This window comes from Rutidosis leptorrhynchoides, chromosome 1 (assembly GCF_046630445.1).
Source record: "Rutidosis leptorrhynchoides isolate AG116_Rl617_1_P2 chromosome 1, CSIRO_AGI_Rlap_v1, whole genome shotgun sequence".
In the NCBI taxonomy this organism is placed as follows: Eukaryota; Viridiplantae; Streptophyta; class Magnoliopsida; order Asterales; family Asteraceae; genus Rutidosis; species Rutidosis leptorrhynchoides.
This window is the reverse complement of record NC_092333.1, coordinates 537,853,313-537,925,401: the sequence shown is the minus strand read 5'-3', so window position 1 is coordinate 537,925,401 and position 72,089 is coordinate 537,853,313.

Sequence of the window (72,089 nt, the reverse complement as noted above, 5' to 3'; positions counted from 1 at the left end):
CCACATGGTCTCTTTAGCAGCTTCATTTACCGCTATATACTCGGCTTCTGTCGTAGAATCAACAATAGTACTTTGCTTGCCACTTCTCCACGTGACGGCTCCACCGTTCAACATAAATACAAATCCTGATTGTGAAGAGCAATCATCTCTATCTGATTGGAAACTAGCGTCAGAGTATCCTTTGACGCTCAGCTCGTCATTCCCACCATAGACCAAGAACATCTCTTTAGTCCTCCTAAGATACTTTAGAATGTTCTTGACTTCTATCCAATGAGCTTCACCGGGATTGGCCTGATAACGACTAGTCATGCTTAGTGCATACGACACGTCAGGCCTAGTGCATATCATCGCATACATGATCGATCCTATAGCTGAAGCATATAGAGTCCGACTCATGGTAGCTGACTCCAAGTCAGAATTAGGACATTGAGACTTGCTCAATATCATTCCAGGGTTCATAGGAACGCACCCTTTCTTGGAGTTATGCATACCGAATTTCTTCAGTATCTTATCTATATATGCACTTTGGTTTAGCCCAATTAATTTCCTTGACCTATCTCGATAGATCTTTATTCCCAAAATATATGATGCATCTCCTACGTCTTTCATAGAGAAACATTTCCCTAGCCAAGCTTTGACATCTTTCAATGTCGGGATATCGTTTCCCATGAGTAATATGTCATCGACATATAGTACAAGGAAGACTACAACACTCCCACTAGACCTAACATAGACACATGGCTCATCTTCGCCTCTAATAAAACCAAATTCTTTGATCTTCTCATTAAAGCAAAGATTCCAGCTACGAGAAGCTTGTTTAAGTCCATAAATGGACTTTTGAAGTTTGCACACACTATTAGGATACTTAGGATGTACATAACCCTCAGGTTGTGTCATAAACACATCCTCTGTTAGCTTACCATTAAGGAAAGCTGTTTTTACATCCATTTGCCATATCTCATAGTCATAAAATACAGCTATGGTAAGAAGTATTCTAATAGATTTCAACATAGCTACTGGTGAAAAAGTTTCATCATAGTCTACACCATATTGTTGCGTGTAACCCTTAGCCACCAGTCTGGCTTTGAATGTGTATACATTTCCATCCATATCGGTCTTCTTCTTGAAGACCCACTTACACCCGATGATTTTAGTACCTGGTATATGATTAATCAAGGTCCAAACTTGATTATCATGCATGGATTAGATCTCGTTGTCCATAGCCTCCTTCCATTTGACAGACTCGGGGTCTGTCATTGCTTCCTGATAGGTAATAGGTTCATCAGAATCTATATTTTCGTCATCACCCTCAAATATGTGTAAATTATATTTCTTTGGTGTTCGACGCACTCTATCAGATCTACGTATGGGTGGTGGCTGTAGGCCAGTTTCTCTTTCTACTGCAGGCTCGTCGACCTCTTGAGGAGAATCGGTTCCAATATCGGTTTCTATGTCGGTTGATTCTTGAATTTCTTCAAGGTCAATTTTGCTCCCACTGGTTCCTTTTGATATGAAATCCTTTTCAAGAAAGACTCCCCTTCGAGACACAAAGACTTTGTTCTCAGTAGGGTTGTAAAACAAATATCCAAAAGAATCAGTCGGGTAACCAACAAATAAACACTTTTCAGATCTGGGTTCAAGTTTATCTTGAGCTTCACGACGAACGTAAGCCTCACAACCCCAGATTCTTAGATATGAGAGAGACACAGTTTTACCATGCCATATCTCATAAGGTGTTTTAGAAACGTTCTTGGTTGGGATGAGGTTAAGGATCCTTGCTGCAGTTTGTAGGGCATAACCCCAAAAACTGATTGGAAGCTTTGTACAGCTCATCATGGATCGAACCATATCAAGTAATGTTCGATTCCTCCTTTCAGCCACACCATTATGTTGTGGTGTTCTAGGAGGAGCTAATTGTGAGATTATCCCACAACCCCGTAGATGATCACGAAATTCATCATTAAGATATTCACCACCTCTATCAGATCGAAGAATCTTAATTCTTTTGTTCAGTTGATTTTCTACTTCATTTTGGTATGCCTCGAACACTCCTAAAGTTTCAGACTTTTGTTTAATTAAATAAACATAACCATATCTACTGAAGTCGTCAGTAAATGTAACGAAGTATCGTTCCTGGTGTCTAGTAGGCGATTTGAATGGACCACACACATCAGTGTGTACCAACTCCAACAGATCATTACCCCTTTCACAGTTTCCTGTGAAAGGTACTTTTGTCATTTTTCCTAACAAGCAAGATTCACATTCGTCATATGATGTAACATCAAATGATTCTAAAATTCCATCTGACTGAAGTTTTGCTATGTGTTTCTTGTTTATATGGCCTAAACGACAATGCCATAGATACGTTTTATCCAAAAAGTCTTTGGACGAATCAACATTGTAGATTGAACTATCATTTAGCTTTGCTGTGGTTTCTAAGATGCTTTTACAAGGACTAGCCTTGAAATAAAACATCCCATTTTTGTTAACAAGTATTGATCCATTATCAAAACTAAAATCAAAACCATCATTAAATAAAGCATTAAAAGATATAATGTTTCTTGCCATTTCGGCACTGTAGCAAACATTAGATAAAACAATACATAGACCAGAATCAAAAGAAAGCTTGTATTCTCCAATCATGTTAACAGAGGCAACGTTCTTATTTCCCATGATTAGATTGAGCTCTCTGGTCTTCAGCTTCCTACTTCTTATGAGTCCCTGCACATTTGTACAAATGTGAGTACCACATCCTGTGTCCAATACCCAGGAATTAAAAATAGTAGTATTGTTTAGTTCAATCATGAACAAACCTGAAGGTACGGCGACTCCCTTAGCCCGTAGTTCATTAAGTTCCTTCAAGTACTTGGTACAATTGCGCCTCCAATGTCCTTTCTCCCCACAATGGAAGCATATTGCTTCTTCAGGAGACTTGGTTTGCGGGATCTTTGAAGTAGAAGAGTTAGCAATGCCCTTAGGTTTAGGTTTGAAGTTGGACGTGCCAACCTTACCCTTGCCCTTGTTCTTGCCCTTTGTTTTTTTTTTCTTCTTCTTGATCTCACCTTCACGAATGGCTAGAACAGTAGTTGCGGGTTTAGCTTTGGCCATGTTAGCCTCAGCGGTTTTCAACATGCCATGGAGCTCCATGATTGTTTTCTCCATATTGTTCATATTATAGTTCATAATGAATACTTCATATGCACTAGTCAGCGAGTTAAGGATAAAATCCGTTGCAAGCTCCTGACTTATAGAAAAACCAAGGCGCTCCATTCGGTCTATGTACCCTTTCATTTGTAGTACATGGACACTAACGCTACTTCCCGTTGCCATTTTACAAGATACGAGAGCTTTCACGGTGTCAAATCTTTCTTGCTTTGCTTGTTGTTGGAACATGTCTTTGAGTTGGTTAAGCATGTCATACAACCCCAAGCTCTCCATGCCCTTTTGGAGCTCCGGAGACATGGTCACCAACATCAAGTATGCTACATCATTAGACTCGGAACGACGTTTTTCAAACTCGTCCCTAGCCGCTTGAGTAGCTCTCGATCCGGGTTCTGCCGGTAAGGGTTCCTCAATTGCCCTGATCTTTCCTTCCATCCTAAGAGCAATTCTTAGGTTGCGAAGCCAGTCCATGTAGTTCAAGCCCGTAAGCTTGTCCTTTTCGAGGAGCCCTTTAAGGCAGAAATTAGTGATTGATGACGGAGTAGGATTTGTGTTTGTTGCAGACATCTATCATATTTTTAAAGTAAGTTGTATTAGTTAGTTTGATATGTTTAATCCTTGTTAAGATAATTACCTAAGTGTGTTCAATATTCAAACAATTATAATTAACAAGGTTAAGATCCATATTTCACTTATGGTAACGACGGGTTTACCGCGGATCGCCAGTCATAAGCTATTTAGGTAGGTAACTATATTACCAATTTCATCCATTATGAAATTCTTAGGTTCTGCGGGATTTAGTGATAATCAATTATTTCACTTGGCATGTTTAATCCCTTCTACGCTAATCCTTCCTCGTGGCGGATTTACCGCGAACCACAATTTCAGATTGTAAACCGTCCGTGATAGATACACGTGAAATCCGGCCCAAGACTCTCGGGTATCGCGAAATTCACCTCACCCTTCCCAACACCCAACTAAAGTCCGGCCCAAGACTCTCGGGTATCGCGAACTCTAACAGGTAGAAGGTTCGAATGTGTGTGCTACTCATGGGTAGCGTAAAGTTTACATTTGAAACGGGGTTTTGTTTTCTTTTAGCAAAAGTAGTTTATTCCATTTTAAAACATTTGCTAATTATGTATTGCGTGTTGCGTTTGTTAAACTAATTTTAACCAAACCATTTTAAGTGATTATTGTATTTTGTTTCTATACTAATTTTCTAGCTAGCATGGCATAGACAAATAAGAACACAATAATAATCATGACACGCAATTATCGGTAGTATGCCTCGAGTCCTATGCGTTTTTCCGGTGAGCCAACACACGGAAAAATATGGTCAACTAGGGACATAACCTTGTGTGAGAATTGGCTCCCACTAAAACTGCCATCTCCATTATATGCTCGAATGGGCAGCCTTGTGAACATCGTCTTCTTGATTCCAATCTTGGTTGCATTATCTTACAAAATAACTATTCTATTTTCTATACTATTACGAATACAATATAAATAGAAAGACGACATGCAAGTCGTTTAATAAATTATTACCTTTATCCCGAATAAATAATAAACACGACATGCAAGCCGTTTAATAAATTATTACATTCATCCCGAATAAATAATAAATTAAATCATACAACCAAACATCCACACAAGGGTCTTATTGAGGCAAATACTACCGATTTCATACAACAATCACATACATAACAAATGGAGTGCCAAATATCCATTTTCATGAAACATGTTTCGATAAGGATTGATTTAAACACTTAATGGCACACAAAATAATCAATCCTTGTTTACATAACTTATGTATGTATGTAAACCCACTTCATATTTGTAAGTATGATCTTCATGCCAAAACCATCCAAACAAACATATTAAGTGAATCAAAATATGTTGGAGATTTATTCACTTTTTAACAAGTCATAAAGTCTAAAATTAACAATTTTAATTTTCTCATTTCATGTAAAATATGAATATAATTTATGTACTTTATTTTCCTAAACATTGAATCTTTAATAGTCAACAACAAAGCTACTATTAAAATTTTTGAATTTTGGACAGATTCATACATCAACTTTAAATGGTCAAATCTTACTCATTTCTAATCCGTTTTCGATGAATTTTTTTTTTAATTTAAGTTCTTTCAGTTAGCTTTCAAATGCAATTGGCTTCATACGAAAATATTGAGTTTAAAGCCTCGAAACAGTCCATCAAAGACAGACTGTTCAAGCTGAAAAAAAACTTTAAAAAATGAGATTAACCATTTAACATTTTGCCAAAACCCAAGATTCAAATGTTATTTAGGAAACATAAATACACAAATCATGATAATAGTTGTGCATGTTTGTTATGCATAATCATCTTCAAGAATCATGCACAACACACTCATCAAAACCGATTATCATAGAGTACATTAGTTTGCCAAAACTTGTACAAGATGGCTCGGATACCACTGTTGGAGTATGATACAAATCCAAAGCGAGCGGAAGCATTTTTAAAACTTTACAAAATCATACTCTTCCACGGATCATTGTACAAAACTTTAGCAAACAAAATAAATTAACGAAACCGAACAAGAGAAGATTAGAATATAACCTTTGTAGCCTTTTGAAGATCGAATTTGAAAACCCAAAGAAGAGTTCCTCTAAACGGTAGACACTCAAAGTTCCAACCTTGCTTCGATCTATACCTTCTACTTAACGGATATTTTCTTCTTCGTTATTTCCACCAAAACCGAACCCAATTATAGATTTCTAGTATTTTGGTTACTTGAAAATAAGAAAGAAAAATATCATATTTTTGTATGTATGTTTTTGTATCTTTTTACATAACATTTTCAATACCAAGACTTGGTATTATATATTACATAATTGATACAATTAATACATCGAGTACAAATGTAATAAATAAAGATTTGGAAAGATTTGCAAAATCAAATCTTTATATAAAATAAGATTTACAAAATCAAATCATATTTTATAAATCAAATCAAATCTTATATCTTATATAAAATATGATTTGCAAAATCTAATCAAATATCTACATATTTAGATTTGTAAGACCATTAACTAATGATTAATAAATTAATTTTCGATTAGAAGGTATATCAAACAATTTACGATTGGCCTTTGTGTGTAACCGAATAGGATAAATGGGCTTTTATTATTTAATGTCATGGGCATATCTTCGGAATATATGTATCACGGTCAAAACACGGTCGAACTGTAGCCAACCCAAGAACATATTTTCAACAACAACAAATTCTAAAAAGACACATTGTTGTAGATTAAAACAAACATTTTTCTGGCCTGCGTGGTTGCAAAAAAGTGAAGTGAGACAGGGCGTTGTTATATTCCTTTTTGGTTTCTGCTGGTTCTCCGTTAGTTATTATAGCTCCTGGAACTTGTGCTCGTACCCCATTAGATGTTGGAATTGTTTGAAGGGTACATGTGCAATGGATATAGATACCATCAAGATTATAGCTCCTGGAAGTGGTGTGTTTTGACCATATATATTCATAGAAGTTTGCATCTATTTGTATGTTCTGCAATCACAATTTTAGGTTAAAAAGATATGGGTAATAAAAAAAGTCCTAATATATCGTATACATAGATACATAACTAAACCCTAAACCAACAAATATGACCTATATAATATCATAACTAAAATGTGATGGGATATACACGTACAACAAATATGCTAATATCATAAGATTATAATTTCAAAAGCAAAATTCCCACCTGAGAGGTGTTTGCCATCTGAAGCAGAAAATCATAGTGATCAAAAAACACTCTCCTGTTAAAGAAAAGACTTTCATACTTAATGAGCATGACCTGTGTAAGATCCTTTGCATATACATACAAAATAAAAACATAACCTTTCAATTCATCCAAAACTTTAGCAACATCTTTACAATCTTCAATCCCACCCAAAGTCGTGAAAAAATGTCTTATTGTTAGCCATATTAGCATCCGCAATTTTCCAAAAGTTGCAAGTCTAGCTGTAGATTCATTTAAAAATACTAAAAAAAAATTGATCGATTCAACAAACTCATGTGAAAAACAGGTCTGGCTCAAAAGTATAACCCACCCATTGTTTCATCACCTAAAGAGGAATAAACAGAAATTAAAGGAACCTGAGAAAGATATGCTATTCCACCAACTTAAGCAATGGTTGAAGCCTGAATTGCCATGGCTGCGAGGTTGTTTTATCAAAAAACTCGAACCTAGTTTGACCAATGGTTGAGTTATGATGAAGACATAATCGCCATAACCCGAGGATGAAGTGTATGCCAGATATATCTAATTTAATGAGACTCACAAAACCATTCACCTTCATATTCTGAAAATATATTTGTAAAAACTTACGTGTGAACAAACATAGTAGGTTTTTTGACATGCTCCGTTTTTTCATTACAAAATGTAACTGACACGCACTAAAAAACGCTTCAGATATTAGATAAGACAACAAAAGAGGAAATGAGACTCGGAAATATAATTTTAAGCAAAAGAAATGATTCAACATGGCTGCAAGTCAAATGTTGCCTTGTCAAGATAAAACCCATTCATTCTCACTGCAAGACAAAACCGACAAACGTTCTGAAACCTAACTGCCACACCAAGTCAAGCTGCTAGACCTAAAAAAAAGTATGCAAGTTTTAGCTTTTAAATATAGTACATTTTCAAATGTCAAAAAATCATACTTTCACATTCACTCATTTTAATTTCAAAAGTGATGTAGAAAGATATTAGCAGTTACCTGAATTACCAAACTTCAAATTAAATTATACTCACCTTTAATCCAATTGTTGGAAAGCTTTAATCCATGAGATGTCATTACTTCTAGGCTCAATAAAATGCACTACAATGATACTAATATGATGTTGAACCAAACACAATACTAACAAATTCAGTTTTCATTTAACCATTTCATCAAACAACTTATATGCATGCAACAAAAACTCAAAAGGTCATGTTTAAAGGAGAGAAAAAAATATCACAATTACCCTTACTAAAGACAACGTTTTAAATCATGATGCTTACCTGAATTTTATCTTCAACCTCTTGTTTGTACCAGAGGATTTGATAAAAAGACACCTTTTGTCCAATTTTACCATGAGTTTCGATCTGCATAAATCACATAATGATGAAGTGTAAAACCCCCCAAAATTGAATGAAGATTTCGGTATTAGCTGGGACAGAGATAAAAATGAAAAGGAAAACGATAAGAATGGAACTTCAAGTATTTGGAAATACATTATAGTGCTCGGAATGAATTTTTTGAATAAGACATTGATGGAGATGAAAGGCGAAGGGAAAGCAGGTGAAGAATGTTAAAGAAGAAGAAGAAGAAGAAGAAGAAGAAGAAGAAGAAGAAGAAGAAGAAGAAGAAGAAGAAGAAGAAGAAGAGGAGGAGGAGGAGGAGGAGGAGGAGGAGGAGGAGGAGGAGGAGGAGGAGGAGGAGGGCGTATCTGGAGCTATGTTCTAAGGTTTATTTTGATTTAGAGAAAAAGGAGCGTATATGATAAAAGACGTTTTTTACTTATGTTATTGATTAATGTATTTTTTTAAATGAAAAGTAACTTTTTTTATGACATCATCAAGAGTGGCTGAAAAAATTTCTTTTTCTTTTTTATTTATTTTTATGTTTGAAAAATGTCTATTTATGACATCATCATTTTAGAGTTTTAATAGAAAAATATAGATTCCTTAAGAAATATTAATTCATTAGTTATTATGCAACTCTTAACGGCAAGCGCCGTTGATCCGTCTTCATGACCGCCTTTAATGATGCCACTACTACCATCAAGTCTTGGTTTCGCCATTAATCACCCGTGCTACCTTTCGCCTTCGCAAGGCATTTTAAAGGATTGAGGTAATGTAGTTTTTTGTTGTACATATTGTTTTAAAATTTGTACTTTGAATTAATTAATTTAGTGGGTGTGGGATATTAGTAAAATGTCGTGCGTAAATGATGAGAAGGAAGTGTTGATGTGACAGTCAATCTTTGAAAGAAACTGTGCCGTGGTTGAAAGTAGTCTTAGGACAATATACTGAAAATAGAAGAACATCTTAAATACTAAATTCTACGTTACATGAAAACCGAAAATATACAGATGGGCTATCACTATGTTTGTTATTGAGCCTTGAGGGTTCTGAGTTATAGGCCTGTATACATAATAGGCTCGTGTATTTCTTGAACACGACACTTAAGTCATTCCATATCTTTAACATTTTTAACAAAACTACTTTTCTCCACATCAGCGTTACATCAGCACAAAATACTTTAATATTCCTTTTACTAATCTCTCTATATCTTACGCTTCATCTCAAACTTTAACCCATTTTAAATTATTACTTAAATACATTAAATAAATTATTTTAACATTAAACTAAATTAAAAAAAACATTACAATAATATAAAATAAACATTACATTAATAATAAAATCATTACACAAAAAATGGTTACATTGATAATTTAGATTAAAGACAATAAATAAAACTAATTAGATTTTTGGCCCGCGCTTTTGCTGCAGGTTGGTTTCGGAAAAAAAAAATAATGTAGCTACAGTAGCGGGTATTCGGGTTGGGTTGGTAGAGCGGGTCAGGGGATTCGGATGGTATTGGGTTAGTAGTTTGGGGGTGTTGGGCAAATCATGTTTTGAGAAAAAAAAAAAAAAAAAAAAAAAGAGAGGTTACTATTAACAAATGGTGTCAACCAATCATAGGTTGACACCACTTACCATAATTTATATATATATAAATTGTTATAATCATCTGGGAGTGTCCAAATGTGTTCGATCAAATTGTTGAGAAGGATATGATGCGCCATTCGATCTCGTAACTCTCGTGACATTCGATCATGCAATTCAACTCTTTCTGTCCACGTACGTTGCAGCATGTTATCTGTGTTTCAGAGATACTCTTCTTCATGGTCGCATATGTTATGTGCGTTGTCTTTGGTTATTAATGTGTTGACGACGACGTCGACAACGACGACGACTGTAGTGACCCGAACTTTTCCATGTTTATATATATTAAATGAATTTGATATTTACATGATTAAGTGTTTCCAATATGTTAAGCAATCAAACTTGTTAAGACTTGATTAATTGAAATAGGTTTCATATAGACAATTGACCACCCAAGTTGACCGGTGATTCACGAACGTTAAAACTTGTAAAAACTATATGATGTCTTTTTACATATGTAGTTCGTTGTTAATATACTTAATGATATGTTTACTTATCATAATATCATGTTAACTATATATATATATATATATATATATATATATATATATATATATATATATATATATATATATATATATATATATATATATAGTTAACATGATATTATGATAAGTAAACATATCATTAAGTATATTAACAACGAACTACATATGTAAAAACAAGACTACTAACTTAAGGATTTCGAAACGAGGCATATATGTAACGATTATCGTTGTAACGACATTTAAATGTATATATATCATATTAAGATATATTAGTACATCATAATATCATGATAATATAATAATTTAACATCTCTTTAGATATAATAAACAATGGGTTAACAACATTTAACAAGATCGTTAACCTAAAGGTTTCAAAACAACACTTACATGTAACGACTAACGATGACTTAACGACTCAGTTAAAATGTATATACATGTAGTGTTTTAATATGTATTCATACACTTTTGAAAGACTTCAAGACACTTATCAAAGTACTTCTACTTAACAAAAATGCTTACGATTACATCCTCATTCATTTTCATCAACAATTCTACTCGTATGCACTCGTATTTGTACTCGTACAATACACAGCTTCTAAATGTATTTACTATTTGTATATACACTCCAATGATCAGCTCTTAGCAGCCCATGTGAGTCACCTAACCATGTGGGAACCATCATTTAACATCTAGCATGAAATATCTCACAAAATTACAAATTGTGGAGCCAATATGGAAGCACCATATTCACGTGAACTTGCATACTCACAAACACATTCACTTTGCAATTTTCTTGAATCAAATTACTCTCTCTCAAGTGTTCTTCCATTGTTCTAAGTATTCTTCATCATCTTCATCAAAATCTAGCTCAATCTAGTTCATAAATCCATACATAAACCAAGTTATAAAACAACTACTCAAGAACACACCAACAACACTTCCAAGTTTGCTAGCTTACTTCCAATCTTGCAAATCCACTTTGAGTGATCATCCAACCTCAAGAAATCTTTATTATTTACAGTAAGATATCTTTCTAATATAAGGTAATACTCATATTCAAACTTTGATTCAATTTCTATAACTTTAATAATCTTATTTCGAGTGGAAATCTTACATGAACTTGTTTCGTGTCATGATTTTGCTTCAAGAACTTTCAAGCCATCCAAGGATCCTTTGAAGCTAGATCTATTTTTCTCATTTCCAGTAGGTTTATCCACAAAACCTGAGGTAGTAATGATTTTCATAACATCATTCGATTCATATATATAAAACTACCTTATTCGAAGGTTTAAACTTGAAATCACTAGAACATAGTTTAGTTAATTCTAAACTTGTTCACAAACAAAAGTTAATCCTTCTAACTTGACTTTTAAAATCAACTAAACACATGTTCTATATCTATATGATATGCTAACTTAATGATTTAAAACCTGAAAACACGAAAAACACCGTAAAACCGGATATACGCCGTCGTAGTAACACCGCGGGCTGTTTTGGGTTAGTTAATTAAAAACTATGATAAACTTTGATTTAAAAGTTGTTCTTAAAGGAAAATGATTTTTCTTATGAACATGAAACTATATCCAAAAATCATGGTTAAACTCAAAGTGGAAGTATGTTTTCCAAAATGGTCATCTAGACGTCGTCCTTTCGACTGAAATGACTATCTTTACAAAAACAACTTGTAACCTGTATTTCCGACTATAAACTTATACTTTTTCTGTTTAGATTCATAAACTTAAGTTCAATATGAAACCATAGCAACTTGAATCACTCAAAACGGATTTAAAACGAAGAAGTTATGGGTAAAACAAGATTGGATATTTTTGCTTGTTGTAACTATTTGAAAATTGGTAACAAATCTATATTAATCATATCCTAGCTAACTTATATTGTATTATACATGTATTCTAATATATTATGTAATCTTTGGATACTATAGACACGCATGCAAATGTTTTGACATATCATATCGACCCATGTATATATATTATTTGGAACAACCATAGACACTCTATATGCAGTAATGTTTGAGTTATCTATACAGGGTTGAGGTTGATTCCAAAAATATATATAATTTGAGTTGTGATCTAGCCTGAGACGTGTATACACTGGGTCGTGGATTGATTCAAGATAATATATATATCGATTTATTTCTATACATCTAACTGTGGACAACTAGTTGTAGGTTACTAACGAGGACAGCTGACTTAATAAACTTAAAACATTAAAACATATTAAAAATGTTGTAAATATATTTTGAACATTCTTTGATATATATGTACATATTTGTAATAGGTTCGTGAATCAACCAGTGGCCAAGTCTTACTTCCCGACGAAGTAAAAATCTGTGAAAGTGAGTTATAGTCCCACTTTTAAAATCTAATATTTTGGGATGAGAATACATGCAATTTTATAAATGTTTTACGAAATAGACACAAGTAAATAAAACTACATTATATGGGTGAATGATTGAAGCCGAATATGCCCCTTTTAGCTTGGTAGCCTAAGAATTAGTAAACCGATCTACTAATTGACGCGAATCCTAAAGATAGATCTATCGGGCCCAACAAGCCCCATTCTGGAATTTGGAATGCTTTAGTACTTCGAAATTATCATGTCCGATGGGTGTCCCGGAATGATGGGGATATTCTATATGCATCTTGTTAATGTCAGTTACTAGGTGTTCACCATATGAATGATTTTTATCTCTATGTATGGGATGTATATTGAAATATGAAATCTTGTGGTCTATTATTACGATTTGATAAATATATAGGTTAAACCTATAACTCACCAAGATTTTTTGTTGACGTTTAAAGCATGTTTATTCTCAGGTGACTATTAAGAGCTTTCGCTGTTGCATGCTAAAATATGGACAAGATTTGGTGTCAGCATGTTTGTATAATATTGTTTAAAACTGCATTCGAAATTTACTTTGTTGTAACATATTAATATTATAAACCAATATGTATTGGTAGTGTGTAAGTGTGATATTTTTAGATTATCATTTCTGGATAATCTAGGTGGTGTCCTTTTAACCTTGTTGATAAAATAAAGGTTATGGCTTGTTTTTAAAAACGAATGCAGTCTTTGAAAAACGTCTCATATAGAGGTCAAAACCTCACAACGAAATCAATTAATATGGAACGTTTATAATCAGTATGAACGGGACATTTCAGTTAGTATCCGAGCGTTGGTCTTAGAGAACCAGAAATTTGCATTAGTGTGTCTTATCGAGTTTGTTAGGATACATTAGTGAGTCTGGACTTCGACCGTGTTTTCTTTAAAAACGATTGCTTAACACTTTTGTTGGAAACTATATATTATTAACATGTAATTATTATGTGATATATTAACCTCTTAATGTGTTTGATATTGTGTGATAGATGTCACCCACTAGTACAAATCCCATCGACTCACCTAATAATAATGAAGAGTCGAATATACTTTGGGAAGATTCACAAATTCCCGAAGAGGAACCGGAAGAAGAGGAACCGGAAGAGGAGGAACCGGAATAAGAGGAGCCAGAAGAGGAGGAACCGGAAGAGGAGGAACTGGAAGAAGAAGAGGTTTCAGAGGAAGAAATATTGATACCTACAGTAAATCGATTAAATAAAAGAAAATCCTCAACCAACGGACCAAAGTTAAAAATGGTCAATGGTGTTTTCGCTGAGGAAGCAAAATATTGGGAAGATTACCAATTTTCTGATGAATCGAATCCCGATGAGGATTCCGATGATGTTATAGAAATTACCTCGACCCAATTTAATAAAGCAAAAGAAAATAATAAGGGAAAAGGTATAAAAATATAGAAACCTGTTTCCAACCCCGATGAACTTTGTATGTATCGGCAAAATCCGTATTTCCTAAATTGTAACAATAACCCAGGAACCTCTAAACCACCAGGTTTTTCTAAACCATTGTGGAAAACGACGGCTCGTATTAGAGGAACACCATATATCCCTAGAAAATTAGGAAAACGAACCAAGTTCGAAGAAGAAGAAACTAGTGATTCAGATTAGAGGGTTGTAATCATGTTGTGTATTATATGTATTGTAGTGTTCTTGTACTTTTATGTTCTATGTAAAAATTGCTTGTATTGTTTGTTAATTATCTTTTACGAATCTAATCCTTGTCTATTTTACAGTATAAAAACAAAATGGACGTAAAGGGTAGACAACTGAATATTTTAGAAGACCTACCAGAGGATATGATTGAGGAAATCTTGTCTAGAGTCGGTCAGAATTCATCAGCATATTTAGTTATGGTGAAATTAACTTGTCAAACATTTGAAAGACTTTCCAGAAATGCCTTAGTTTATAAAAGGCTTTCCTTTGATAGATAGGGTATATCACATTGGGGAGACCGTAAGTTACGCCGTGTTTTCTTTAAAGCGTTAAATGCGGGGAACCCAAATGCAATTTTACGCTACAGGTTAAGAACCTATTTTGACTCAACATATCCCAACATAGGATTTCATGAGTTATAAAGAGCTTCTAACATGCAACATAAAGAAGCATGTTATACTTACGGGTTAGTGATATTCACTTCTTACCAAAGTGAGAAAAAGAACATCGGATTACAACTTTTAAATAAAACCTTCCCACAAGTGACGGATTCAGTAGTTGGGGTGAGAAACAAGGTTTTTAGATTATTACGGGGCTGTTGGACATTACGAAACCCTCGTTCTTTTGACGACATTACAACATGCTGCATAGCCAATGGTCATAACGGTTACTTTCCACAAGACCAAGGATGGGAAGTCGTCTTAGTAAAACCAGAATGCATGACTTGTTTCCGGACTTATGAATTACGTGTCTTTATTTCTTTTACTGAACAACTTGCGTATTAACTAGAATTGCCTTTATAGCTGCCGAGTAGTAAAGTTATTATGTGCTATATTTCATCCTATATGTATAATAGCGGTATTGTAAGTTTGTAAAATATTGTATAAAATTTGAACCCGAAATATTATTGTAATAAGTTTTTCATATAGAAACGTAGTAGTTGAGTTGTATAGTAGCTAGTAAGTTTGAACTTAACGGGTAGGTACTACCCGAATTAAAACTATAAAATGCTAATATGAAGAAAAAGCTTTTATAAATAAGTTCATATAATGCTACGAAATACTATTGACTACTCTTAAATTCTATATGATTAACTCAATTCTTTTGGCTATTTTTTTGAAGGAAATGGCACCGACGACTCGTCAGAACTTGAACATGAGTGAGGAAGATTTTCGTGTTTTCCTTGCTGCGAACATAGCTGCAGTACAGGCTACGATGCAAAATAACAATAACTTTGGATCTAGCAGTGGAACTAATTCAACAAGAAATCGTGGAGAATGCTCCTACAAAGAATTCACTGCCTGCAAACCCTTGGAATTTGATGGAACCGAAGGACCAATTGGATTGAAACGGTGGACCGAGAAGGTCGAATCGGTGTTTGCCATAAGTAAGTGTACTGAAGAGGACAAAGTTAAGTACGCTACGCATATCTTCACAGGTACTGCATTAACGTGGTGGAACACCTATCTTGAACAGGTAGGACAAAATGCTGCTTACGCACTACCATGGTCGGCATTCAAGTAATTGATGAACGAGCAGTACCGTCCTAGAAACGAAGTCAATAAGCTCAAGGTAGAACTTAGAGAGTTACGAACACAAGGGTTCGACATTACCACATATGAACGACGATTCACAGAGTTGTGCCTATTGTGTCCGAAGCGTTCGAAGATGAAGAAGAGAAGATTGACGCGTTTGTAAAAGGGTTACCAGTAAGGATTCAAGAAGATGTGAGTTCACACGAGCTCGCTTCCATACAAAAGGCAAGTAGAATGGCTCATAAACTCATAAATCAGATTGAGGGAAGAATTAAAGAGCAGGTGGTCGAAGAAGCCAACACGAAACAACTCAAGAGAAAGTGGGAAGAAACCAGTGACAAGGGTCACCAATACAACAACAACAACAATCACAACCATAATCGCAATAACAATCATAACAACCGCAACAACAATCGTAACAATAACCGCAATCCTAACAATAACTACAACAAACATCTCAACAACAACAACTACAACAATCGTTTCAACAATAATAAAAATCCCAACAACAATCTCAACAACAACAATGGCAACAAAAACCAAAAATGCCAAAGGTGTGAAGAGTACCACCAGAATGAGTTCTGCATGACATTTTGCACCAAGTGTAAAAGAACTGGCCATGGTGCGAGAAAGTGTGAGGTCTACGGACCAAAGTTTAACAGAACTAAAGGAACAAATAGTGTCGAAACAAGTAATGCCGCCTTTGTTTGTTATGGATGTGGAAAACCGGGCCACATTAGAAGTAATTGCCCAAATCAGGGAAATATTAATGGGCAGGGCTGAAATGCCTCGTTCATATTAATTATAAACGTTTCATATTAATTGTTTTCTTTGTGAGGTTTTGACCTCTATATGAGACGTTTTTCAAATCTTGCATTCGTTTTTAAAAACAACCATAACTTTTATTATTGAATAAGGGTCTTAATGACATAATTTAGATTGTCTATCAAAGACAATCTCCTCAAATAAATAAGTTTTTACACAACCCATTACAACATGATCAAATATATTACAACAAACACTCTGAATGCAAGTTTAAACAATATAAACAATTATGCCGACTCCAAATATTGACCTTGGATTGGCATAGGATAGCGGAAGCATTTTTAATATTCACCTGAGAATAAACATGCTTAAAACGTCAACAAAAATGTTGGTGAGTCATAGGTTTAATTTCTAATTAATAATCATAATATTTAATAAGCCACAAGATTTCATTTAATTAAATGCGCAGGATCATTACAACTGTAAAAATCATTCATACGATGAGTCACCTGGTAACCGACCTTAACATAGAGCGCTTAAGATATCTGGCATCATACATTCCACTATTCAAATGTATGACAAGAACCCTTCGAAGTACTAAAGCATTTCCACTATTCGAAAATGGGGGTGGTTGGTGCCCGTAGATCTACCTTTAGGATTCGCGTCAATTAGTGTTTTTCACTAATTCTTAGGTTACCAAGCATAATAATAATAAGTACAGATATTCGGTATAACAAAACAATCGTAGAATGTAGTTTCATGAACTTGTGCTTATTTTGTAAAACATTTATAAATTTTGCATGTATTCTCATCCCAAAATAATTTAGATAGTAAAAATGGGACTATAACTCACTTGTGATGATTTTCGAATACATGGTGGTAAGACTTGGCCTTTGACAAATTCACGAACCTCAACTTACTAGGGTAAAGCTACTGGAAAAGATAGTAAATAATCTTTAGCTCAAAGGTAGCTTTGATGGCTTGAAATTCTTGATTATAAGATGGAAAGCTACTGATATGAAAGTAAGATTATGGATTCTAAAGAGTTGTGGAGTTGGATTGAAAGATTGGAAGTAAACTTGTACACTTGGAAGGTTATCTTGATATGTTCTTGATGAAGCTTTGTTATGTTGATTATAACTTGGATTTTTGAGACTAATACTTGCTGAATTGAATGGAGGTTTGAGAGAGTGTTTGAGTATGTGTTTAGAGAGTAAAATGATGTAGTTAATTGAATGAAATAAATGGGTATATAACCCCTAAAATGGCGTGAACTATGGGGGGGACAAAAACAAAATTCAAGTTTGTTATTTTGTATAAATTTCTATGCTAGCATCTAATTAAGGTTACCTCTCTTTAAGGGAAGAATCTAGGGCTGATTAGATGGTATTTTGATGTGTATATACCAATAGGATATACATCTAAGAGTTGTGTATGATACGGGTATACATACCGAATGAATACGAATAGAATTCTTGATAAAATTGAATGAGAAAATGAGTATAGCTATCTTTATTGAGTATAAATATATTTATATATGTTATTAAGTCTTTCAAAAGTGTATTAATACATATTAATACAATACATATACATACATTTTAATTTAGAAGTTATTACAACGTTAATCGTTATATATATGTATATAGTCTTGAAGTCTTTAAGTTAGTAATCTCATTTTATGTATATAACCAATTGTTATTATATGTAATGAGATACTTAAATATAATTTTATCAAATCATAAGTATATATATCCATATATACATCATTATATAATTATTTCGAGTTATGACGTTCGTGAATCGTCAAACAGACTGGGTGGCCAAATATTTGTATAAAATTCATTTCAAATAACTAAGTCTTAATGAGTTTGATTGCTTAACATGTTGGAAACATTAATTATGTAAATATTAATCTTCTATATATTAGCGGAAAAATTCGGGTCGTTACAAGGGCCGCGAAAGAGTTTTCAATATTAATACGGCAGAAGCGCAGGAAGATCCGAAGCTTGTTACGGGTATGTTTCTTATTGACAATAAATCTGCTTATGTTTTATTTGATTCGGGTGCAGATAGAAGCTATATGAGTAGAGATTTTTGTGCTAAATTAAGTTGCCCATTGACGCCTTTGAATAGTAAATTTTTACTCGAATTAGCAAACGGTAAATTAATTTCACCAGATAATATATGTCGGGATAGAGAAATTAAACTGTGGGATGAAACGTTTAAAATTGATTTAATACCAGTCGTGTTAGGGAGTTTTGATGTAATAATTGGCATGGACTGGTTGAAAAAGGTGAGTGCAGAGGTCGTTTGTTACAAAAATGTGATTCGCATTATGCGTGAAAAAGGAAAACCTTTAATGGTGTACGGAGAAAAGAACAACGCGAAATTAAATCTTATTAGTAGTTTGAAGGCGCAAAAACTAATAAGAAAAGGTTGTTATGTCATTCTAGCACACATCAAGGAAGTTAAACCTGAAGAAAAGAACATCAGTGATGTTCCCGTCGCAAAAGAATTTTCTGATGTATTTCTGAAAGAATTATCGGGATTACCCCCACATCGATCCGTTGAATTTCAAATAGACCTTGTACCAGGAGCTGCACCAATAGCTCGTACTCCATACAGACTCGCACCCAGTGAAATGAAAGAATTACAAAGTCAGTTACATGAACTTCTAGAGCGTGGTTTCATTCGACCAAGCACATCACCGTGGGGAGCTCCTATTTTGTTTGTCAAGAAGAAGGATGGTACATTTAGGTTGTGTATCGACTTCCGAGAGTTGAACAAACTTACCATCAAGAATCGCTACCCACTACCGAGAATCGACGACTTATTTGATCAACTACAAGGCTCGTCGGTTTATTCGAAGATTGATTTACGTTCTGGGTATCATCAAATGCGGGTGAAGGAGGATGATATTCCAAAGACTACTTTTAGGACGCGTTACGGTCATTGCGAGTTTATGGTTATGCCGTTTGGGTTGACTAACGCACCAGCTGTGTTCATGGACCTCATGAACCGAGTGTGTGGACCATACCTTGACAAGTTTGTCATTGTTTTCATCGATGACATACTTATTTACTCAAAGAATGACCAAGAGCACGAAGAACATTTGAGAAAAGTGCTAGAGTTGTTAAAGAAAGAAAAAATGTACGCTAAGTTTTCAAAGTGTGCATTTTGGTTAGAAGAAGTTCAATTCCTCGGTCATATAGCGAACAAAGAAGGTATTCAGGTGGATCCAACAAAGATTGAAACCGTTGAAAAGTGGGAAACCCCAAAAACTCCGAAACACATACGCCAATTTATAGGGCTAGCTGGTTATTACAGGTGATTCATCCAAGATTTTTCCAAATTAGCAAAACCCTTGACTGCATTAACGCATAAAGGGAAGAAATTTGAATGGAAGGATGAACAAGAGAAAGCGTTTCAATTGTTGAAGAAAAAGTTAACTACAGCACCTATATTGTCATTACCTGAAGGGAATGATGATTTTGTGATATATTGTGACGCCTCAAAGCAAGGTCTCGGTTGTGTATTAATGCAACGAATGAAAGTAATTGCTTATGTGTCTAGACAATTGAAGATTCACGAGCAGAATTATACGACGCATGATTTGAAATTAGGCGCGGTTGTTTTTGCATTATTCACTTGGAGGCACTACTTATATGGGGTCAAAAGTATTATATATACCGACCACAAAAGTCTTCAACACATATTTAATCAGAAACAACTGAACATGAGGCAGCGCAGATGGATTGAATTGTTGAATGATTACGACTTTGAGATTCGTTACCACCCGGGGAAGGCAAATGTGGTAGCCAACGCCTTGAGCAGAAAGGACAGAGAACCCATTCGAGTAAAAGCTATGAATATAATGATTCATACTAACCTTACTACACAAATAAAGGAGGCGCAACAAGGAGTTTTAAAAGAGGGAAACTTAAAGGATGAAATATCCAAAGGATCGGAGAAGCATCTTAATATTCAGGAAGACGGAACCCGGTATAGGGCTGAAAGAATTTGGGTACCAAAATTTGGAGATATGAGAGAAATGGTACTTAGAGAAGCTCAAAAAACCAGATACTCAATACATCCTGGAACGAGGAAGATGTACAAAGATCTCAAGAAACATTTTTGGGGGTCAGGTATGAAAGCCGATGTTGCTAAATACGTAGGGGAATGTTTGACGTATTCTAAGGTTAAAGTGGAGCATTAGAAACCATCAGGTCTACTTCAACAACCCAAAATCCCGGAATGGAAATGGGAAAACATTACCATGGATTTCATCACTAAATTGCCAAGGACTGCAAGTGGTTTTGATACTATTTGGGTAATAGTTGATCGTCTCACCAAATCAGCACACTTCCTGCCAATAAGAGAAGATGACAAGATGGAGAAGTTAGTACGACTGTATTTGAAGGAAGTCGTCTCCAGACATGGAATACCAATCTCTATTATCTCTGATACGGCTGACAGATTTATTTCAAGATTCTGGCAGACATTACAGCAGGAATTAGGAACTCGTCTAGACATGAGTACTACTTATCATCCACAAACTGATGGGCAGAGCAAAAGGATGATACAAACGCTTGAAGACATGCTACAAGCATGTGTTATTGATTTCAGAAACAGTTGGGATCGACACCTTCCGTTAGCAGAATTTTCCTACAACAACAGCTACCATTCAAGCATTGAGATGGCGCCGTTTGAAGCACTTTATGGTAGAAAGTGCAGGTCTTTGATTTGTTGGAGTGAAGTGGGGGATAGACAGATTACGGGCCCAGAGATAATACAAGAAACTACCGAGAAGATCATTCAAATTCAACAACTGTTGAAAACCGCCCAAAGTCGACAAAAGAGCTACGCTGACATTAAAAGAAAAGATATAGAATTTGAAATTAGAGAGATGGTCATGCTTAAAGATGCACCTTGGAAAGGCGTTGTTCGATTTGGTAAACGAGAGAAATTAAATCCAAGGTATATTGGACCATTCAAGATTATTGATCGTGTCGGACCAGTAGTTTACCGACTTGAATTACCTCAACAACTCGTGGCTGTACATAACACTTTCCACATCTCGAATTTGAAGAAATGTTTTGCTAAAGAAGATCTCACTATTCCGTTAGATGAAATCCAAATCAACGAAAAACTTCAATTCATCGAAGAACCCGTCGAAATAATAGATCGTGAGGTTAAAAGACTTAAGCAAAACAAGATACCAATTATTAAGGTTCGATGGAATGCTCGTAGAGGACCCGAGTTCACCTGGGAATGAGAAGATCAGATGAAGAAGAAGTACCCGCACTTATTTCCAGAAGATACGTCAACACCTCCAACTGCTTAAAATTTCGGGACAAAATTTATTTAACGGGTAGGTACTGTAGTGACTCGAACTTTTCCATGTTTATATATATTAAATGAAATTGATATTTACATGATTAAGTGTTTCCAACATGTTAAGCAATCAAACTTGTTAAGACTTGATTAATTGAAATAGGTTTCATATAGACAATTGACCAACCAAGTTGACCGGTGATTCACGAACGTTAAAACTTGTAAAAACTATATGATGTCATATATATGGATATATATATATATAGTTAACATGATATTATGATAAGTAAACATATCATTAAGTATATTAACAATGAACTACATATGTAAAAACAAGACAACTAACTTAAGGATTTCGAAACGAGACATATATGTAACGATTATCGTTGTAACGACATTTAAATGTATATATATCATATTAAGATATATTAATACATCATAATATCATGATAATGTAATAATTTAACATCTCTTTAGATATAATAAACAATGGGTTAACAACATTTAACAAGATCGTTAACCTAAAGGTTTCAAAACAACACTTACATGTAACGACTAACGATGACTTAATAACTCAGTTAAAATGTATATACATGTAGTGCTTTAATATGTATTCATACACTTTTGAAAGACTTCAAGACACTTATCAAAGTACTTCTACTTAACAAAAATGCTTATGATTACATCCTCATTCATTTTCGTCAACAATTCTACTCGTATGCACTCGTATTTGTACTCGTACAATACACAGCTTCTAAATGTATTTACTATTGGTATATACACTCCAATGATCAGCTCTTAGTAGCCCATGTGAGTCACCTAACCATTTGGGAACCATCATTTAACATCTAGCATGAAATATCTCACAAAATTACAAACTAATGGAGCCTATATGGAAGCACCATATTCACGTGAACTTGCATACTCACAAACACATTCACTTTGCAATTTTATTGAATCAAATTACTCTCTCTCAAGTGTTCTTCCATTGTTCTAAGTGTTCTTCATCATGTTCATCAAAATCTAGCTCAATCTAGTTCATAAATCCATACATAAACCAAGTTATAAAACAACTACTCAAGAACACACCAACAACACTTCCAAGTTTGCTAGCTTACTTCCAATCTTGCAAATCCACTTTGAGTGATCATCCAACCTCAAGAAATCTTTCTTATTTACAGTAAGAAATCTTTCTAATATAATGTAATACTCATATTCAAACTTTGATTCAATTTCTATAACTTTAGTAATCTTATTTCGAGTGGAAATCTTACTTGAACTTGTTTTCGTGTCATGATTTTGCTTCAAGAACTTTCAAGCCATCCAAGGATCCTTTAAAGCTAGATCTATTTTTTTCATTTCCAGTAGGTTTATCCACAAAACCTGAGGTATTAATGATGTTCATAACATCATTCGATTCATATATATAAAACTACCTTATTCGAAGGTTTAAACTTGAAATCACTAGAACATAGTTTAGTTAATTCTAAACTTGTTCGCAAAAAAAAAGTTAATCCTTCTAACTTGACTTTTAAAATCAACTAAACACATGTTCTATATCTATATGATATGCTAACTTAATGATTTAAAACCTGAAAACACGAAAAACACCGTAAAACCGGATATACGCCGTCGTAGTAACACCGCAGGCTGTTTTGGGTTAGTTAATTAAAAACTATGATAAACTTTGTTTTAAAAGTTGTTCTTCTGGAAAAGTGATTTTTCTTATGAATATGAAACTATATCCAAAAATCATGGTTAAACTCAAAGTGAAAATATGTTTTCCAAAATGGTCATCTAGACGTCGTCCTTTCGACTGAAATGACTACCTTTACAAAAATGACTTGTAACCTATATTTTCGACTATAAACTTATACTTTTTCTGTTTAGATTCATAAACTTAAGTTCAATATGAAACCATAGTAACTTGAATCACTCAAAATGGATTTAAAACGAAGAAGTTATAGGTAAAACAAGATTGGATATTTTTGCTTGTTGTAACTACGTGAAAATTGGTAAAAAATCTATATTAATCATATCCTAGCTAACTTATATTGTATTATACATGTATTCTAATATATTATGTAATCTTGGGATACCATAGACACGTATGCAAATGTTTTGACATATCATATCGACCCATGTATATATATTATTTGGAACAACCATAGACACTCTATATGCAGTAATGTTTGAGTTAGATATACAGGGTTGAGGTTGATTCCAAAAATATATATACTTTGAGTTGTGATCTAGCCTGAGACGTGTATACACTGGGTCGTGGATTGATTCAAGATAATATATATTGATTTATTTCTGTACATCTAACTGTGAACAACTAGTTGTAGGTTACTAACGAGGACAGCTGACTTAATAAACTTAAAACATTAAAATATATTAAAAATGTTGTAAATATATTTTGAACATACTTTGATATATATGTACATATTTTTTATAGGTTCGTGAATCAACCAGTGGCCAAGTCTTACTTCACGACGAAGTAAAAATCTGTGAAAGTGAGTTATAGTCCCACTTTTAAAATCTAATATTTTGGGATGAGAATACATGCAATTTTATAAATGTTTTACAAAATACACACAAGTAAATGAAACTACATTATACGGGTGAATGATCGAAGCCGAATATGCCCCTTTTAACTTGGTAGCCTAAGAATTAGTAAACCGATCTACTAATTGACGCGAATCCTAAAGATAGATCTATCGGGCCCAACAAGCCCCATTCTAGAATTTGGAATGCTTTAGTACTTCGAAATTATCATGTCCGATGGGTGTCCCGGAATGATGGGGATATTCTATATACATCTTGTTAATGTCGGTTACCAGGTGTTCACCATATGAATGATTTTTATCTCTATGTATGGGATGTATATTGAAATATGAAATCTTGTGGTCTATTATTATGATTTGATAAATATATAGGTTAAACCTATAACTCACCAACATTTTTTGTTGACGTTTAAAGCATGTTTATTCTTAGGTGATTATTAAGAGCTTCCGCCGTTGCATGCTAAAATATGGACAAGATTTGGTGTCAGCATGTTTGTATAATATTATTTAAAACTGCATTTAAGATTTACTTTGTTGTAACATATTAATATTGTAAACCAATATGTATTGGTAGTGTGTAAGAGTGATATTTTAGATTATCATTTCTGGATAATCTAGGTGGTGTCCTTTTAACCTTGTCGATAAAATAAAGGTTATGGTTTGTTTTTAAAAACGAATGCAGTCTTTGAAAAACGTCTCATATAGAGGTCAAAACCTCACAACGAAATCAATTAATATGAAACGTTTATAATCAATATGAACGGGACATTTCAATGACAACAACAATTGGCTTTGTAGTGGTTGTACATTTTCATCGATGTTTGGCTTTGTAAGTTGGCTTTGTATTATGTTATTTTGGTTAAAGTATGTGTATTTTTTATTTTTCGTGAATATGATTATAAGTGGCAAAATGAATTGGGGTTTAAATGGGTAAATTTGTGGTATGGGTCGTGTTCTCACTTTGAATGAGTGCTAAAGTTGGTGTCATTTTAGGTTAACATGGTTAAAGATTAAACATTTAGAGATAGATACGAGTTTGTGATTTTATCATACCGTTAATTGATATAACATTTTACGTTTCAGTTTGTTTGATTAAGAGTGGTCGTGCAACGCACGGGCTCTTAAAGGCTAGTGTGTGTGTGTGTATATATATATATATATATATATATATATATATATATATATATATATATATATATATATATATATCTTATCTATACAATATACAATATTATAAATCAAGGGATTGAGTCCTAGGTGTCGCCTCCTCCTTCTTCCTGTCCACGTGTCATCCTACATGTCCTATGATCATTGGTCAGTTTTTTTTCCACATGATGAGTTAGCAGCCAGCTTGGATAAATTTTGAATTCAAAATCCATATTTTTGTTATGATATATGGAGTAAAAGTCAAATATGGATGATAATTCTATTTACATACGCATGCAGAGAAATAGTTATTTGCATAGTAAAATTATGAATTATTGATTACTATTTCACCTACTCTATAATTGAATATGAAAACGAGTAATGTACAGTTAAGTTTTAGTATTATAAATACTCACTCAATTGTAAGGATATGTACACCATTTTTGAATAAAAAATTTAATCTCTTCTTTCTTACTACTAAATTATAACACATTATCAGCACGAAGAGCTTCGTATGATCAAGGTTATATGAGAAATCACAAGTCACTAATTAAAGGATCGAAGGTGAAGAACATATAATGATATCATCTTCATCATATACTGAATCGTAAGAGGTAAAACTTCCACTTTATATATATTTATATTTATATATTATTGGTTATTGGCTATAAATCAAAGATATATGCAGAGATATTTTTTTACAAATTCTTATGCTACTCTTTCAATCCATACCTCACTTAATATACAAAATTAAAGTTGTAACATAAGGACATCCAACGTTTGATGAGCGAACGTGAACGAGAAGCTTTTTTTTTAGTTTCAACTAGTGGTAAGCCCCTCTCGTTGCGTCGGGTTGATAAATTATTGATATTTTGAGTTTAGATAAACGTTTTGTAGAAGTTTATAAATAAAGTGGAAAGGTCCTGATCACCCGTAATGCATCACACTTCAATGACCATTGGTTTGAACAATAAATAGTAGTATGCTTATTAGTATAGCCTATTGATGTTGGATTTAAAAAAATGGTGGTGGATATATCATTACCTAATTGTTACATTAAGAATAACTAATATGGTGGTAATCGGTTTCGATTGTAAACAGAAGAGAGAGAGAGTAAGAGATAGATAGGTGGTTTTTCGAATATTTATTCGAACAAACTATAAGCCAAACACCATGAACAATCACCATTATCTTACTCTCTTCTTTTCCATCACCTTGTCTTCTTACTTCAACTTTTCACCTCGTCACCACTTTTGATCATCAACCCATCATCATATTCAATCTCCAACACCACCCTCTTGGAAAACCACAACAACCATCGATCAAGCTATTGTATACAACTTCTTTATTTCTGTTTTGGTCACTGCAACCATCCCACCACCTTCATCACTCCATCAAAACCAAATAATAATCACCACCTCTTTAAACTCCTCTATCCGTTAAATATTTATGTTTCTATTTCGAATGGCAAGAACAACACACACTCACTTGCCACTTGATTATAGAATACATGGCATTTTATAAATCACTTTTGAATTCATTGTCATTTGAGTGAGAAGGTGGCAGACAAAAAGAAGTAGGTCTTGAAACATTCTTACACGTTGTTAAGCAATTAAAGCAAGGAACTATTTTTTTCTTTTTCTCTCAAGATCCAAAAGGAAAGGTGGGGACAGCTGGGATGATTCCCTTTGATCCAAAAATCCCACAAACGTTCTTTTTCTATCTCTTTTGGACGACAAGCATAAAGCAAATCGAACCCCACTTGCTATGCTTGGTTTCGTTTTTTTTATTTATTAAACCAAAAGCTAACTCACCAAATCATACATATCTACTAGCACATAAAATATGAAATGCTAAATGTAATTTATCATGTGATTGATGATGTTATAAAAGAAAAAGAAGTCGATGTACAAAAGCTCTTGTTGGGCCATCATGTTTTTCCTTGTGGGTAGTGGACTTGTTTTAATTATTTGAGCTGTGGGGTTTAATAACAAGAATGATGATGTGAAAAAAAAAAAGCTAAACGAGTAACCCCACCTCAATTTTAAAAGCATACAACCATTATCATTATCCTTGTTTCTGTTCGATTGTGACATGAGGACCAGTCCCCACAATCCATCGTTAAAGTTTAAATTGATATTAGGCCGAGAGCTTTCATTTCACTTTCTGTTTGGGCCGTAGGCCAATAACTCCAGTTGGACCATGTTTGTTTTTACTGTTGGGCCAAAGTTTAAATTAAATATTGGGCCAAATATATTTGCTGTTGGGCCGAGACAAAAATCCTGCTGGGCCGAAAGAAGTGAGGCCACACGAGTTATATGATTTCGAATGGGTTACAATTTAGAAATGAGATGGTAGAAGGACGGTTGGGCATATTGGGTATAACCGAGAGGTCAGGGGTTCGATCCTAGGCAGAGGCGTTATATTTTTTTTAAGCCTATTTCCTTGAGGTTCGTGAATCCAAGGCCAACCCTGCATTGTTCAGTTCCGTCGTATGCATATTTTTACTACAAAATATCGTATTGTATTAAAGAAATCTTCCGCTGTGCATTTGCTCATTTTAAAAATATAATGGAGAGGCATAAAGAATTATGTAATCAGTATTATACAATGGTGAAGGAAAAGAATTGGTGAAATCATATAGGAGAGAAAGAGAAGTCAGTAATATACAATTTGAACTCGTTATGGTTAAATAAAAAAAGGGGGTCATAGGCGTGCAAACGATTTAAAAAAAAAGCTACTTTGACCTTTTATTCTTCCACTATACAAGATTTGAAATGATGAGAGTAAATTTTTTTGAAAATCTTGATTAAGTAAACAATGAACAACCTTCGACTTATATGATCTAAATTTTCTAAGATGCCTAGCTTGTTATGTATCACTCATAAATAAATGGTTTTAGACCATAGCGCATATGATTAAAAGCGCATATTATAAAGGCGCATATGATGAAAAGCACGGTGCATATGATTAAAAGCACAAATGATTAAAAGCGCATATGATAAAAGGCGCATATGATGAAAAGCGCATATGATGAAAAGCGCAGTGCATATAATTAAAAGCGCATATGATGAAAAGGCGCATATGATGAAAAGCGCATATGATGAAAAGGCGCATATGATGAAAAGCGCAGTGCATATGATTATAAAGCGCATATGATGAAAATGATATATGATGAAAAACGCATATGGTGATTAATGAAAAAGCACATATGATGATTAATGAAAAGCACATATGGTGATTAATGAAAAGAATATTGAGAAAGAATCACCAATGTTTCTTGAAAGAATTCAAGGTTATATATATGGACCAATTCATCCATCATGTGAACCATTTTGATATTTCATGGTTCTAATAGACGCATCTAGCGGATGGTCTCATGTTTGTGTGTTATCAAGCCGTAATATGGCATTTGCAAAGTTTCTTGCACAAATTATTAAATTGAGAACACATTATTCTGATTACACCATTAAAAGAATGAGACTTGATAATGCTGGTGAGTTAACATCTCAAGCATTTAATGATTATTATATATCTACAGGGATTGTTTTTGAACATCCAGTTGCTCATGTGCATACACAAAATTGGTTTAGCTGAATCAATAGATAAACGCTTGCAGCTAATAACTAGACAATTGGTAATGAATACAAAACTCTCAATATTTATATGGGGACATGTAAATTTACATGATGCGACATTAATTCGCATTAAACCAAGTGCAAGTCATAAATATTCTCCATTACCAACTTGATTTTGGTAAAGAACCAAATATTTTCCATCTTAGAACATTTAGTTGTGCAGTGTATTTTTAATTGCACCACCACAACAAATGGTTCCTCAAAGAAGGATTGAAATATATGTTGGATATGAAACATCTTCAATCATAAGATATATTGAATCCATGACGGGTGATGTTTTTACAGCACGTTTTTGCTGATTGTCATTTTAATGAAAAAATTGTTCCCTAGATTAGGGGGAGAAATGAAAAAAATATATATATAAAATGATGTTTCATGATGTAAACATCAATTAAGGTATCTTGATACTCGCATAAAAGAATGCGAAACAAAATTTCAAAAAAAAATAAAAATAAAAATAAATAATGCATATGCAAGAACTTGCGAATAAATTGCCCGATGCATTTTCAGATGCAAAAAGAGTGACTAAATTATATATATCAGCAGTAAATGCTCTAGCAAGAATTAAAATTCCAAAAGCTGGCAATAATGTCACTCTTGAGTCTTTGCCACGCATGAAACGTGGAAGATCAATTGGTTCCGAAGATAAAAATCCTCGAAAATAAAATCAGCTGATAATGAGGTAAAAGAAAGTGTTCAAGAAGGACCACAAATTAATATTCCTTCTGCAGAGGATATTGATAAATGTAAATACATAAATTGCGATAAATTATGCAATATTATGGAACCGAAATGAAATGAAAAATCTTCATGAGATATTTTCATATAATGTTACAATGACATCATGAATAAAGATGATGAGCTGGAACCAAAATCTGTCATTGAATATCAAAATAGACATGATTGAGCTCAATGGAAAGGCGCAATACGACCTGAATTAGAATCGCTCAATAAAAGAAAAGTTTTCGGATCAATCATTATCACTTTTAAAGATGTGAAACGTATGGGATACAAATGAATTTTTATCCGAAAAAGAAATGTGCAAATGAAGTTATAAGGCAAAACTAGACTTGTAACTCAAGATTTCCCACAAAGATCAGAAATGAATTATGAGGAAAACTTATCCTCCTGTAATAGATACAATTACTTATTAGATACTTAATCAACCTAGTAGTTACTTAAATGCATATCATGGATGTTGTAACTACTTATCTGTATGGATCACTTGATAGTGATATATATGAATATACCTGAAGGGTTTATGGTATCATAAGCATCAAATGCAAAACTCAAATAAATGTATTCCATTGAATCACAAAGATTTTTATATGGGTTGATACCATAGTATAACTGATTAAGTGATTACTTTTAATGACTCGTCCTAATCCATCTGGATGAATACATTACATTTAGTTACATCGCGAGGTACTTGACCTCTATATGATACATTTTTCAAACATTGCATTCGTTTTTAAAAGATAAACTTTCTTTACATCGAAAGTTGATGGCATGCATACCATTTCATAATACATCTAACTATAATTGACTTAATAATAATCTTGATGAACTCAACGACTCGAATGCAACGTCTTTCGAAATATGCCATGAATGACTCCAAGTAATATCCTTAAAATGAGCTAATGCACAGCGGAAGAATTCTTTCATACCTGAGAATAAACATGCTTTAAAGTGTCAACCAAAAGGTTGGTGAGTTCATAGGTTTATCATAATAATCATTTCCATATTTTTAATAGACCACAAGATTTCATTTCTCATAAATACACATCTCGTATCAGGCATTTCGCAAACTGCATAGAGATAAAAATTATTCATATGGTGAACATTTGGTAACCGACCTTAACAAGATGCATATAGAGTATCCCTATCATTCCGGGACACCCATCGGACACGATAAACTCGAAGTACTAAAGCATTCCAAATTCCAAAATGGGGGTTGTTAGTTCCCGTAGATCTACCATTAGGATTCGCGTCAATTAGGGGCCAATTCCCTAATTCTTAGGCTACCAAGCTAAAAGGGTGATATTCGATTCGATAATCCAACCATAGAATGTAGTTTCAATTACTTGTGTCTATTTCGTAAAACAGTTATAAAAGCAGCGCATATATATTGCAAAAGTATTTAAAAAGGAAGCAAATGAAACTCACCATACTGTATTTTGTAGTAAAAATACATATGACGACATTAAACAAGTGTAGGGTTGGCCTTGGATTCACGAACATATATCAAGTATGTATATTAACACTTTTAATAATATTCAAATAAATATATATTTTGATATTAGTAATATACGTGTGATATTAAATTTAATATTAATAATTACTTAAATACTTTTATTTTATATACTTTATTAAATTATCATAATGATATATTATATACTTTATTAATATATTTTGAATAAATACTTAGTATTAATATTTTTAAGTACTTATAATTTTTAGTATGATAGTATTTTTAATAAATCCGAGTTATATTAAAACGTAAATGAACAAAAAGTATTTTATTAGTAAAAGTAGTATAGTTATTATATATACTTCTATATATATAATGTTTGTATCTAACTTATAATATCTATCTTTTTAGTTTAAGATCATAAAAATATAGTTATATTTTATATACAAAATACATTTAAACTAAAGTTATAGTTAGTAGTGTTAATAATAATAATAATAATGATAATAATAATAATATTGATATTAGTAATAATAATACTTATTTTAATAATAATAATAATAATAATAATAATAATAATAATAATAATAATAATAATAATAATAATAATAATAATAATAATAATAATAAATAATAGGAATAATAAGTATACTACCTTAAAGAAATAGCTTCAAAAATAAATGTCGCAGCCCGGGCTCGAACCCGCGACCTCTCTTTCAACAACAACTCCTCTAACCATTCCTCTACTTAATACTTTTTGTTTTAATTACAACCCTATATTTCTTTTAACTCGTTTATTACCGTTTTCTTCTACAACAGACAACATCAATTGGGTCGATCTTGGCCCAACAACACAAGTAATACGGACCCAATTTCCACAAGTCCATCTAACAAATTTATGGCCTAAACAGAAAGTCCAATATATATAAAAAAAATACAGCCCAAGTTCCCTCATCATCATATCATTATTGTAACAAAATAATAGAAGCAGAGATCGAACAGACCTCATCTTTATTACTTCAACTTCTTCATACACCATACCCGTTTACTCACCATCGTACATTTGTAATTCTCTTCCTCAACGAAACCATCATCATCGATCTGTCATTATCAATTAATCATCTCGTCAACATTATACATCATCATCATCTACATCACGTGTCATCATCTTCATCATTTACATGAACATAATCATCATGATCATACTAACTATCATAATTTCCTCATCTTGTTAATCATTCTAAACATCATAATCGTTATCATTATAACCTAATCCTAATCACCAACACACTCTTATGTTCGCTATCAATCATACTCATAACCCTAGTATAATCATTCGTCATTAACATCATCATTCCTGTGATCATCCATGCCATCAATACTATTACCTTATTCATCATAATCATCATTATTACTATTGTAAATCATCATATATCCCATCATTATCAACAACTCTACCCCAACGATTAGAAATAGGAAAAAAAATAAAACAAGCGTGATAGCAGCAGCATCATACAGCCATTAAATGGGCAGCTCATTCTTGGATATATACAGTTAATCAAAAAAACGATGCATTAAGCAAGTCTTGGCCCAACAAAATTCTAAGTTCTCGGCCCAAATAAAACTAAATGAGTTTCAGTTTATGTATGGAACAGAAAAGGAGATTGTAAGCTTTACAAGTGGTTGAATTTGTTAGTGTATCTGTTGGCCATCAAACATGAATTTTGTCCCACTTGTATATAGAATAATATGCTGTAAAGTGTTATTCTTTATCCAAGTTACAAACCTCCAAACAATTAGGTAGTACAACTCATTTCCCTTTTTGACTTGTGACCAAATGCAACAGTAGGCAAAATAAACAATTGGTTATGCTTGATTAAAATAGAAAAGTGATGGATGGTTTTGTGATTTATAATCGTGAAACAGAAAAATATAAAAAAATATTGTTGACCGTTGGTTTATGGTGGTGATGGTGAGTTTGTGGTGGCTTTTCACGCAGAACAGCAGCAGTGAGGGTGGGGCTGCAGGTGGTGTAGTGGGTGCAAGGTGTTTGGCCGGTGGTGACTCATTTTGGTGGCGGTTTAGGTTGTAAGTTCACGGTGGTAGTTTGGTTGGTAACGAGAAGGAACCCGAAGCAAAAAGTGGTGGTTGTTGTGGATGCATAAAGAGGTGACTCGGTTGTGATGGTGGTTGTAGCGAAAGTCACATGAAGACCTCTAGAAACAAGAAGGTTACTTAATCTTAACATTTGGTTTGTTACTGTGTCAGCACACAGGTTTATTTTTTGGTGATGGACCACCTAATTGATGATGAGGATGGATTAAACTTAAACAAACAATCAACTAAGTGGTATTTAGTTAGTGGTCAAAAGAGTATATCCATAATCAAGGTAGTTGCAGATTTTTGTGAATTTGGTGTTGGAGATAGTGGTTCGAGAGCTGTAGCCGTGAAAAGAAATAAGAAAGATGCTGGTGATTGTCGGGTGACAAGTGGTGATGTGTTGGTCGACAATGGTAGTTCAATGAAGAGGGTGTTTATTGGTTCAAACAAACAACGAAGATGGTAGTGGCGGTTTGCAGGAGGTTTCATGGGTTGTCTTTTGAACGAAAATAAAATTAGAAGAGGGAGAGAGAGAGAGAGATAATAGAATTAGATGGAGATGATGGTAGTTCAAATGAGATTGAGGTGAAGTGGATTAGAGTTTGTTCAACAAAAAAAAGAAAGAAGTAGGAAGGCACAAGTGGTGTGATTCTATATCATACATCTGCATATATTTATGTATATAATTTATAATCCATAAGATAAAAGATAGTGGAGAAAAGAAAACAAAACTCCACAGTAATTCAATCTCAACTTTTAATATCACGGGTGTTTGAATATTGGTGTCTTATTTGATTGTAATTCACATAAAGCAAAGTATAATCTTATATTAATAATAATAATAATAATAATATAATAATATTAATATTAATAATATATTCATTCGGTGAAGAAACGTGTACAACTAATAATTTCAATTGACAGTTATATCGCGGGGATCATATCGTGCTCCGTTGTTAATTAGTGGCGGATGAAAGTTTCCAGAAAAATTCCATATTTTAAATTTAACTATATTTATTTATTTTGGTCATTATGGTATAAAATTTGGTCATTAACTATTAAATAAATATTACATTAATTATTCACTCTCAACCCCAAGTAAAATATAAAAAGTTTTAAAATTTATCCAATGACTTCTAACTATTTTATTAATAAGCCTATAATTTATAAAACTCATTTTTGGATTACTGATTATTTTAAAATCACATAAGTTTCTTTTTAACTCGTTTACTATCAATCAATGAAAATTGAGCGTTACCTTTAGTTTACTAAATAACTTCGAAACCCTAATATATATTCTATATACCTTATTTATATATATAGATACTTTTTAAATAATACTTATTATATATTATTATTATTTTACATAATTAATTCTTACAATTACAATATATAATATTTCAAATTATATTGCAAACTATTATTATATATTTATATATCTAAATATATATATATATCTATTTACTAATAGTGGTTCGTGAATCGTCGGGAATGGTCGAAGATTAAATGAATTCATGAAAACAGTTCACAAATTTTTAGACTCAACATTACAGACTTTGTTTATCGTGTCGAAATCATATGAAGACTAAGTTTAAATTTGGTCAGAAATTTTCGGGTCGTCACAGTACCTACCCGTTAAAGAAATTTCACCCCGAAATTTGATTGTGGTCGTCATGGCTAACAATAAAAATGTCTTTATGATGAATATAAGTTGATAAATAGAGTTTTATCATTATTGATTAATATAGATAAAACGATTCGATTATGTGAAGCGTACGAGTGAAGCTGTCACAAAAGAGGGAAATGAGAAAGATAAAGTTTCGTCTTAACTTTTGACGTAGTCATGGCCAGTTTTCGAAATTCAAGGAAATTAGAGAAAATCTTCGAAGTCTATATAAGATTCGATTCTTTGGTAATTAAGGAAATTAGGATTCTCTTTAATTAAATGCGGTAATCTGCCTCAATTGCACTGTCTGATATTTCCATTATAAATTACTTCTTCCGACCCATTATTTTTCACCACTCCTATACTTCTTTCCTTAATTCATACTTCCAAAAGATTTTGAAATGTTTAATCCAGTTATAATCCTTGATATTTTCCTGATTATCGTATCAATCATTCTTCTTTTTCAACTACCACCAGAGGAATCTGTTTACTTCTACTATGCTCTTGGGGTTATAGTAGTTCTGATTCTCCCGTGTCTTTATATTGCTATTCGAATTGATATACACGGTTTGTAATTTCGGTGTTGTTATTGGGCTTTATATTCTCCCTTATATTTCGGAGTTCTATGCTTTTGTTCTCTCTTCCCGACTTCAAGTCAAGAGAATAATGGTCCAGAATTCGTAGGTATGAAGTTTCGATTGATCATAATGTTCTAAGCAGGAACAAACGTAATAGCACAATTTGATTTGGTAAATTACTAGAATTACCGAATAAGATAGAACTATCAAGTAATTATATTCTTGATATGCTTAGAGGTTAAATAGAATGAAAGAGTTATGTAACATGGTACATGATGAGGGTGTGATCTACTGTGAACCATCATGTCGTTCCATTAGAAACTCAGCATGACTTACTGTAATATAATCATGTTGGCCGGGCGTCATTATATTATACTAACCCATGCTTCAATTCCCAACACTTCTCCACAATTCATTCATAATTTATACTTAGATTTTATAGAAGTTTCCAATATAATGGAATACAGAAAACACGAAGAGGTAGATAATTTTGGACAAGAATATTTATGAAAATATCCTCAGAAATATCGAAGATATTTATGATGATATTTTGGAATTTCTAAGTTCGAAGGTTGATGAAGAAAAAAAATTTCGCTAGATTTTAACATGACTTCGGAGCAAGATATTCTCTAAAGATTTCATCAGATCCAGAATTACCTGGATTCTTTGAATATAAGGTTTGGTCCTTGTATTTGTCCTTGGTCTCCTTCATGGTTAGCTCAATCCGTTTTTTAGTACCAAATTTTCTATCGAGTGTTCCCAACACTCCATTCTTTATCATCAACTCTTGATCATTTAGGCCATTTACAATTTCACTGTTTCCTCTGCATTTAATGCAGCCATATCTGAATCATCGATTATCAATCCGAGATGGTTTCAGGAGAATTGTGTTTTTAGATGATTAAATGCTGATTGTAATCATCAAGATACGAAGGATATTTAAGATGAAATCAAGTTACAAAGGATGTTTAAGATTAAATCAAGTGGCAACTTGAAGAATTATTTAATTGTAGTAGGTGTAACTTATTAACGATATTTTAAGTCAAAATGCGTTGTAATTAATATTTCCTACTCTTTTAATACTTTTTAATTGTCCAATGATAGTAGTCCAATAGTCCAATAGTTCAACCAAGACTAGTATATTATAAGGAAATAGTCATAACGGATATAGGAACAGTTAGCTAGGATTTGGTTAGTATTGGTCTAAAGTTTTACGTGGTTAATTAATTGGTTACTAATCAATTTTATTTTGTTCATTATTTTCTTCATTATGCCACTTGTCGAATCTTGACTTGGATTCTGATCGGTCAAAATCCGAATATGAAATTGAGTTTGAATGAAGATAGTTGTTCTTTGTGAACGGATACGTATATCCGTGGTTGTAAGTAGGATAGTAAATGATTGTTGAATCAGATTGAAAAAATGTACAGTGTAACTTTTTAATGTGGAACTAAATATTCCTCAGGTATTACCTACCCGTTAAAATATTTTCACCATTAACAGTTTGTACGAAAGAATTTTTAATTACAATCTTTATGAAAATATATATATACATATATATTTTCTTCAGATGTAATCATGGATTTAATGAGTTAATATAATATTAAACTTATTTGATTTTTGGTTTGAGCTAGAATAAGTAATCTCTAAAACTTTTAGAAACCACATATTCTTCGCAGAATATTTCTTCAATGAAGTTATGGATCAACACTTCATTATTAACTATTAGGAATCACATATTCTTCGCAGAATATTTCTTCAATGAAGTTATGGATCAATACTTCATCGTTCACTGTTGTTGGTACTCCTTGGTATCTATGGTGCGTATGATGTTGATGTTCGTGGGAAAGATTGTGAAATTGAGGCTTGGATTGTTGATGGTATTGGTGTTGTTGATGTTGATGATGGTGGTACTGTTGATGTCGGTGTTGTTGCTAAAGCTGGTACGTTTTGCACCATATTTTCCAAAGCCACTATCCGAGCGCGAAGCTCATTGACTTCTTCTATTACACCGGGGTGATTGTCGGTTCGGACGAGCGGATGAATAAGATCTAAAATTTGAGATAGTATATAGTCATGACGAGATACCCTGGAAATGAGAGAGAAAATGGTATTATGAACAGGTTCGCCGGTAAGTGCTTCAGGTTCTTCGCCAAGAGGGGAATGTGGTGGATGGAAGGGATCAACTTCTTCTTGTCTCCATTGATTTAGTATACTACGAACCCATCAGATGATTTGGGGATGACTGATTGGTTGATTCATTCTGGTCACACTGCTTTCGGAGTTCAGATGAACATCCATGTCAGAATGGCTGTCGGAATAACTATCGGAATAGTTATCGGAATCTGAGGGACTTGAACTAGTGACGAATTCCATTTCGTACGATTGAATTAAGAATTTTTCGATATAAAAATGATTTTCGGCTATCGGATGGTATTCTAATTACATAGAATATCTATATATATAGAACAAAGGATTTCGTAGATTACGGGAAAATTTACGAAATATGTCAGGCAAAGTTTACAGTAACAGAAATGCTAAGATATAAATTAGCATATACGCTAAGATATGAATTTTGTCTATACACTATTTATGCAATCAATGCAGTAAGATGTGTCTAGACTAAGAATTATAAGCAAGTGATTCCTTAAGAATGATATGCAGGTAATTTTAGACACAAAATGATAAACAAAACTTTTTGACATGCAAACACGGTCGAAGTCCAGACTCACTAATGCATCCTAACGACAATCAGTTAGACACACTAATGCATACTTGGTTCGCTAAGACCACCGCTCTGATACCAACTTTAATGACCCGTCCTAATCCATCTGGACGAATACATTACATTTGGTTACATCGCGAGGTACTTGACCTCTATATGATACATTTTACAAACATTGCATTCATTTTTAAAAGACAAAATTTCTTTACATCGAAAGTTGACGGCATGCATACCAATTCATAATACATCTAACTATAATTGACTTAATAATAATCTTGATGAACTCAGCGACTCGAATGCAACGTCTTTCGAAATATGCCATGAATGACTCCAAGTAATATCCTTAAAATGAGCTAATGCACAGCGGAAGAATTCTTTCATACCTGAGAATAAATATGCTTTAAAGTGTCAACCAAAAGGTTGGTGAGTTCATAGGTTTATCATAATAATCATTTCCATATTTTTAATAGACCACAAGATTTCATTTCTCATAAATACACATCTCGTATCAGGCATTTCGCAAACTGTATAGAGATAAAAATCATTCATATGGTGAACACCTGGTAGCCGACCTTAACAAGATGCATATAGAATATCCCCATCATTCCGGGACACCCATCGTACATGATAAACTCGAAGTACTAAAGCATTCCAAATTCCAGAATGGGGGTTGTTAGTTCCCGTAGATCTACCTTTAGGATTCGCGTCAATTAGGGGTCAGTTCCCTAATTCTTAGGCTACCAAGCTAAAAGGGTGATATTCGATTCGATAATCCAACCATAGAATGTAATTTCAATTACTTGTGTCTATTTCGTAAAACAGTTATAAAAGCAGCGCATGTATTCTCAGTCCCAAAAATATATATTGCAAAAGCATTTAAAAAGGGAGCAAATGAAACTCACCATACTGTATTTTATAGTAAAAACACATATGACGACATTAAAGAAGTGTAGGGTTGGCCTTGGATTCACGAGCCTATATCAAGTATGTATATTAACACTTTTAATAATATTCAAATAAATATATATTTTAATATTAGTAATATACTTGTGATATTAAATTTAATATTAATAATTACTTAAATATTTTTATTTTATATACTTTATTAAATTATCATAATGATATATTATATACTTTATTAATATATTTTGAATAAATACTTAGTATTAATATTTTTAAGTACTCATAATTTTTAGTATGATAGTATTTTTAATAAATCCGAGTTATATTAAAACATAAATGAACAAAAAGTATTTTATTAGTAAAAGTAGTATAGTTATTATATATACTTCTATATATCTAATGTTTGTATCTAACTTATAATATCTATCTTTTTAGTTTAAGATCATAAAAATATAGTTATATTTTATATACAAAATACATTTAAACTAAAGTTATAGTTAGTAGTGTTAATAATAATAATAATGATGATATTAGTAGTAATAATAATAATGATAATAATAATAATATTGATATTAGTAATAATAATACTAATTTTAATAATAATAATAATAATAATAATAATAATAATAATAATAATAATAATAATAATAATAATAATAATAATAATAATAATAATAATAAGTATACTACCTTAAAGAAATAGCTTCAAAAATAAATGTCGCAGCCCGGGCTCGAACCCGCGACCTCTCGTTCAACAACCACTCCTCTAACCATTCCTCTACTTAATAATTTCTGTTTTAATTACAACCCTATATTTCTTTTAACTCGTTTATTACCGTTTTCTTCTGCAACATACAACATCAATTGGGTCGATCTTGGCCCAACAACACAAGTAATACGGACCCAATTTCCACAAGTCCATCTACCGAATTTATGACCTAAACATAAAGTCCAATATATATAAAAAAAAATAATACAGCCCAAGTTCCCTCATCATCATATCATTATTGTAACAAAATAATAGAAGCAGAGATCGAACAGACCTCATCTTTATTACTTCAACTTCTTCATACACCATACCCGTTTATTCACCATCGTACGTTTGTAATTCTTTTCCTCAACAGAACCATCATCATCGATATGTCATTATCAATTAATCATCTCGTCAACATTATACAACATCATCATCTACATCACGTGTCATCATCTTCATCATTTACATGATCATAATCATCATGATCATATTAACTATCATAATTTCCTCATCTTGTTAATCATTCTAAACATCATAATCGTTATCATTATAACCTAATCACCAACATACTCTTATTTTCGCTATTAATCATACTCATAACCCTAATATAATCATCCGTCATTAACATCATCATTCCTGTAATCATCCATGCCATCAAAACTATCACCTTATTCATCATAATCATCATTATTACTATTGTAAATCATCATATATCCCATCATTATCAACAACTCTACCTCAACGATTAAAAATAGGAAAAAAATAAAACAAGTGTGATAGCAGCAGCATCATACAGCCATTAAATGGGATGCTCATTCTTGGATATATACTGTTAATCAAAAAAACGATGCCTTAAGCATGTCTTGGCCCAACAGAATTCTAAGTTCTCGGCCCAAATAAAACTAAATGAGTTTCAGTTTATGTATGGAACAGAAAAGGAGATTGTAAGCTTTGCAAGTGGTTGAATTTGTTAGTGTATCTGTCGGCCATCAAACTTGAATTTTGTCCCACTTGTATATAGAATAATATGCTGTAAAGTGTTATTCTTTATCCAAGTTACAAACCTCCAAACAATTAGGTGGTACAACTCATTTCCCTTTTTAACTTGTGACCGAATGCAACAGTAGGCGAAATAAACAATTGGTTATGCTTGATTAAAATAGAAAAGTGATGGATGGTTTTGTTATTTATAATCGTGAAACAGAAAAATATAAAAAAAATATTGTTGACCGTTGGTTTATGGTGGTGATGGTGAGTTTGTGGTGGTTTTTCACGCAGAACAGCAGTAGCGAGGGTGGGGCTGCAGGTGGTGTAGTGGGTGCAAGGTGTTTGGCCGGTGGTGACTCATTTTGGTGGCGGTTTGGGTTGTAAGTTCACGGTGGTAGTTTGGGTTGGTAACGGGAAGGAACCCGAAGCAAAAAGTGGTGGTTGTTGTGGATGCATAAAGAGGTGACTCGGTTGTGATGGTGGTTGTAGCGAAATTCACATGAAGACCTCTAGAAACAAGAATGTTACTTAATCTTAACATTTGGTTTGTTACTGTGTCAACACATAGGTTTGTTTGTTGGTGATGGACCACCTAATTAATGATGAGGATGGTTTAAACATAAACAAACAATCAACTAAGTGGTATTTAGTTAGTGGTCGAAACAGTATATCCATAATCAAGGTAGTTGCAGATTTTTGTGAATTTGGTGTTGGAGATAATGGTTCGAGAGCTGTAGCCGTGAAAAGAAATAAGAAAAATGATGGTGATTGTCGGGTGACAAGTGGTGATGTGTTGGTCGACAATGGTAGTTCAATGAAGAGGGTGTTCATTGGTTCAAACAAACAACGAAGATGGTAGTGGCGGTTTGCAGGAGGTTTCATGGGTTGTCTTTTGAACGAAAATAAAATTAGGAGAGGGAGAGAGAGATAATAGAATTAGATGGAGATGATGGTAGTTCAAATGAGATTGAGGTGAAGTGGATTAGAGTTTGTTCAACAAAAAAAGAAAGAAGTAGGAAGGCACAAGTTGTGTGATTCTATATCATACATCTACATATATTTATGTATATAATTTATAATCCGTAAGTTAAAAGATAGTGGAGAAAAGAAAACAAAACTCCACAGTAATTCAATCTCAACTTTTAATATCACGGGTGTTTGAATATTGGTGTCTTATTTGATTGTAATTCACATAAAGCAAAGTATAATCTTATATTAATAATAATAAGAATATAATAATATTAATATCAATAATATATTCATTCGGTAAAGAAACGTGTACAACTAATAATTTCAATTGACAGTTATATCGCGGGGATCATATCGTGCTCCGTTGTTAATTAGTGGCGGATGAAAGTTTTCAGAAAAATCCCATATTTTAAATTTAACTATATTCATTTATTTTGGTCATTATGGTACAAAATTTGGTCATTAACTATTAAATAAATATTATATTAATTATTCACTCTCAACTCCAAGTAAAATATAAAAAGTTTTAAAATTTATCCAATGACTTCTAACTATTTTATTAATAAGCCTATAATTTATAAAACTCATTTTTGGATCACTGATTACTTTAAAATCACATAAGTTTCTTTTTAACTCGTTTACTATCAATCGAATGAAAATTGAGCGTTACCTTTAGTTTACTAAATAACTTCGAAACCCTAACATATATTCTATATACCTTATTTATATATATAGATACTTTTTAAATAATACTTATTATATATTATTATTATTTTACATAATTAATTCTTACAATTACAATATATAATATTTCAAATTATATTGCAAACTATTATTATATATTTATATATCTAAATATATATATATATATCTAATATATATATATATATATATATATATATATATATATATATATATATATATATATATATATATATATATATATATATATATATATATATATATATATATCTATTTACTAATAGTGGTTCGTGAATCATCGGGAATGGTCGAAGATTAAATGAATTCATGAAAACAGTTCACAAATTTTGAGACTCAACATTACAGACTTTTTTATCGTGTCGAAATCATATGAAGACTAAGTTTAAATTTGGTCAGAAATTTCCGGGTCGTCACAGTACCTACCCGTTAAAGAAATTTCGTCCCGAAATTTGATTGTGGTCGTCATGGCTAACAATAAAAATGTCTTTATGACGAATATGAGTTGATAAATAGATTTTTATCATTATTGATTAATATAGATAAAACGATTCGATTATGTGAAGCGTACGAGTGAAGCTGTCACAAAAGAGGGAAATGAGAAAAATAAAGTTTCGTCTTAACTTTTGACGTAGTCACGGTCGATTTCCGGAATTCAAGGAAATTAGAGAAAATCTTCGAAGTCTATATAATATTCGATTCTTCGTTAATTAAGGAAATTAGGATCCTCTTTAATTAAATGCGGTAATCTGCCTCGATTGCACTGTCTGATATTTTCATTATAAATTACTTCTTCCGTCCCATTATTTTTCACCACTCCTATACTTCTTTCCTTAATTCATACTCCAAAAGATTTTGAAATGCTTAATCCAGTTCTAATCCTTGATATTTTCCTGATTATCGTATCAATCATTCTTCTTTTTCAACTACCACCAGAGGAATCTGTTTACTTCTACTATGCTCTTGGGGTTATAGTAGTTCTGATTCTCCCGTGTCTTTATATTGCTATTCGAATTGGTATACACGGTTTGTAATTTCGGTGTTGTTATTGGGCTTTATATTCTCCCTTATATTTCGGAGTTCTATGCTTTTGTTCTCTCTTCCTGACTTCAAGTCAAGCGAATAATGGTCCAGAATTCGTAGGTATGAAGTTTCGATTGATCATAATGTTCTAAGCAGGAAGGAACGTAATAGCACAATTTGATTTGGTAAATTACTAGAATTACCGAATAAGATAGAACTATCAAGTAATTATATTCTTGATATGCTTAGAGGTTAAATAGAATGAAAGAGTTATGTAACATGGTACATGATGAGGGTTTGATCTATGTGAACCATCATCACGTTCCATTAGAAACTCAGCATGACTTACTGTAATATAATCACGTTGGCCGGACGTCATTATATTATACTGATAATGCTAAAAACGAACATATATTTCATAGCATTATTCCTCAAGAAAGACAAGCTTTTAGTTGCGATTGTTCTATTTACAAGTAATATTCGTTTAAAATAATAAAAGGTGAAGACAAAAGACAGATTCGACGAATTGAATACGCAAACGACCAAAAAGCTCAAAAGTACAAAATACAATCAAAGAGGTTCCAATTATTGATAAGAAACGTCTCGAAATTACAAGAGTACAAGATTCAAAACGCAAAGTACAAGATATTAAATTATTCGCAAAGACGTTCGAAAATCCGGAACGGGGACCAGAGTCAACTCTCAACGCTCGACGCAACGGACTAAAAATTACAAGTTAACTATGTATATAAATATAATATAATATATAATTAATTATATAAATTATATATATATATATATATATATATATATATATATATATATATATATATATATATATATATATATATATATATATATATATATATATATATATATATATATTATATTTATATAATAATCCGTCGGCAAGAAAGGCTCCAAAATGGTGTGAGCTATAAAATCGAACTCCGCGACTTGCGGAGTTCAAAGAGGGAAAAGGCCGCGACTCGCGGAGCTCACCTGGACTCAAATCCCTATAAAAGAAACACAGTTTGATCGCAAAAATATCCAAAAAAAATCCTAATCTCTCTTTCTCTATATGTAAACGTAATATATATATATATATATATATATATATATATATATATATATATATATATATATATATATATATTAATTTTAATTTTAATTTTAATTATAATTCTAATAATAAGGGTATGTTAGCGAATGTTGTAAGGGTGTAAGTCGAAATTCTGTCCGTGTAACGCTACGCTATTTTTAATCATTGTAAGTTATGTTCAACCTTTTTACATTAATGTCTCGTAGCTAAGTTATTATTATGCTTATTTAATCCGAAGTAATCATGATGTTGGGCTAATTACTAAAATTGGGTAATTAGGCTTTGTACCATAATTGGGGTTTGGACAAAAGAACGACACTTGTGGAAATTAGACTATGGGCTAATAATGGGCTTTATATTTGTTTAACTAAATGATAGTTTGTTAATGTTAATATAAAGATTTACAATTGGACGTACCCATAAATTAGCATATACACTCGATTGGACACGATGGGCGGGATATTTATATGTACGAATAATCGTTCATTTAACCGGACACGGGAATGAATTAATAGTCTATGGAATTATTAAAACAGGGGTGAAATTATGTACAAGGACACTTGGCGTAATTGATAACAAAGTATTAAAACCTTGGGTTACACTCAGTCGACATCCTGGTGTAATTATTAAACAAAGTATTAAAATATTGTTATAGTTTAAATCCCCAATTAGTTGGAATATTTAACTTCGGGTATAAGGATAATTTGACGAGGATACTCGCACTTTATATTTATGACTGATGGACTGTTATGGACAAAAACCAGACGGACATATTAAATAATCCAGGACAAAGGACAATTAACCCATGGGCATAAAACTAAAATCAACACGTCAAACATCATGATTACGGAAGTTTAAATAAGCATAATTCTTTTATTTCATATTTAATTTCCTTTATTTTATATTTAATTGCACTTCTAATTATCGCAATTTTATTTATTGGTATTGTATTTAATTGCAATTTTAATTATCGTACTTTTTAATTATCGCAAGTTTATTTTATCGCACTTTTATTTATCGCAATTTCATTATCGTTATTTACTTTACGCTTTAAATTAAGTCTTTTATTTATTTAATATTTTACATTTTGTTTTAACTGCAACTAAAGTTTTAAATTCGACAAACCGGTCATTAAACGGTAAAAACCCCCCTTTATAATAATAATATTACTTATTTATATATTTGTATTTTTATAATAGTAAACTAATATAGCGTTAAGCTTTGATTGAAAGATTCCCTGTGGAACGAACCGGACTTACTAAAAACTACACTACTGTACGATTAGGTACACTGCCTATAAGTGTTGTAGCAAGGTTTAAGTATATCCATTCTATAAATAAATAAATATCTTGTGTAAAATTGTATCGTATTTAATAGTATTTCCTGCTAAAATTTAATAGTATTTTATACCCCTTAGCTTTAACATCAAGCATTTTTGGCGCCGCTGCCGGGGAACTTAAACGCCGAAAGCGCAACGCTAAATATTAAAAAAAAAAATTATTTTTAGTTTACTTTTATTAAAATACGCTTTTGTAAAAATACGTTTTAAATATTCGAAAATATAAAAAGAAAACAAATATATAAATATTTTTAAGAGTTTGTGAAATATTTAAGTTTTATAAAGTTTCTTTATTTTTATTTTATAAAAATATAAGTTTTATTTAAATATTTTGTTTTTATTTAAAACATAAAATCAAAAACCGAAAAAAAAAACATTTATAAATCTAGTTTTAAGAGTTTTATCTAAAAAATTATAAAATATTTCTATTTTTATTTTAGGTTTTAAAATATAAGTTTTATTAAATTTATATAAATATATTTTATTTAAAACAGAAAAATAAATAAATAAAATATAAATAAAACTGACCTGTTGAATTTTGACCTGCATCTCGTCTGAGCCTGAACCCTCCGCGACTCGCGGAGTTATTGAACCAGACCAAACGCAACTCGCGGAGCCGTCTGACACGGGCCACACAGGAACCCTAACAGCATTAATTACGGGATAATTATTATTATTATTAATTTTAAAACCTAATTAGGGTTTGATTAGTTAATTAATTTTAATTAATTTAGTTTTATTTATTTAATTTGTAATATTAAGTTTATTTAGTTTTATTAATATATAAAAATTAATAGTTTTATAAAATAAATAATATAAAAATAATATTTTTATAAAAAATTGTACTTTTTTTTACAACCTTTAGTATATTTTTATATTTTGTCCCTTTTTATTTGTTTTTAGCGTAACTTTTGTGTTTTTTGCTAGTTTTTAGTTTTAAACTTAATTTTTGCCATAATTATTTTTATTTATAGATTTTTAGGCTTTGTCGTAAAATCTCTTAAGTGCTTTTTCTTTAGACTAAGATCTAGGTGCTTTAGAATTTTGCGACGCCTTTTTAAATTTTAGTGCTTTTTTTTTAAGTTATTGCCATTTGAGATATAGTTTTACTTGTAAGCTTTAATATTTTTAGACACCTTTTACCTATGTATCAATTATCATTCCAATTAGTAATCTCAATTTGCGATTATAATTTTAAGTTAGTGGTAGTAATAAGGTTGCGTTAGTCGAGTGTTTTTAAGTTTTAAAGTCATTTTTTTTCTTTCGTATTTTTCGACGCCTTTTATTTTTCGACCTTTTTCGACGCGCTCTTTTTCTTTCTTATTTCTCGTCATTCTAGTTTCTAGGACTTAGAATTACGCAAATTTATTTTAAGTGGTTAAATTGATAGACATCAAAATTTTCTGGTTCGTAGTAATAGTTGGATTTGTACGTGGACCGGGTTATTGGAGCCAAACAGTCCTCAATTATATTGAGACCAAACGAATCCTGCCCCTTGATGCGAAGCGAGGTGTATATAAAATAGTTATTATTTTACTAGGAAAATACTATTAAATACGATACAATTTTACACAAGATATTTATTTATTTATAGAATGGATATACTTAAACCTTGCTACAACACTTATAGGCAGTGTACCTAATCGTACAGTAGTGTAGTTTTTAGTAAGTCCGGTTCGTTCCACAGGGAAATCTTTAAACAAAGCTCAACGCTATATTAGTTTACTTTTATAAAAATACAAATATATATAAGTAATATTATTATTATAAAGGGGGGTTTTTACCGTTTAATGACCGGTTTGTCGATTTTAAGACTTTAGTCGCAGTTAAAACCTAATGTAAAAAAAATAAATACAAGACTTTAAATTAAAGCGTAAAGTAAATAACGATAGTGAAATTGCGAATAATAAAAATGCGATAAAATAAAATTGCGATAATTAAAAAGTACGATAATTAAAAGTGCGATTAAATAACAATAAATAAAAGTGCGATAATTAGAAGTGCAATTAAATATAAAATAAAGGAAATTAAATATGAAATAAAAGAATTATGCTTATTTAAACTTCCGTAATCATGATGTTTGACGTGTTGATTTTAGTTTTATGCCCATGGGTTAATTGTCCTTTGTCCTGGATTATTCAATATGTCCGTCTGGTTTTTGTCCATAACAGTCCATCAGTCATAAATATAAATTGCAAGTGTCCTTGTCAAATTATTATTATACCCGAAGATAAATATTCCAACTAATTGGGGATTCGAATTGTAACAAGGTTTTAATACTTTGTTTAATGAATACACCAGGTTATCGACTGCGTGTAAACCAAGGTTTTACTACTTTGTTAACAATTACACCAATTACCCTTGAATGTAATTTCACCCCTGTTTTAATTATTCTAGTGGCTATTAATCCATTCCCGTGTCCGGTTAAATGAACGATTATTCGTACATATAAATACCCCGCCCATCGTGTCCGATCGAGTGTATATGGTAATTTATAGGGACGCCCAATTGTAAATCTTTATATTAACATTAACAAACTTTCATTTAGTTAAACAAATATAAAGCCCATTAATAGCCCATAGTCTAGTTTCCACAAGTGTCGTTCTTTTATCCAAACCCCAATTATGGTACAAAGCCCAATTACCCAATTTTAGTAATTAGCCCAACATCATGATTACTTCGTTTTAAATAAGCATAATAATAACTTAGCTACGAGACATTAATGTAAAAAGGTTGAACATAACTTACAATGATTAAAAATAGCGTAGCGTTACACGGACAGAATTTCGACTTACACCCTTACAACATTCGCTAACATACCCTTATTATTAGAATTAAAATTAAAATTAAAATTAAAATATAAATTATATATATATATTACTCGTATGAATGAGAAGAAAAAAGATATGAAATTTGATCAGAATTCGGTTGGCTTTATAGCCAGAGTTGAAAATTGGGGCTCCGCGACTCGCGGCAAAATGCCCTTAAAACTCCGCGAGTCGCGGAGATATATTTACAGCTCACACCCTTGGAGTTTCTTGCTGCCGACGGTTTTTAATATATATATATATAATATATATATAATTAATATAATTAATTATATATTATATTATATTTATATACATAGTTAACTTGTAATTTTTAGTCCGTTGCGTCGAGCGTTAAGAGTTGACTCTAGTCCCGGTTCCGGATTTTCGAACGTCCTCGCGTACAATTTAATATCTTGTACTTTGCGTTTTGAATCTTGTACTTCTGTAATTTCGAGACGTTTCTTATCAATAATTGGAACCTTTTTGATTGTCTTTTGTTCTTTTGAGCTTTTTGGTCGTTTGCGTCTTCAATTTGTCGAATCTGTCTTTTGTCTTCACCTTTTATTATTTAAACGAATATCACTTGTAAATAGAACAATTGCAACTAAAAGCTTGTCTTTCTTGAGGAATAATGCTATGAAATATATGTTCGTTTTTAGCATTATCAAATATTCCCACACTTGAGCGTTGCTTGTCCTCAAGCAATATCGTCTTGAAATACTAGAATCACTTCTTTATTCTTCACACTTTGTACATCAGTGATTTCTATACGGCGGTATAAACAATGGTAGTAACGATATGGTTTACAGTCCCACATGACTATAAAAATTTAGATCCATTAAGGAAATTGGATCTTTATGAAAACATTTGATCTTTTGAAATCTAGTTTTTTTTTTTTTTACCCTAGATAAGTTTTCCAGAATAACCCTTTACCGGTGTTTGCAAAATATTTTTGTGGGTTTGGTGGGTTTCAGATTTGAAAATTTTAGCTCAAAACTTGCGGTTTTGTGTCACCCACTTGCTAACCTTGTATTTGGAAAGCAACACGTCCAGTTTACTTGTTCCGTATATTACCTTTCGGCAAACTACCGTCCGGTTGTAAAGGAAAGCGTTGAACAAGCAACTGTTTAAGGCAATGTCCCGTGACATGCTTCTGATTATGGTCTATAACGTGTCGGACGCAATTACTATCCTTGGTAGGAGCAATAGTAAAGCTCACCCTTATAATTTTTCGGTCTGGCACAAGGTCCTGTCTTTGACCATGCTATGCAACCACCGTTCTTACGGTTGACACCCGATTTAGTTCAGGTGACCTAATGAATTTCAGGTGAATTCCTAGGATTTTACGTTCAATGGTAATGAACGCATTGAAAATAGGGTTTTCAGAAAACAAATCGGTTTGTAATTTTGATCAAAATATTTTCTCGTTTAAGCTCGAGTTTAGATATCATCGAATTCCATGAGTTTGTAATTCTCAATCTTTAAGGTCAATCTCAAGGATTGAGTAATATCAGGCTTAAAAGCTGATTTTTAATCTTTAAGGAGATTATCCTTTCTGGGGATCTGATTCATTAGTCTTATCAAGCTAATTTGCACGGTGCCCCCCCATTGTACGAGATAAATCCTTCTCATGGTTAGGATAAATCTGACCACTTGGCGACCCTGTTTTATGCTGAGGTCCGTGGATTTCCAGCTGATTTTAGTGATGATTTTTCTAGATTTTATCAACCTACAGCTGGTCTGGACGACAACTTCATGACCTAAATCAAGAAGCGCGTTTCTTTTTCGGAAGACTTTACTTCCTTTTAATGATGGAATTGATTCATCGTGTAGATCCATCTCTTCTTTTCTGTCATCGGGTAAAACAGTTTAGTTTAGTTCAAAGCAAAAGTATTTTCAGTTATTGGTTACAGATATATGTAGCATATGTTTAAAATAACTTGGTAAATTTTCCCACACTTGGCTTTTTATTTTTCTTTTTATCGTCCTCTATTCCATTTTAAATGAATTTTAACATTTTAGTTTGTTTCTCAATTTATGTCCTTTCCGAGGTAACAATAATTTCGGTGTTAAAACCTAGTTTTATCGTTCATAAATATGTATAAACATGATTTGAATTCATTTAATTGAAAATTTTTACTAGAATTGGGTAGTCAGTATATAAGACTAGGGCTGTTCTTTTTTATCAGAGAGCACTAGATTCTAATACAACTACTGCTTTACTAGTATTTTTAATGGTAACCAAGTGTATAAAGTAAAAAATTTTTAAAATCCGAAAGAATTTAACCCCTTCCCACACTTAAGATCTTGCAATGCCCTCATTTGCAAGAAATCAGTAACAATTTAAATTATTGAGGGTGATTTGTGTGAAAATGATTAAATTTTTACCAAAGTTTCCAAATATATTGGCGTTTGTTTGCTGAATGATAAATGGTGCACATCATTTGTTCATTCCGTCTTGTTGTTATTTCACATATATTTTGCATCTTGTCGTCAAAATTAGTTGCTTTTGCTGAACTTAATGCCAGTCTTTGAAAATGCGTTGTTTTACCCTGTTGTGTACATAAGATAAACTGCAAACATATATACATATTTTTGAAGTTTGGTTTATTACCCCACATTCAAAAATTATTAAAATCTAAGAATAAAAGTTAGATAATTATAAAAATGATTACAATATTAACAAAAGTATTAAACATATCAATAATTACAAATTACAAAATAAAAAAAAAATAAGTAAACTAAGGATGATATTGGTACCAATAGGGGTTCCACGCATAACCATAAGTGCTATAGAATGCTTCGGCAGGGTCATACGTAGGATATGGTGGCTGCATCTCTATCGACCAAGGAGGGAAGACGGGTTTCGGTGTAGGAATATAGTTTCTACCTATATGTTGGCAATGCGCTATGATCTGGTTCTGATGAACTTGCCAATCTTCAAATGCCCTCTGTCTAGCATTTTCGTATTCCTGAGAAGCTATAAACCTATGCATTTCTTGCATCTCATTCCCCCCTCCTACATTACCTTGCTCCTGGTTTCTCTCCACCTGTGGATGTCTACCATGGTATCGTACTGCGGCGTTATTTCGCCGCTTCAAAACTTTCGCACCATGGTATACATTTAAACCTATAGTGTCGCGGGGTTCCGGCTCTTCTACTAATAATCCCCCCCGACTTATATCCACACCGAGATATTCACCAATCAAGGTAATAAAAATACCACCTCCTATTATGCTATGTGGACGCATCCCCAGAACCATAGCTGATAAATAATAACCCACACAATATGGTATACTTACAGCGCTGTGTGGGTCTCGAATACACATATGGTAAAACAAATCTTGTTCATTTACCTTTTCTTTGTTTTTACCCCTTTGTGTAATCGAATTAGCTAAAAACCTATGTATTACTCTTAATTCGGCTCTATCTATATCCAAATAAGAGTAGTTTCCCCCTTTGAAACGGTGATGGCTTGTCATTTGACTCCACACACCGTGTGTATCAAAATTCTCATCTATCTTTCTACCGTTTAGTATCAATCCTCTACAATCGGCAGACGCTAATTCCTCAGGCGTATATATACGTAAAGCCTGAGCCATGTCCAGTAAAGACATGTGGCGCATCGAACCGCCTAACAAAAATCTAATAAAAGAACGATCGGTTAAACTAGCTACCCGATCATTCAACTCTATACTACATAACAACTCTTCACACCATACTTTATATACAGGTCTGCGTATGGTGAATAAACATATCCAGTCATTAAAAGAAGAATTACCATACCTCTGTACCAGTAATTCCCTAATTGGCCCGGCCAATTCTACAGCTTCCAAGGGTCCCCATTCTATGACCCTCGGTACCTCAACAACCTTGGAATGAAGAGTATGCAAACCCCGTTGATATTTTGGATAATCTATCCAAAGTCTGTCAAATCGCAGGTTCGGGTGCAACTGTTCCAAGTGCATATCTGAAAAGGTCATGACTGGATGAGGTACATCCTGCTTGTAGTAGTTATCTACCTCCTGTTGTTCCAAGTTCTCAGCAGGAGCATGGCGGGCTTGGGATGAAGATTCACCCCTTTCATTATGCAAAACACATCAAACACAAATTTTGTGCATCCAAATATGCATTAGTGTCAGCAAAATCATCAATCAAAATAATTACAATGACATTATCAATTTATATCAAACTTAAGCTTATTTTCACATTTTTATCAAATCTACACTTTTTCAAATAAGCATATACGAAAATTTTCGCCAAGTTCATAAGCATTCAACTCAAATAACATGTCAAAATAATCATTACTAGCAAATAAACAAGTCTCAAATGGCATTATCTTGCAAATAACATGTTCATGAATTTTGGACTTGAAAAAGTCCACTTTAATTCTCAAAATCATGTTTAGGCTAAAAGTTTGGATCATTTAACTACCTAGACATGTTACACTACTCAATTTAGCAACAATTCATGACAAAAATCGGCCATAACCTGTTTATATCAAAAAGCCCCAAATTTGCTCAACAACACAAACCCTAGATTATTCAAAAATTGAAGTTTAAGGCTTCTAATCATGTTAAACAACATCAATCTAGGTTATACAAGCATAATACATAAACAATTTAAGTCTAATTACACTAAAAAGCATCAAAATCAAATTGGGGAAAAATAGCTCAAGAACACTAAAATTCGAATTAAATGGTGTTTAGGTGTAGAAATTTACCGTTTTTCTTGAGTAGTTCTTAGATATCATCCTTCTCAACATGATTTTAGCAAAAAATTTGGTGATTAACGGTTAAAAATTGAGATTTTTGGGGGTGATTTTCGGGTTTTTTCGGGTTCTTTTTCGCAGTATTTTTCTGTGTTTTTGTTTGTGGGAGTGAACTGATCGTTTGCAGCTCTTATTTTTTTTTTCTGTAATCCGGTCTCTCCGCGAGTCGCGGAGGTTTTGCACTGCAAACTCCGCGAGTCGCGGAGTTTACCCTTTTTTTTTTTTTTTTTTTTTTTTTATTAATCTTTAACTTATAAAACAATTAAGAAATTAATTTTAAAATTTTGTTTCCCTTGTTATTTAGGACGAGGTCGTTTCGGATCGATGTCCTAGTCCGTCCCTCGACAAAATTTTAAAATTTGTCTTTTTGTAGCGATTGTTTTAAAAGCTAAGATTTTTGGGTTTTTTCAATGTTTTTGGCATACTCTAATTCAGTAAGATTAAAAATAATGATAATAAAAGTTCTCGTCCCTCCCTCGGGTAAAGCAATTTCGGTTCAAAGACCTAGTCTTCAACTTACGACGAATTTTAAAAATCATATTCTTAACTTAATGAGATAAAGTAAATTTTTGTTTTTAAATTCACACAACTTAAATATAAAATTCAAAATTAATAATTAAAAATTAAAAATTCACACCAAACTTAAAATTTGAAATGCATAAAATTTAAATTTCATATTTAAAAATTAAAAATTCACACCAAACTTATATTAATTTTTCAAATATTTACAATTTTAAATATATTGTTTTTACAAAGTTTACAATATTAATTTAAGATTTAAATATTAATTTTAAAAACATGGTAAAAAAAATTAAAAATCTTTTTGTCTTTTTATCCCACTTTAATCAATCAAATATTATCAAAAATATGCGCCCCTCTTTTCGGTAAAGTAATTTCGGTTCCAAGACCTAATTTAACTCATGACGAATTTTTGAAATATTTTGGGTTGATTGATTAAAGATATTTATACCTTAAGAATAAACGTTAAATTTCGCAGTGATGTAATAAATTTTTGAATGATATCAATAATTTCGGTCGCCAAACCTAATTTTATTCAATACCAATTTAATACTTTTTAGCGAACAAATTAGCGTTTATTATCAAAAGGTTAAAAATAAAAATAAAAATAAAAACTGTACAGACATACCTGTGAAATAGATTTCTTAGTTATATGATCTATTATATTCATAAGATAGTCGGTTTAATTGATTTTCCATGGCTGCATAGGCGTAACCTCGAGCATTCATTGTCTTTTCTTCTAAACATATGAACGGTCCGTCTCTGCATAAAGTAACAAATTCGGTATTTGAATAGGTTTGATTATTTGAACATTTACCTCCATGTGACCATTTTCCGCATTTGTGACATCGTTCTAGGTGTCGTGCTCTTCTTTTCGCTGCGGATTTTGATTTTCCTTTACCAAATTGTAACTTATTATCTTCGCATCTGGATCCTTTTCTAACTCCGTCCATTCTTTCTCTGATTACTGATACTAATTCACTCGGTAGTATGTCATTATTTCTTTTAGTGATCAAAGCGTGTAGCATTAGACCATGGTTTAATTCACAGGCAGTCTTCATTTTGTAAAAACCTAAAAAAAATAAAAATTCAGAATGGGGGGAGAAGACTAGTTCTTTAGGGTCTGCTAGGGAAAGACCATTCGGGTTCCATTTTCGAAAACTACACGAAAACAGACAATCTAACTCTAACAGAAATATATATTATCCTTTAAAGACTTGATTCTCCCCACACTTAGTTAGCTGTGGTGTCGAAATTGTGATTAACTTCGTTGTCGACTTCCATCGGACCCTGTATGTAATGTTTAACTCTGTGACCATTAACTTTAAATTCAATCCCATTTGAATTTATCAATTCTATCGTTCCGTATGGGAAAACTCTTTTGACTATGAATGGTCCAGACCATCTTGATTTTAATTTTCCAGGAAATAGCTTGAATCGTGAATTGAAAAGAAGAACTCTTTCTCCTTCTTTGAATTCTTTTGAACTTCTGATTCTTTTATCATGCCATTTCTTCGTTCTTTCTTTATAGATTAACGAATTTTCGTATGCTTCATGTCTTAATTCTTCTAATTCGTTTAGTTGACTTAATCGTAGACGTCCGGCTTCATGTAAATCAAGATTACATGTTTTCAAAGCCCAAAATGCTTTGTGTTCAATTTCTACTGGAAGATGACATGCTTTTCCATAAACAAGTCTAAAAGGTGTCGTTCCAATTGGAGTTTTGTAGGCTGTTCTAAAAGCCCAGAGTGCATCCTCCAATTTAATGGACCATTCCTTCGGATTTGATCCTACGGTTTTCTCTAGAATACATTTTAAAGCTCGGTTTGTATTTTCAACTTGTCCACTTGTTTGTGGATGATATGCGGTGGAGATTTTATGAGTTACTCCATATCTTTTAAGAACTTTCTCAAGTTGATTATTACAGAAATGAGTACCCCGATCACTTATTAAAGCTTTCGGTGTTCCAAACCTTGCAAAAAGACGTTTTAAAAAGTTGACTACAACTCGTGCATCGTTAGTTGGGAGAGCTTGTGCTTCCGCCCATTTAGATACATAATCAATGGCTACGAGTATATATAGATTATTATGAGATTTTGGAAATGGACCCATAAAGTCAATACCCCAAATGTCAAATACTTCACATACTTGGATGACATTTTGTGGCATTTCATCATGTTGACTTATTCTTCCGGCCCTTTGACATGCATCACAGGATTTGCAAAGAAGGTGTGCGTCTTTGTAAATTGTAGGCCAATAGAATCCAGCTTCATAAACTTTTCTTGCTGTTAGTTGAGGCCCATAATGCCCTCCTGTTGGTCCTGTGTGACAATGGTTTAAAATTTTACTAGCTTCATCTCCAAATACACATCGGCGTATTATTCCATCGGGACAACTTTTAAACAGATGTGGATCTTCCCAGAAATAGTGTTTTATATCACTGAAGAATTTCTTTCGTCTTTGGTACGATAATCCTTTTTCAAGGAATCCACAAACTAAGTAGTTTGCATAGTCTGCAAACCATGGGATTTCTTTATAATCTATCTTCAATAGATATTCATCAGGAAAGTTGTCTTGTATGGCCGATTCATTCAAAACTTCTAATTCGGGATTTTCAAGACGAGAAAGATGATCAGCGGCGAGATTTTCTGCTCCTCTTTTATCTCGGATTTCAATATCAAACTCTTGTAAGAGTAAGATCCAACGGATTAATCTTGGTTTAGCATCTTGTTTTGAAAATAGGTATCTAAGAGCAGAATGGTCGGTATAGACCACCGTTTTTGCTAGAACGAGATATGATCGAAATTTGTCAAAAGCAAAGACAATAGCAAGGAGTTCTTTTTCAGTAGTTGTATAGTTCGTTTGTGCTCCTTGTAACGTCTTACTAGCATAATATATAGGTTGAAATCGTTTTTCAATCCTTTGTCCTAAAACGGCTCCCATTGCAAAATCACTTGCATCGCACATTAGTTCAAATGGTAGATTCCAATTTGGTGTTATCATGATCGGTGCATTAGTGAGTTTTTCTTTAAGAATATTAAAAGATTTGATACATTCATCTGAAAAGATGAATGGCGCATCCTTTTCTAGGAGTTTATTCATAGGAGTGGCAATTTTAGAAAAATCTTTTATAAAACGTCGGTAAAAACCGGCATGCCCTAGAAAACTCCTAACTCCTCTAACATTGGTGGGATGTGGAAGTTTAGCAATTACATCTACTTTAGCTCTATCCACTTCAATTCCTTCTTTTGAAATTTTATGCCCAAGAACGATGCCTTCTTTAACCATGAAATGGCATTTCTCCCAATTAAGTACTAGATTTGATTTTTCGCATCTAATTAGCATTCGTTCCAGATTAACTAGACATGATTTAAATGTATCACCGAAGACTGAAAAGTCATCCATGAAAACTTCCATGCATTCTTCTATCATGTCATGAAAAATCGCCATCATACACCTTTGAAAGGTTGCAGGGGCGTTGCAAAGTCCAAATGGCATGCGTTTGTAAGCAAAAGTACCATAAGGGCACGTGAATGTGGTTTTCTCTTGATCTTCGGGTGCTATTGGAATTTGAAAATATCCGGAAAATCCATCTAGAAAACAATAGTAACTATTTCCGGCTAATCTTTCCAACATTTGATCTATGAAAGGTAAGGGAAAGTGATCTTTTCTGGTGGCGTCATTTAATTTTCTATAATCAATACATACACGCCATCCTGTTACAGTCCTAGTAGGAATAAGCTCATTTTTCTCATTTGTGATGACAGTCATGCCACCCTTCTTAGGCACGCATTGAACTGGGCTTACCCATGGACTATCAGAAATTGGATATATCAAACCTGCATCTAGCAGTTTAATAATCTCTTTCTTAACTACTTCTTGCATATTAGGATTTAGTCTTCGTTGGCGTTGCACATACGTTTTATGATCTTCTTCCATAAGGATTTTATGTGTGCAATACGAAGGACTTATTCCTTTAATATCATGAATCTTCCATGCAATGGCTGGTTTATGAGCTTTCAACACAGAAATGAGTTGTGATTTCTCATTTTCAGTAAGAGAAGACGATATTATTACAGGTAATTCAGATTCACCATGTAAATAAGCGTATTCCAAATGGTTTGGAAGTGGCTTTAACTCTAATTTCGGAGGTTCTTCTATCGATGATTTATATCGATATCTGTCTTCTTCTTTTAGCATTTGAATTTCTTCTGTTGTTGGTTCATATCCATTAGCTATAAGTGTAGCTAACATTTCAGCTTCATCAATTGGTTCATTACCTTCTCCTAAAGAACATTCTCCTGTTCCTTGTAATTCTGGAAATTCTTCTAATAATTCTGCATGTGCATCTATAGTTTGAATATAATAACATGTATCATCTGCAGATTGTGGTTGTTGCATTGCTCTATCAACTGAAAAGGTAACACTCTCATCCTCTATACTTAGGGTCAGTTTCTTACCGAACACGTCTATCATTGCTTTAGCCGTGTTTAAGAATGGTCTTCCTAATATGAGAGAAACTTGAGAATCTTCTTCCATGTCCAAAACAACAAAATCTACTGGAAATACTAAAGTACCAACTTTAACTAGCATGTTCTCCATTATCCCTCTAGGATATTTTATTGATCTATCGGCTAGTTGTATGCTTATTCTGGTTGGTTTTAATTCTCCAAGGTCTAGTTTAGCGTATAGTGAATACGGCATTAGATTTATACTAGCACCTAAGTCTGCCAATGCTTCTATTGAACTAAGACTACCCAGAAAACATGGAATTGTGAAACTTCCTGGATCAGATAATTTTTCTGGTATCTTATTCAACAGCACTGCTGAACAATTAGCATTCATAGTAACAGCCGAAAGTTCTTCCATTTTCTTTCTATTCGTGATTAGATCTTTCAAGAATTTAGCATATCTTGGCATTCCTGAAATCACATCAATGAAAGGAAGATTTACATTTATCTGTTTAAACATATCCAAGAATTTGGATTGCTCGGCTTCAAGTTTTTCTTTCTTCATCTTACTCGGGTAAGGAAGTGGTGGTTGGTATGGTTTAACATAAGGTTTATCCTTAACTGTGTTATCTTCATTAACCTTTTCAACTACCGGTTCTTTTTCCTTATCTTGATCAGGTTGTGGTTCTTGTGGAGTAGGAATAGTTTCATCAGAAGTTACAGGTATTTCAGGTGGTTTAAGTGTTGTACCACTTCTTGTGGTAATAGCTTTAGCTGTTTCATTCCGGGGGTTAGCATTTGTATCGCTAGGTAGACTTCCCGGTTTTCTTTCACCTATTAACCTTGCTAGGTTACTTACTTCTTGTTCCAGATTTTGAATAGAAGCTTGTTGATTTCTAAATGCTTGAGCATTTTGTTCATTGGTTTGTTTTTGAGATGTGAAAAACTGCGTTTGAGTTTCAACTAGCTTTGTCATCATATCTTCTAAATTCGGCTTTTTATCATCGGTTTGTTGTGGTGGTTTGTTTTGAAAATTTGGTCTTTGCTGATTATAAGTATTATTGGATACTTGTTGATTGCTAGGACCTTGTTGGTTATTGTATGGAATATTTCGGTTATAATTCTGGTTTTGATTGTAAATCGGTCTTGGCGGTTGATAATTATTCTGATAATTATTTCCAGGCCTTTGGTTTATGTATGAAATATTCTCTCTTTGTTCCATTGTTAATTCAATACTGAGACAATCTTTTGTCAAATGTGGTCCTCCACACTGCTCACAACTAATTCGTATTGAGTGAATATCCTTAGTCATCTTTTCCATTCGTCTTTCGAAAGCATCTATCTTTGCTGAAATGGAATCTAAGTCATGGCTAGAATCGGCTCTAGCTGCTTTAGATGATCTAATGATATCTTTTTCTTGGTGCCACTCATGCGAGTGGGAAGCAGTGTTATCAATAATTTTGTAAGCATCAGTTTCGGTTTTCTTCATAATAGAACCACCAGCTGCTATATCTATGTCTTTTCTTGTAGTGATGTCGCATCCTTGGTAGAATATTTGTACTATTTGACAGGTGTCTAAACCATGTTGCGGACATCCTCTTAACAACTTTCCATATCTTGTCCACGCCTCATATAGAGTTTCATTTGGCTTCTGTGTGAACGTAACAATTTCTGCTTGAAGTCTTACGGCTTTAGATGCAGGAAAGAATTGTTTAAGAAATTTGTCAATTAAAACGTCCCATGTATCAATCGCCCCTTCAGGTAACGATTCCAACCAATCTTTGGCTTCTCCCTTTAAAGTCCAGGGAAATAACATGAGATATATCTGTTCATCCTCCACTTCTCGGATTTTAAATAGTGTGCAGATCCTATTAAAGGTACGTAGATGTTCATTTGGATCTTCCTTCGGCGCACCACTAAATTGGCATTGATTAGTCACCATGTGTAGAATTTGTCCTTTGATTTCATAATCTGGCGCATTAATGTCTGGATGAGTAATTGCGTGACCTTGGCCAGTGCGTTTAGCTCTCATTCGGTCTTCCATACTTAAAGGTTCCAGATTCTCCATAATTGAATTTGTTGAATCGGTATCACTAGATGATTCTGTTTTAATAGTTCGTTCCTCAACAATCTCTGTTTGAATGATTTGTGGTTCCGGAGGAAAGTTTAATGGTTCAGGATCTACGAACCGTTCCTGAATATTCTCTGGATTCTCAATTGTGAGGTTGGGTTCAAAAAATGGATTATCGGAAATTTGAACTGAAGTACTTGGTCGACTGGATGACGATTCTAAAGAAAAATCAACGGCGGTTATATTTGTTAAACGATGTCTTGATCGAGTTACAGGTGGTGAACGTACAAAAGGTGGTGAACGTACTGCTCGGTGCATTCACTGAATATCCTATTAGTTTTTAAAAAGGAAAGAAAAGTTATAATAAGTTATCCAATCAATAGACTTTTCTGATTTTGCCCACGTTTCGAATAGCCAAAAGATGCAGCAGAGGGGCAGGATTCGTTTGGTCTCAATATAATTGAGGACTGTTTGGCTCCAATAACCCGGTCCACGTACAAATCCAACTATTACTACGAACCAGAAAATTTTGATGTCTATCAATTTAACCACTTAAAATAAATTTTCGTAATTTTAAGAAATTTAGATAAGAAGTAGAAAAAATTCTAAGTCCTAAAACTAGAATAGCGAGAAATAAGAGAGAAAAAGAGTTCGTCGAAAAAGGTCGAAAAAGAAAAAAAATGGTTGAAAAATAAAAGGTGACGGAAAAATAAAAGAAACTTATAAAAACTTAAAAATACTTAACTAATTTAACCTTATTACTACAACTAACTTAAAATTATAATCGCAAATTGATATTACTAATTGGAATGATAATTGGTACATAGTAAAAGGTGTCTAAAAATATTAAAGCTTACAGGAAAAACTAAATCCCAAATAGAAATAACTTAAAAAGAAACTAAAACTTAAAAAGGCGTCGCAAAATTCTAAAGCACCTAAATCTTAGTCTAAAGAAAAAGCACTTAAGGAATTCTACGGCAAAGCCTAAAAATCTAGGAGTAAAAATAACTATAGCAAAAACTAAGTTTAAAATTAAATATGAGCTAAAAAATACAAATATTACGCTACAACGATTAAAAAGGGACAAAATATAAAAATATACAAAAAGTTGTAAAAAGTACAATTTTTATAAAAATATTATTTTTATATTATTTATTTAATAAAACTATTAATTTTATAATTTTATTAAACTTATTTATACTAAATACATTAAATTAAATAAAAAGTAAAATTAAAATTAAAACTAATAATAATAATAATACAAATTAGGTAATAATAATAATTAATTAATAATATCCGTAATTAATGCTCGATTAGGGCTTCCTTGTCGCCTGTCAGAGTAGCTCCGCGAGTCGCGGCAAATAAAGAAGAAAACCCCGCGAGTCGCGGGGTTCAGGAATTCAGTTGACAGCTTTGTGTTTTTACGCGTTTTTCTTTATTTTTTTTTATTTTTTTATTTTATGTTTTCTGTTTTTAATTTAAATAAACGATTTTAAAATAAAACTTATATTTTTATAAACTAAAATAGAAATAAAGAAACTTATAAAACTTAAATATTTACAAAATCTTAAAAATACATATATTTTTGTTTTTCTTTTTATATTTTTGAATAATTAAAACGTATTTTTACAAAAGCGAATTTTTAATAAAAGTAACTAAAAATCTTTTTTTTTTTTTTTTATATTAGCGTTGCGCTTCCGGCTTTTAAGATAGTTCCCCGGCAGCGGCGCCAAAAATAACTTGATGCGAAGCGAGGTGTATATAAAATAGTTATTATTTTACTAGGAAAATACTATTAAATACGATACAATTTTACACAAGATATTTATTTATTTATAGAATGGATATACTTAAACCTTGCTACAACACTTATAGGCAGTGTACCTAATCGTACAGTAGTGTAGTTTTTAGTAAGTCCGGTTCGTTCCACAGGGAAATCTTTAAACAAAGCTCAACGCTATATTAGTTTACTTTTATAAAAATACAAATATATATAAGTAATATTATTATTATAAAGGGGGGTTTTTACCGTTTAATGACCGGTTTGTCGATTTTAAGACTTTAGTCGCAGTTAAAACCTAATGTAAAAAAAATAAATACAAGACTTTAAATTAAAGCGTAAAGTAAATAACGATAGTGAAATTGCGAATAATAAAAATGCGATAAAATAAAATTGCGATAATTAAAAAGTACGATATTTAAAAGTGCGATTAAATAACAATAAATAAAAGTGCGATAATTAGAAGTGCAATTAAATATAAAATAAAGGAAATTAAATATGAAATAAAAGAATTATGCTTATTTAAACTTCCGTAATCATGATGTTTGACGTGTTGATTTTAGTTTTATGCCCATGGGTTAATTGTCCTTTGTCCTGGATTATTCAATATGTCCGTCTGGTTTTGTCCATAACAGTCCATCAGTCATAAATATAAATTGCAAGTGTCCTTGTCAAATTATTATTATACCCGAAGATAAATATTCCAACTAATTGGGGATTCGAATTGTAACAAGGTTTTAATACTTTGTTTAATGAATACACCAGGTTATCGACTGCGTGTAAACCAAGGTTTTACTACTTTGTTAACAATTACACCAATTACCCTTGAATGTAATTTCACCCCTGTTTTAATTATTCTAGTGGCTATTAATCCATTCCCGTGTCCGGTTAAATGAACGATTATTCGTACATATAAATACCCCGCCCATCGTGTCCGATCGAGTGTATATGGTAATTTATAGGGACGCCCAATTGTAAATCTTTATATTAACATTAACAAACTTTCATTTAGTTAAACAAATATAAAGCCCATTAATAGCCCATAGTCTAGTTTCCACAAGTGTCGTTCTTTTATCCAAACCCCAATTATGGTACAAAGCCCAATTACCCAATTTTAGTAATTAGCCCAACATCATGATTACTTCGTTTTAAATAAGCATAATAATAACTTAGCTACGAGACATTAATGTAAAAAGGTTGAACATAACTTACAATGATTAAAAATAGCGTAGCGTTACACGGACAGAATTTCGACTTACACCCTTACAACATTCGCTAACATACCCTTATTATTAGAATTAAAATTAAAATTAAAATTAAAATTAAAATTAAAATATAAATTATATATATATATTACTCGTATGAATGAGAAGAAAAAAGATATGAAATTTGATCAGAATTCGGTTGGCTTTATAGCCAGAGTTGAAAATTGGGGCTCCGCGACTCGCGGCAAAATGCCCTTAAAACTCCGCGAGTCGCGGAGATATATTTACAGCTCACACCCTTGGAGTTTCTTGCTGCCGACGGTTTTTAATATATATATATATATAATATATATATAATTAATATAATTAATTATATATTATATTATATTTATATACATAGTTAACTTGTAATTTTTAGTCCGTTGCGTCGAGCGTTAAGAGTTGACTCTAGTCCCGGTTCCGGATTTTCGAACGTCCTCGCGTACAATTTAATATCTTGTACTTTGCGTTTTGAATCTTGTACTTCTGTAATTTCGAGACGTTTCTTATCAATAATTGGAACCTTTTTGATTGTCTTTTGTTCTTTTGAGCTTTTTGGTCGTTTGCGTCTTCAATTTGTCGAATCTGTCTTTTGTCTTCACCTTTTATTATTTAAACGAATATCACTTGTAAATAGAACAATTGCAACTAAAAGCTTGTCTTTCTTGAGGAATAATGCTATGAAATATATGTTCGTTTTTAGCATTATCACCCCTCTGCTGCATCTTTTGGCTATTCGAAACGTGGGCAAAATCAGAAAAGTCTATTAACTGGATAACTTATATAATTTTTCTTTCCTTTTAAAAACTAATAGGATATTCAGTGAATGCACCGAGCAAGACGTTCACCACCTTTTGTACGTTCACCACCTGTAACTAGATCAAGACATTTAGCAAATATTACCGCCGTTGATTTTTCTTTAGAATCGTCATCCAGTCAACCAAGTACTCTAATTCAAATTTCCGATAATCCAATTTTTGAATTCGATCTCACAATTGAGAATCCGGAGAATATTCAGGGACGATTCATAGATCCTGAACCATTAATTTTTCCTTCGAAACCACCAATCATTCAAACAGAGATTGTTGAGGAACGAACCATTAAATCAGAATCCTCTAGTGATTCCGATTCAACAAATTCAAACATGGAGAATCTGGAACCTTTAAGTATGGAAGACCGAATGAGAGCTAAACGCACTGGCCAAGGTCACGCAATTACTCATCCAGACATCAATGTGCCAGATTATGAAATCAAAGGACAAATTCTACACATGGTGACTAATCAATGCCAATTTAGTGGTGCGCCGAAGGAAGATCCAAATGAACATCTTCGTACCTTTAATAGGATCTGCACACTATTTAAAATAAGGGAAGTGGAAGATGAACAGATATATCTCATGTTATTTCCCTGGACTTTAAAGGGAGAAGCCAAAGATTGGTTGGAATCGTTACCTGAAGGGGCGATTGATACATGGGATGTTTTAGTTGAAAAATTTCTTAAACAATTCTTTCCGGCATCTATGTAGTGACCCGAACTTTTCCATATTTATATATATTAATTGAGATTGATATTTACATGATTAAATGTTTCCAACATGTTAAGCAATCAAACTTGTTAAGACTTGATTAATTGAAATATGTTTCATATAGACAATTGACCACCCAAGTTGACCGGTGATTCACGAACGTTAAAACTTGTAAAAACTATATGATGACATATATATGGATATATATATAGTTAACATGATACTATGATAAGTAAACATATCATTAAGTATATTAACAATGAACTACATATGTAAAAACAAGACTACTAACTTAATGATTTTTAAACGAGACATATATGTAACGATTATCGTTGTAAAGACATTTAATGTATATATATCATATTAAGAGATATTCATACATGATAATATCATGATAATATAATAATTTAAAATCTCATTTGATATTATAAACATTGGGTTAACAACATTTAACAAGATCGTTAACCTAAAGGTTTCAAAACAACACTTACATGTAACGACTAACGATGACTTAACAACTCAGTTAAAATGTATATACATGTAGTGTTTTAATATGTATTTATACACTTTTGAAAGACTTCAATACACTTATCAAAATACTTCTACTTAACAAAAATGCTTACAATTGCATCCTCGTTCAGTTTCATCAACAATTCTACTCTTATGCACCCGTATTCGTACTCGTACAATACACAGCTTTTAGATATATGTACTATTGGTATATACACTCCAATGATCAGCTCTTAGCATCCCATGTGAGTCACCTAACACATGTGGGAACCATCATTTGGCAACTAGCATGAAATATCTCATAAAATTACAAAAATATGAGTAATCATTCATGACTTATTTACATGAAAACAAAATTACATATCCTTTATATCTAATCCATACACCAACGACCAAAAACACCTACAAACACTTTCATTCTTCAATTTTGTTCATCTAATTGATCTCTCTCAAGTTCTATCTTCAAGTTCTAAGTGTTCTTCATATATTCTACAAGTTCTAGTTACATAAAATCAAGAATACTTTCAAGTTTGCTAGCTCACTTCCAATCTTGTAAGGTGATCATCCAACCTCAAGAAATCTTTTTTTCTTACAGTAGGTTATCATTATAATACATGGTAATAATCATATTCAAACTTTGGTTCAATTTCTATAACTATAACAATCTTATTTCAAGTGATGATCTTACTTGAACTTGTTTTCGTGTCATGATTCTGCTTCAAGAACTTCGAGCCATCCAAGGATCCGTTGAAGCTAGATCCATTTTTCTCTTTTCCAGTAGGTTTATCCAAGGAACTTAAGGTAGTAATGATGTTCATAACATCATTCAATTCATACATATAAAGCTATCTTATTCGAAGGTTTAAACTTGTAATCACTAGAACATAGTTTAGTTAATTCTAAACTTGTTCGCAAACAAAAGTTAATCCTTCTAACTTGACTTTTAAAATCAACTAAACACATGTTCTATATCTATATGATATGCTAACTTAATGATTTAAAACCTGGAAACACGAAAAACACCGTAAAACCGGATTTACGCCGTCGTAGTAACACTGCGGGCTGTTTTGGGTTAGTTAATTAAAAACTATGATAAACTTTTATTTAAAAATTGTTATTCTGAAAAAAAATTATTTTTATTATGAACATGAAACTATATCCAAAAATTATGGTTAAACTCAAAGTGGAAGTATGTTTTCTAAAATGGTCATCTAGACGTCGTTCTTTCGACTGAAATGACTACCTTTACAAAAACGACTTGTAACTTATTTTTCCGACTATAAACCTATACCTTTTCTGTTTAGATTTATAAAATAGAGTTCAATATGAAACCATAGCAATTTGATTCACTCAAAACGGATTTAAAATGAAGAAGTTATGGGTAAAACAAGATTGGATAATTTTTCTCATTTTAGCTACGTGAAAATTGGTAACAAATCTATTCCAACCATAACTTAATCAACTTGTATTGTATATTATGTAATCTTGAGATACCATAGACACGTATACAATGTTTCGACCTATCATGTCGACACATCTATATATATTTCGGAACAACCATAGACACTCTATATGTGAATGTTGGAGTTAGCTATACAGGGTTGAGGTTGATTCCAAAATATATATAGTTTGAGTTGTGATCAATACTGAGATACGTATACACTGGGTCGTGGATTGATTCAAGATAATATTTATCGATTTATTTCTGTACATCTAACTGTGGACAACTAGTTGTAGGTTACTAACGAGGACAGCTGACTTAATAAACTTAAAACATCAAAATATATTAAAAGTGTTGTAAATATATTTTGAACATACTTTGATATATATGTATATATTGTTATAGGTTCGTGAATCAACCAGTGGCCAAGTCTTACTTCCCGACGAAGTAAAAATTTGTGAAAGTGAGTTATAGTCCCACTTTTAAAATCTAATATTTTTGGGATGAGAATACATGCAGGTTTTATAAATGATTTACAAAATAGACACAAGTACGTGAAACTACATTCTATGGTTGAATTATCGAAATCGAATATGCCCCTTTTTATTAAGTCTGGTAATCTAAGAATTAGGGAACAGACACCCTAATTGACGCGAATCCTAAAGATAGATCTATTGGGCCTAACAAACCCCATCCAAAGTACCGGATGCTTTAGTACTTCGAAATTTATATCATATCCGAAGGGTGTCCCGGAATGATGGGGATATTCTTATATATGCATCTTGTTAATATCGGTTACCAGGTGTTCACCATATGAATGATATTTATCTCTATGTATGTGATGTATATTGAAATATGAAATCTTGTGGTCTATTATTATGATTTGATATATATATAGGTTAAACCTATAACTCACCAACATTTTTGTTGACGTTTTAAGCATGTTTATTCTCAGGTGATTATTAAGAGCTTCCGTTGTCGCATACTTAAATAAGGACGAGATTTGGAGTCCATGCTTGTATGATATTGTGTAAAAACTGCATTCAAGAAACTTATTTTGTTGTAACATATTTGTATTGTAAACCATTATGTAATGGTCGTGTGTAAACAGGATATTTCAGATTATCATTATTTGATAATCTACGTAAAGCTTTTTAAATCTTTATTAATGAAATAAAGGTTATGGTTTGTTTTAAAATGAATGCAGTCTTTGAAAAATGTCTCATATAGAGGTCAAAACCTCGCAACGAAATCAATTAATATGGAACGTTTTTAATCAATAAGAACGGGACATTTCAGTTGGTATCCGAGCGTTGGTCTTAGAGAACCAGAATTTTGCATTAGTGTGTCTTATCAAGTTTGTTAGGATGCATTAGTGAGTCTGGACTTCGACCGTGTTTACTTGAAAAATGATTGCTTAACAAATTTTGTTGGAAACTATATATTTTTAACATGTGAATATTATGTGATATATTAATCTCTTAACGCGTTTGATATTATGTGATAGATGTCTACCTCTAGAACAAGTCCCATTGACTCACCTAATAATAATGAAGAGTCAAATGTAAATTGGAATGATTCGTGGACTGATTCACAAGTTCCCGAAGAGGAACCTAAAGAAGAGTCGGAACCGGAAGAAGAATCGGAACCGGAAGAAGAATCGGAACCGGATGAAGAAATAGAACCGGTGGGGGAAATAATAAAACGGTTAAGTAAAAGAAAATCATCAACCAACCGACCAAGGTTAATTATGGTTAATGGTGTTTCCGCCAAGGACGCAAAATATTGGGAGGATTACCAATTCTCCGATGAATCGGATTCCGACGAGAATTCCGATGATGTTATAGAAATTACCCCAACTGAATTTAAAAAGGCAAAAGAAAATAATAAGGGAAAGGGCATAAAAATAGAGAAATCTAATTCCAACCCCGATGAACTTTATATGTATCGTCAACCCCCGAAGTCCTTAAGTTGTAACAATGACCCGGGAACCTCTAAACCACCAGGTTTTTCTAAACCAATGTGGAAAACGACGGCTCGTATTAGGGGAACATCATATATCTCTATAAACTTGGCAAAACGAACCAAAACTGAAGAAGAAGAAACAAGCGAGTCGGAATAAGATAGTTGTAATTCGTGTGGTGTAATATATGTAATATAGTGTGCTTATGCTTTATGATATATGTAAAAATTGCTTGTATTAATAAGTATTTTTTTTTATGAATCTAACTCTTGTCTATTTTACAGTATAAAAACACAAAATGGATAGACAACCCAATATTTTAAGAGACCTACCCGGAGACATGATTGATGAAATCTTGTCTAGAGTCGGTCAGAATTCTTCGGCACAACTATTTAAGGCGAGATCAGTTTGTAAGACATTCGAAGAACGTTCCAAGAATGCCTTGGTTTATAAAAGGCTTTCGTTCGAAAGATGGGGGATATCACATTGGGAAATCCATAAGTTACGATGTGTTTACTTTGACGCATATATTGCGGGGAACCCAAATGCTATTTTACGCAATGGGTTAAGAAATTATTTTGACTCAATATATCCGAATATTGGACTTCGTGATTTAGAAAAAGCGGCTAACATGCAACATAAAGAAGCATGTTATTCTTACGGATTAGTAATGTTCGCTTCTCACCAAAGTGAGAACAAGAACATCGGGCTACAACTATTAAACAAAACGTTCCCACAAGTGACGGAGTCGGTAATTGAGGTAAGAAATGAGGTTTTTAGATTGTTACGGGACTGTTGGACATTACGTAACCCTCGTCCCTTTGACGACGTTACAACACGCTGTCTTATCAACGGCCATAACATTTATGTTCCACAAGACCAAGGATGGGAAGTAGTCCTAGTAAAACCAGAATGCATGACTTGTTTCTGGACGTATGAATTACGTGTCTTTATTGCCTTTGCTGAACGACTTGTGTACTAGCTAGAATTATCTTCACAACTATCTTGTATCAAAGTTATTGTGTGCTATATTTCATGCTTTATGTAAAATAAGCGGTATTGTAAGTTTGTAAAATAGTGTATAAAAGTTTGAAAGTGAAATATTATTATAATCAGTTTTTCATATAGAATTGTAGTAGTTGAATTGTATATTAGCTACTAAGTATGAACTTAACGGGTAGGTACTACCCGAATTTAAACTTATAAAATGCTAATATGAAGAAAAAGCTTTTATAAATGAGTTCATATTATGCTACGAAATACTATTAACTACTCTTGATATTCTGTATGATTAACTTGTTCCATTTGACTATTTTGAAGGAAATGTCACCGACTACTCGACACACCGTGAATATGAATGAAGAGGAATTCCGTACTTTTCTAGCTTCAAACATAGCCGCAGTACAGGCTGCGCTACATACCAACAATAACCTTGGATCTAGCAGTACAGGAAATCGTGTAGGATGCACCTACAAAGAATTCACTGCCTGCAAACCTTTGGAATTTGATGGAACCGAAGGACCGATCGGATTGAAACGGTGGACCGAGAAGGTCGAATCGGTGTTTGCCATAAGTAAGTGTACTGAAGAGGACAAAGTAAAGTACGCTACGCATACCTTCACAGGTTCTGCGTTAACATGGTGGAATACCTATCTAGAGCAAGTGGGACAAGACGATGCGTACGCACTACCGTGGTCAGCATTCAAGCACTTGATGAACGAGAAGTACCGTCCCAGAACCGAGGTCAATAAGCTCAAGACAGAACTTAGAGGGTTACGAACCCAAGGATTTGATATTACCACGTACGAAAGACGATTCACAGAATTGTGCCTATTGTGTCCGGGAGCATTCGAAGATGAGGAAGAGAAGATCGACGCGTTTGTGAAAGGATTACCGGAAAGAATCCAAGAAGATATAAGTTCACACGAGCCCGCCTCCATACAACAGGCATGTAGAATGGCTCACAAACTAGTGAACCAGATTGAAGAAAGAATTAAAGAACAGACTGCTGAAGAGGCCAATGTGAAGCAAGTCAAAAGAAAGTGGGAGGAAAACGGTGATAAGAATCACCAATACAACAACAACAGCAATTACAACAATAATCGCAACAATTATCCCAACAATCGCAACATCAATCGCAACTACAATAGACGGCCCAACAACAACAACAAAAACAGCAGCAACAACAACAACAACAGCAACTATAACAATCATCCCAACAACAATAATAACTGCAACAACAACAACAACAACAACAATCAGAAGCAGCTATGCCAAAGGTGTGAAAAGTATCACTCGGGGTTCTGCACCAAATTTTGCAACAAGTGTAAAAGAAATGGTCATAGCGCGGCGAAGTGTGAGGTCTACGGACCAGGGGTTAATAGAACGAAAGGAACAAATGGTGTCGGAACGAGTAATGGCTGAGCAAGTAGTGTCGGAGCAAGTTATGCCAATGTAGTTTGTTATAAATGTGGAAAACTGGGCCAC